This window comes from Abramis brama, assembly GCF_963993115.1.
Source record: "Abramis brama genome assembly, chromosome: 2".
Taxonomy (NCBI): Eukaryota; Metazoa; Chordata; class Actinopteri; order Cypriniformes; family Leuciscidae; genus Abramis; species Abramis brama.
In genome coordinates this window covers 18394052-18456506 of record NC_139964.1, presented here as the reverse complement: position 1 = coordinate 18456506, position 62455 = coordinate 18394052, and the positions used below count along the sequence as shown (strand labels likewise).

Here is a 62455-nt window from a genome sequence, read left to right as displayed (position 1 = left end):
CTGTGAACTTATTTTATTTGAGACCACTAAAAAACTATTGTACATAAAAAGATTTTCACTGGATCAGCAACTACACAGTCACTGCCTGTTAAATAAAGCAACATGCAGCATATCATCAATGTTTGTAGATCTTCTGCTGGACTGAAGCACAGGCTCTACTCTTCTGCACAATGGTGACCCAAAAAATTAATTTTACCGTAAACTACTGGCAACAGTGTTGCCAGTATAAACCTGTTTTATAACTTACAGTTTATTACTGTTAAAAAACATTTTGTGGGTGTGTCTTTTTTATCTTACACAGTTAACCCTTTCAACCCCTCAGGGAAATCCACACTACGAGTAAAAAGTAACGATGCAGTGAGATAATTAAGGGAATATGTAAGTGATTGTAAGCAGAAGAGAAACACAAGAACAGAAAATAGAGAAACACAATAACTACGACTGACTTCCAGCCATTACACATTATTACACTTATTATTAACCAGTATGACTTTATTTCTGTCATACATCTACAGAAGTTGTTATTGAGATGTTTAATTGAAAATGTTTGGTTTGAAGTTACCATTATAGAGATCAGTGCTTGCTTTAGTTGGGATGCTGATGCTAAAACATTAGTGTTTCTGTTGCTGCTTGAGCTGTGTTGTTGCAAGTCACACTTGTGCACACACAGTTTATGAATGACTGCAGTTATAATGATTATGATGACAAAATCATCATATTGCCTGTTCATTCACCAAGGAGTTCATTCTCACTTATTCAGAGTTTAATCCTCAAGTAAAGTGTTACATTACCACCACTGTGAAAACGCAGCAATAAGATACAATGACTCTTTTTTTTTTTAACACATGATGCATAACCAGAGAAACAGAGCTACACTGTGTTTTAGAATCACTGAGATATCACAATTTAGCACATGAATCTCAACAATGGTGGCAATATTTCTTTTTTATTATTATTATTATTCATGCAGCAGTGCATGCTGGGAGTTTTATATTATCCTGGAACCCAGCATGCATTGCGACATGAAACTTTTCACCATTGTTGAGATTCATATGCTGATTGTTGATGTCTGTGTGGGTCTGAGTCAAGCAGGAGTAAAATAAAATTGAATGCACTATATGATTACAATATTCTTCAGAAGACCTGATTATAGAAATATTGATTTCATTTAGTAGATTCACAGATATATGCTAAACATGAGATAACTATAATTTCAATGACTATATACAGGAAAAATCTGAAAATCAGGCATGTGCAGGATGATTGTGACATCATCACAAAAAAATAAAAACACTTGATCATCTTCCTCTTGACTCTTTCTTGCCATAAATGTGTTTTATAAACTCACCGTTACAGCAGTCCGAGGGAGATGAATGGTAAGAAGTCCAGGGACAAGAGACCAACTAAAGCAAATACTGATCTCCATCATGGTGACAACAAATTTTATTAATAACTAAATCTCTGTTAATTCTCAACAAGAACTTTTGTACATGTATGAAAGAAATAATCGTAAACTGGTTTCACACTCAGTGTGGCTGGAAGTCAGTTGTAGTTCTTGTGTTTCTCTTTTTTCTGTTCTTGATTCTCTGTCCTTCAGTGATTCTGCTTATCAGGTGTTCATCAGTTTCTCAATTCACTCATTTCTTTTCATTCAAGTGGACTATATTAGTGAACTAATGTAGGGAACAGTGAATGAGGGTATAGGGTGTGATTGTGAAAACAGCCTCTGAGTGTCGATTTTGAGCACTGTTAATTCACAGTATATTCCTGTAGGCTAGTTTTATTTTCTACGGTATATTACTGTTTTAATGGAAAATGGTATAATATTGTCAGAATTTTACAGCAAGGGTTAACAGTGTACAATTTTAGTGAGCACTGGACAACAAGAAAAATGAAAATTTCACATGTTGACTCTGGAGTTCATCTCATAACTCTGTTCAAATCCCTGATCTCCAGTATAATTCGCTTCACAATCCATATTGAGCTGCAACACAAAACTGCTGAATATATATATATCAGTTCAGTTTGTTTCTGTGCTCCACCCTTCAGCACACGTCAAACCTGTTCAAATACATCTGAAGTGTTATTTATAGACCTGAATGACACTTCAGTTGTTTTCGTGGTATTTATTGAACAGGTTTAACGGCAGGACATTCATTGTGTGGTTTTAAAGCTGCAGTGCACCTGTTGAGCTCCAACTGAACAAACCAATGAACGAAAAGAGTGAGAATCATCACTGAAGAGACACTGAAGAAAATGGAAAACTATTATAAATGAATAAATAAAAATAATAACGATGAATGCATAAAAATTGGTCAAGCTTTTATAACATTGATTCATTGTGGATTCAAATGTGGATGAAATGGCCTTACATGTTCTGTCTCAGGTCTGATCACCATGTGCCCGCGTATAGATAAAAGATAACATATAACTCAGAGTAAAATTACAAAAATAATAACATTAAAATCCAAATAACATTATAAACATGAGTAAAGATGGATATATGTAAGGGATAATGTAAGGCGGTTGGAGTCGTCGGTAACTTAACGTTAACCGCAGCGAACTAACGTGAAATACTGAGGTAAAGTGAGAAACCCTTGTTTAAGTGCGGGTTTTAAACAATATTTTCATGTATTATGCTTTGATTTATTTTCAGGTTTGTGATCTGGATAATGTCATCTGCTATCTGCAACAATGGAGGTGTGTGTTGGAGCCTTTTCATTGCCGTCATTATAAATAATAGTGATAACATCAACTGGTAACGTTAGGTTAACTTCACCTAAATTAGCCGAAGTAAACTTATTAAACAGAGAAGCATAATAACTTTGGTATGTTCTGTCTCCTCTTTCACAACTTAACTTGGCAGATGTACAACGTAAATACTGAGTAAAACTAAGTTAAAGGGATAGTACACCTTAAACAGAAAAGTATGTATGTCATCATTTACTCGCCCACAAGGTGTTCTAAACCTGCATGAAGTTCTTTCTTCTGAACATAAAATAAGATATTTTGAAGAATGTTGGTAAATAGTTGCTGGTCCCCATGGACTTCTATAATAGAAAAAAAATACTTTGGATGTCAATGGGGTACCAGTAACTGTTTGGTTGCTCATGTTCTTTAAAATATCTTCTTTTGTATACAGCACAATAAATAAATTAATAGAGGTTATGAACAAGTTGAGGGTGAGTAAATGGTGACAGAATTTACAATTTTGAGTAAACTAACCCTTTATTCAACACCATTGTTAATTTCATCTTTTGTTTTATTTTCAAGTTTGTGGTCTGAATTATGTCGTCTGCAATGTCGGAGGTGTATTTTGGAGTCTTTTTTTGTGATTGCCTTCGTAACGGTGATAACATATACAGGTGAGTAAGATGACATCAACTAAAGTAAAGTATGCGTTAGTTAAGCAGGCAAACATAATATAACTGCCGATGAAACCAACGGAAGGGGAGAAAACAGTGGTTAAAGTGCTTTTAAAAAATCTTCCATCAGTTTCTGTTCTTTATTTTAAATTTGCAGCAGCCATTCCCTCTGGACTGTACATCACTGCTGACGCTCTCCACCAATACACAGAACGGGTTGATGTTGGAGGAGGAAGAGGACGAGGAGGAGGAAAGGGTTAGCAATATACCATTATCAATATAGCAAAGTTTTGCTAGCTAATATTTTTGATGTTGTTTAATTTATTAAATCTATAAACATCATATATTACCTCATCTTCACCCCACATGTTATTGTTGTTAGTAATAAGAGTTACTGTTATTGTTGTTCTCATCAGAGAGCTTGTCAACTTTGACTGGCACAATTACTGAAATGTAACAACACAAACTGACTTTGACTGTATTTTTTTATTTTAAGGCCTGTTTTGCTTTTCAGTGTGAGTATGTTTTTGCCATGCTAAAGATACAAATGGTCCCCAGGAGATTAATTCTATGGACTTTGGTGATGTTGCCTTTTTTTTCTTCAGCTAGTGGCTCCTAAAGGTCAAGATTTGTAATTTGTACTTCTAAAACAAAATGTTCAACGATTAAAAAGAATATTATGAGAACAAATGTTCATGAGTTATTGTGATTTTTTGGGGGTGGGGTAAACATACATAAAAAAAATAAAATTTAAATGATGAAAAAATAAAATAAACTCAATAATAATACTGTAAATGAAAATATGGTAATAATACTGTAAATGCAAGTACAGTAAATGGTACAGTATACTGTAAGTGAAAATACAGTATTAAAACTGTAAACATCGCTGCCAGTAAGTTACTGTAAAATTTACAGCAACCTTTATATATATACCGAACATGCCCCCTCCCAGTCACCGTAAATTTGCATACAGAGGACATTTGTGGAAAAAGACATTGGACGTCAATATGTTTCCTACTCTGACTTTGAACCAATTCTGCTGAATGGAGATATTAAAATAAATATGAAATTTGACTGTCGAGAGCTCAAATGAACCCTACCTCTTCCATGAAATTATGTTGCAAAGGGAAGAATAAGAGCAAAAACTAAAACTGGAAACAAGACATCATGACTCAATTATAGACAGCTATAGCTAGACAGCTATACTACAGATACACAGCAAAATCCCCAGTGTTAAATCAACACTGGTCAGAGCAAATATGGTCCCACTCTACAGAGTGTTAAAGTAACACTAAAGCAGTGTTGAAGTTAATGAGAAAATTAAGTGATTAATTGAGTGATGATTGAGTATTAGTGATGGACACCTGCAGTTAACAAGCAGAATCACTGAAGGAAAGAGAAACACAAGAACTACAACTGACTTCCAGTCACAGTCACATTAAATCAGATGAAGATAAAAGAACACATTAAATCTGTGAAGATCTCAGCAGAGGAGGATTAAACAACTCCACAAACAGCATTACCAGCTTCACTTATTACTAACCAGACTGACTTTATTTCTGTCATATGTCTATGAACAGAGGTTTAGATGTTGATGTTTTAAAATGTTTGGCCACCATTATGGTGATCGGTGTTTCCTTTAGTTGGGCAGTTTGAATCTTGGCATTTTCAGTACAATTTTGGTCTTTGTAACAGTATTTACCAAAGCACTTAATTTGTTACAAAGAATGCCAAAAACAAAGGTGTTCAGGTGGTTTAGTTTTCATTATTATAAAGTAGAGTGATTCACATATCTTTTCCCTGATCATAAGTTGTCATTTGTTATTAAAAAATAGCTTACACATTTCTTGATACAGACATTTTGATTTTTATATACATTACAATTTTTTTTTTTTTTAACAAACAGACATCAAGAAGCAGCTTATGAATCTCAACAATGGTGACATGCTTCATGCTGCAATGCATGCTGGGAGTCAAGCGTTTTATACTATGGTGCCTCCCAGAATGCATTGCGGCATAAAAAGCATGTCACCATTGTTGAGATTAATATGTGGATTCTTGATGTCTGTGTATTTGTCCAAAGAATGCTTTCCCAATAATTCAAAAAAAAAAAAAAAAAAAAAAAAAAAAAAAAAAAAAATCAGCTTGATGTCTAATCTGAAGAAAGAAGTCAATGTTGATAAAAAATATATATTAATAACAAATAACCACTTTCAGTCAATGATAAAATTTGTAAACTTTATGATGTTGAAAACTATAGGCCTATCACCTGACTTTCTTTGATTCTGGCTTTCCTTGCAACAAAGTATGTGTTTTAGTAAACACTGTTACAAAGACCATAAACTCCCATAAGAAGTCAAGAGTCAAATTGCACAACTAAATGCAACACTGTTCACCATAATGGTGATTTTTAAACATCAACATCTAAACCTCTGTTAATTCTCAATAAGAACTGTAGATGTCTAACAGAAATAAAGTCAGTCTGGTTAGTAATAAGGGAAGCTGGTAATGCTGTTTGTGGAGTTGTTTAATCCTCCTCTGCTGAGATCTTCACAGATCAAATCTCTTCTTTTTATCTTTAGTTGATTTAATCTAAGGCTGTGACTAAAAGTCAGTTGTAGTTCTTGTGTTTCTCTTTCCTTCAGTGATTCTGCTTGTTAACTGCAGGTGTTCGTCACTAATGCTCAATCATCACTCAATTAATCACTTAATTATCTCATTAACTTTAACACTGCTTTAGTGTTACTTTAACACTCTGTAGAGTGGGACCATATTTGCTCTGACCAGTGTTGATTTAACACTGGGGATTTTGCTGTGTATGAACAATTTTGTGTTAATTCACCTCAATATATAAGTATAATTTCTATATTTGTAACATTAGCAATATGACAGAAAATCTGTACGAGCCCATCTCTTATTTGCACTTGTGAAAGTTGTACTTCATAGCTCATTGAAGGGAAACCTTGTTGTGGTAATTGTGACTTTATATCTGTTACAATTTGGTTGCAGCAGTGGAAGAAATAAGATCTAAGTGCAGCAATCTTTTATTGAACAAAATCCAAATCTTACAAGGAACAGAACAACCAACTTAAAGCAATGATAAGAACTGACAAAGAACAAGACATAACACAGGGTTTAAATAGACAAAACTGAAGAGCAAATTAACAATACACACCTGAACTGAACTAACAATCAATCAATCAGAAACTATAGGAACAAGCCAGCAGGGGGCGAAGGAAGACATAACTGAACTAATTGACAGATAAACCAAACACAAACAAGAACAGAAATCAAAACAGACTGACATTATGACAATTTCTTACAATGTGAATTTAAATCTCGGAATTGTAACTACTTCTCATAATTGTAACATTATATCTCACACTGCAAATTTATATTATAATCTGACTTGTTTTTCACAAAGCAACCTCATGCATTGTGAGTAAAGCTCACAATGTCAAAAAATAGTAAAAAAAAAAAAAAAAAAAAAGACTATTAATTGATGTCACAATTGTGAGAATATTGCATTGACAAGATATAAAATTGTAATTACTTTTTTTTATGAAAAAAGGTTGAAATGTGTCTCTGTGGTTTCTCGCAGGGGGTTGTTAAATCTGACACAGAGACACTGAAGATTCAGGATAAACCCCAAATCCAGCATAGAGTGGTTCAGTGAATCTGGTGTTGAATGTGTGTATGTGTGTGAGTGTGTGTTTGTCAGAGACGCTGTAGAAGGACAGAGTGCCGGCCAACACGTCCACATACACTCCTACTCTATTAGAGCGGGCTGAAGGGCCAGATACATCAGTGCTTTTATTATTGAACCAGACTGTGTAATTCATATCAGAACAGTACAGACTCCAGGACATATCATTCAGTCCAAACCAACAGTCAATCCCACTTTTCCTGCAGATTTCTTTATATGCCACTGCTACATGACCTGAGCCACTCCATTTAATCTCATAGTAACAACGTCCAGTCAGACTCTCTCGACACAAAACCTGCTCCTGGAGCTCAAATCTCTCTGGATGATCAGGATACGGCTGATGATCTTTCACACATGTTGTTTTTTTGTTCTCCTCAGACAGAATGAGTTGAGTGTGTGCTGTGTTTGGATCCAGTGTGAGATGACAGGCATCTGAACACAAAAAGAGAGATCAGAACATCCCACATAGCAACATTTTGATGACCCAGATACGACCCACATCTGGCACACATGGAAAGATGATCTGGCCCACATGCAGCGTGGAATGACAGCCATTGGGCGGCTCACTCCTGTTTGCCAGATCTGTGCCACAAGCAGGCCATAGCAATGCCACATGTCAGCCAAGAGCAAAAAAGGAAAGGAAGGAAGGATCACTGAAGGAAAGAAGAGAACAGAAAAAGAGACGAGCAGAAACACAAGAACTACAACTGACTTCAGACACAGACTAAGATGAAATCAACTTAAGAGAAAAGAAGACATTAAATCTGTGAAGATCTCAGCAGAGGAGGATTAAACAACTCCACAAACAGCATTACCAGCTTCACTAACTAACCAGACTGACTTTATTTATTATTTCATACATCTACGGAAATTCCTAAAAAACATTAATACATAATAAATTAAACTTCATAGAGTTTATAGCAGTGGCTGTTTATAATAAATAGTGTGTGTGTGTGTGTGTGTGTGTGTGTGTGTGTGTGTGTGTGTGAGGACCTACATTTTCTCAGTCCTGGTGTGATCCTGGAATATCCTCCATGGTCCAAACTATACAGAGACAAAAACAAACAAACAAACAAACAAACAAACAAACAAACAAACAAAAAATTACATGATATGTGGGAAGGTTCTTAAGGCCTGGTTGTTTGTATTTTACCCTGTCTGGATTATCTTGATCTCAGTATGTTTGGACCTTTGCCTGCTTTTGACTACTTTTTGGATTGCCCTAAATAAAGACTGCATTTGTATCTTCAGCCAAGTCTCAAAGAAGTGTTCTGAACAGGTGCAAATACTTCTAAAGGAAAGCTCAAACTACAGGACTGTGAAACTACCTGAATTGCTGTGGTGCTCTCACTACAGAACAAGGTTCCTTGTCATCTGTCTTATTCTTATCATAGCAGCAATCATACACACCATAGATTAGGTACATAAGGTACATAAACCTCAAGACCTTGTTGGCCATGATCCAGGGGTTTGGTCATAGACCTTCTGTCCATGACAAAATCTGTCTGCAACAGCAAAATCCTGTCATGTGGTGTGAGACTGCCTTAAGCTGTCCTGGGTTTAGGAGCTAATTTTAGCATTTAATGCTTGTTGAATTACTCCTAGATGAAAAATGTATTATTCCTAATATTAGGAGCAACATACCCCTAGGTTTTAACAGTTGCTCCAAATTTTTTGCATTAAGAGCAACTATTAGCCTTAAGATTTTTATTTTTTTTTGTGTGTGTGTGAATACAGCCTCTAATTTTGCATCTGTGTCACGTGAACCACCGCAGCACACACCAGTGTGCTCCAGACCAGAGACAGTATAGCACAGAATGAATCCTATGTGCAGGTCAGCATAGACAACAAAACATTGCAATCAAACATTGCAAACAAAATGGCACAAAAGTTTTAAATAAGTACTGCAAATTGTGATAGCATTTAACCCTTTAAAACTAGGCTCTCTTGAATCCTAGTAGGACTTTAAAAATATATGGGTTGTAGTAATTTGGTATCAAAGTAACAGTTCTCTAGTTTTACACGCTCAGTTTTTTTAGAACAACTGGTCACTGTTTTCACTTATCTGAGATTTGTGGATTTGTGGAGACCATAAAAACAATTCAGTTGCAATTTCTTAACCAAAGATCCCTCTTAGGTGACCCCTAATCACATACAGACACACATATAATTCATAACGTCTAAACATACTTGAGAATCTGCAGTGAGCAGGTTGGATCCTTCAGTTTGTCGTTGAGCAGCTGGCCTCCTGATTCCCCTGGGTGATTGTAGCTCAGATCCAGCTCTCTCAGGTGTGAGGGGTTTGAACTCAGAGCCGAAGACACATAACCATAACCTACCTCTGTCACCATACAGCCAGACAACCTACAGACAAACACACACACAGTCAGATCATCTACAAACACACATCAACATTATGACCTGACTCTACATGATCCCTTATATGTTCTAACACACCTTAGTATCTCCAGCTGACAGTTTGGACTATTCAGTCCATCAGAGAGCAGCTTCACTCCTGAATCATGTATGTCATTGTTACTTAGGTCCAGCTCTCTCAGGAAACAATTTGTGGACTGAAGAGCTGATGACACAACTTCACATGACTGACTATTGAGATTACAGCCAGCAAGACTGAAGAAGATTAAAACATGAAAATTAAGTTTTTTATCTCATTCCTCAACTGTATTTCTATATCTTTTTTTTATTTATTTTTTGCAAAAGACCTTCAAAAAAAAAAAAGATTAAGACACAGTTTAAGACATTAAGACAAAATTAAACACATACAGAGCTTTTGTGCAGTTGATCACAGCTGGTATCAGTCTTCTTCTACCCTCATCTGATGTGTTGTATTTCTTGAGGTCCAGCTCATCAAGCACCTCCTCTGACATTTGAAGCATGTAGGCAATTGTTGAGCAGTGAGCAGCAGAGAGTTTCTTCTCTGAGTGTTTGTCTGATTTCACAAACTCCTGAATCTCTCTGGACAGAGTCTGATCTTTCACTTCCAGCAGACAGAGGAACAGATTGATGGATCTTTCAGTGGAGATTCCATGTCCATCATTGATTTTCTCTTTAATGTACTCTGTGGTTCTCTTGATGCTCTCTGAGCTGTTCTCTGTGTGTGTCAGAAGATCATGTAAGAGTCTCTGATTGGACTCCAGTGAGATGCCCAACAGAAACCGCAGGAACAGATCCAAATGTCCGTTCTTACTCTTAAGAGCTTTATCAGTTGCATCCCTATGCAGATTATGCATCACATCACAAAATTGCAACTTATCAAAAATTTCGATAGCATAATGATAAAATGCAAAGAAAGCAGCGAGAAACTCCTGAAAACTCAGATGAATGAAGCTGTAGACTTTCCTCTGATGAATAACAGATTCTTCCTTAAAGATCACAGTGCAAATTCCATAATGCACTGAGACATCAGTGACATCTATGCCGCTCTCTCTCAGGTCCTCCTCATAGAACATCACATTGCCCTTCATCAGCTGTTTGAAAGCCACTTCAGCAAGTTTTACAATCACTTCTCTGTTGGACTGCAGGAGTTTCTCTGGATCTCTCTCCTCATATTTCTGATTCCTCATGTTGATCTGAATCAGCAGGAAGTGGATATACATTTCAGTCAGAGTTTGAGGGATTTCTGCATTCAGATCTTCTTTCAGGAGCGTTTGAAGCACCGTGGATGAGATCCAGCAGAAGACAGGTATGTGGCACATGATGTGGAGGCTTCTTGCTCTTCTGATGTGTGAGATGATTCTGCTGGCTTGATGCTCGTCACTGATCCTCTTCCTGAAATATTCCTCTTTCTGAGGCTCATTGAATCCCTGAATTTCTGTCAGACGGTTGATGTATTTCGAGGGGATCTGATTGGCTGCTGCTGGTCTGGAGGTAATCCAGATGAGAGCAGAGGGAAGCAGATCTCCTTTCATGAGGTTTGACATCAACATACCCACTGATGAAGACTCAGTCACATCAGAAACTTTATCACTGTCTGAAAACATCAGTGTAATTCTGCTTTCATCCAGACCATCCAAGATGAACACAACTTTACATTCCTCATAAATCTTTGAGTCCAGATCTTGAAGTTCAGGATGAAAGTCCAGCATAAGTTTGTGAAGACTGTACTGATGATCTCGGATCAAGTTCAGCTCTCGAAATGGAAGCACAAATATGAAATCTATATCCTGATTGGCTTTTCCCTCTGCCCAGTCCAGAATGAACTTCTGCACAGAGACGGTTTTTCCGATTCCAGCGATGCCTTTAGTAAGAACAGTCTTGATCAGGTCTTTCTCCTCACATCCTGGTTCAGGTGAGGCTTTAAATATGTCATTGCAGTTTATTGGAGTGTCTTGTGAGTGTTGTGTTCTGGCTGTTTTCTCCATCTGTAAAACCTCATGTTCTTCATTCACTCCTTCTCTCTCTCCCTCTATGACATCGAGCTGTGTGTAGATCCTGTTCAGGAGGGTTTGATTCCCCTGTAGTTTAATTCCCTCAAATAGTCTCTCATACTTGTTCTTTATGCTGGTTTTGTGGTGATCTTTGACTCTCTGCAGGTATCCAGTCTCCAGTGTGTGTGTCTGCAGGACTTCTTCAGTTTTGTCCTGCCTGATATGGGTCTGATTGTAGGACGGCACAGATCTGATCACAACATACAAAAGACACAAAATCAACAACATTTCTGCATTAAAAAGTTCACATAACATTATAATTAGTGATGCACCGATCATGATTTTTAATGGCCAGTTCGGATACTGTTTTTTACAATCAAACTGTCCGATTCCGAATTCCGTTTTATTCTTTCTTTAAGCAACAAACAAGAAAGAATGAAAGTATTTATAAACAAGATGTTTATTTGGTATTTAACAGACCAAACTGGGTTTTGGCTATTGAAAACAAAAACTTTAACCATCTGAAATTAACGGCAATAACTGCACAGTAAGCACATTCAATACAAACAAAGATGATACTGACATTTAGCATCAGCATCACTTTTGTTTTTAAATTTGGTTGAACTTGAAACTACATAAAACTGGCCTTAAATGAAAACATTAACTGTAACCATGTGAAAATAAAGGCAACAACTGCATAGTTCTGCAATCCAAACAACACAATCAACACACATTTAACAATCCAAACAAAGATGTTAGGCTACTTAATCAACATTCAGGATTATTATTCTTTTTTTTAAATTGGTGTGAAGTAAAATAGAAGTTATGAGTGCTTCATATTTACACTTAAATTGGTACTTTCTGCACTTTGCTGCAACATAAAAATATAATCCGGTCTGTGCTGTCCAGTGGGTCATGCAGCTTTGACACACAGACACATATTTTGATAGTTGGACAGCTAAATAAAACCAGTAGTGTGCCAAAAAAGTAGGCTGATGAGTAGTGTGGGTGCATTCATATTTTCTGAAATAATCAGCTAATATTTTTCCTGGAAAGCAGGTTGTCGAAACCATGCCTATAGAGAAAACCCTTTCTGGGCCCTGCCCAGTGTGATTTATGTCAAAGCATTCCTTAGCCCAGTTGTTGGATTAAAAAAAAAGAGGTAAGACAAACGCTTTAAGAAGCCAAATTCTCATTTTCTTTTTCTTCATTTTTTTCAATATATAAAATATATATATATATATATTATAAATTAGCCATTTTCTCATTTTTAGGGCCCGAGCACCGATGGTGTGAGGACCCTCTTGGAATTGCTCTGTTTATTAGGGCCCAAGCCCTGAAAGGGCGAAGGCCCTATTGTTTCCGGTAGGATTATTTATTATTAGGGCCCAAGCCCTGAAAGGGCGAAGGCCCTATTGTTTTCGGTAGGATTATTTATTATTATTTTTTTTTTGTCAACCTTTCGGGCACTTTTGGGGCCCTTAACATGCTCGAAAACTCTTGAAACTTTGCACACGGGTCAGAACCCGCGGCCATCAGGGCCGGGCTGAAGCTGGTACCCGGGCGTGGCAGGGGGGCTCAACAGCGCCCCCTTGAACGAAGTCCGAAAACTTGGTCCATGAATCAGACACGCTTGCATGTAATAATATGAAACTCAGTACACATATAGATCTCATCGGGCGGAACAACTTTCGTACTTTTACTTTTTACGCCAGCCCAACAGGAAGTCGGCTATTATGGGTTGTTTGGAAACGCATGCTGTGGATTTTGATGTACTCCTTCTAGGAAATTCATCCATTCGCCTCCAAACTCGGTCAGCATGAAGTCAAGACATTGAGGATGCTAAATTGCGAACGGATTTTTGATATCTCGAACGGTTTGGCCGTGGCGAGGAAACGAATTTATAGCGAATAATGGAAACAGGAAGTGTGTTATAACTTCTGCATACATTAACTGATCTTGATGAAACTTCAGCAGTGTGTTCGTTGTAAGAGGCCGATCACATGGATGTGACTATTGTGAGTCAAAGTTATAGCGCCACCAACTGGCAGCAGGAAGTTTGTCACTTTCAAAATGCTTTGAAATCACTCTCTTATTTTTACCCGATTTGCTTCAAACTTTATGTGTATAATGTAGACACACGGCAGATGTAGACCTGTGAAAGGATTATTGATATCTTAGATACTGTTGCCGTGGCAATGCTTCAAACTTTAATATTCTTTTTTTAAGCTTTTGAGACTCTTAACATACTTGAAATTGCATGAAACTCGACAGACACATCACATTTATTATCCAGTAGACATGTGCAAAGTTTCAGAAATGGGCGTGGTGGAATGGCTCAGTAGCGCCACCTTTAGCCAAAAATGGGGGCTTAGTTTTTCCTAGAATCGCAAAACTTGGTACGTATATTGTTCTCATCAGGCCGGACAACTTTCTAATTTATTGTCATTAGCTCAGACCAACAGGAAGTCAGATATTTTGGTTTGAATGTGGATTTTCTGGAGAATTTTCTCTCTCTCTCTCTGTGTGTGTGTGTGTGGAGAGGGTGGGGGGAATTTGTCTATTCCATTTAATCTTTGTTTTTCAAGGTTTCAGGGGCTTTTGGGGCCCTTAACGTGCTCAAAAACTCTTGAAACTTTTCACACAGGTCAGAACCTGCGGCCATCAGGGCCGGACTGAAGCTGGTACCTGGGCGTGGCAGGGGGGCTCGACAGCGCCCCCTTGAACGGGGTCCGAAAACTTGGTCCATATTTCAAACACGCTTGCATGAATTAATATGAAACTCGGTACACATATAGATCTCATCAGGCCGAACAACTTCCGCACTCTAAGTTATTAGCTCCGCCCAACAGGAAGTCGGCTATTATGGGTTGTTTGAAAAACGCATGCTGTGGAATTTGATGTACTCCTCCTAGAGAATTCATCCAATCACCTCCAAACTCGGTCAGCATGAAGTCAAGACATTGAGGATGCTAAATTGCGGACGGATTTTTGATATCTCGAACGGTTTGGCCGTGGCGAGGACACGAATTTATGGCGAGAAAAGAGAAACACGAAGTGGTATAACTTCTGCACACATTAACTGATCTTGATGACACTTCAGCAGTGTGTTCGTGGTAAGAGGCTGATCAGATGGATGTAACTATTGTGAGTCAAAGTTATAGCGCCACCAACTGGCAGCAGGAAGTGTGTCACTTTCAAAATGTTTTTGACAAAAGTGGGGGGGGTTACTTTTACCCACAGTTACAAAAATCAGTACCTATATTGTTCTCATCAAGCCGGACAACTTTCTAATTTACAGTCATTAGCTCCGAGCAACAGGAAGTCAGATATTTTGGTCTGAATGTGGATTTTTTGGATATTTCAGACTCTGAGTTTTTAGCTACTCCTCCTAAGTGGTTTATTTTATTCACACCAAACTTTTTCAACATGATAAAAATACTTTAAAGATATATATAAATATATATATATATATATATATATATATATATATATAAATATATATATATATATAAATATAGCTGCGAGCAGCGATGAAGGGCCTAAGCCGGGGGCACCGCTACCCCGGTGCCTTTAGGTAACTAAAGGCACCGGGGTTGCGGTGCCACCGGCTTGGGCCCGTAATCGCTGCTCGCAGCTATATTTATATATATATATATTTATATATATATATATATATATATATATATATATATATTTATTATTATTATTTTGTCAACCTTTCGGGCACTTTTGGGGCCCTTAACATGCTCAAAAACTCTTGAAATTTTGCACACATGTCAGAACCTGCGGCCATCAGGGCCGGACTGAAGCTGGTACCCGGGCGTGGCACGGGGGCTCGACAGCGCCCCCTGGAATGGTGTCTGAAAACTTGGTCCATAAATCAAACACGCTTGCATGTAATAATATGAAACTCAGTACACATATAGATCTCATCGGGCCGAACAACTTTCGTGCTCTAAGTTTTACACCAGCCCAACAGGAAGTCGGTTATTATACGTTGTTTGGAAAACGCATACAATGGAATGTGAAATACTCCTCCTAGGGAATTCATCCGATCGCCACCAAACTCGGTGTGAATGAAGTCAAGACATTGAGGATGCTAAATTGCGAACAGATTTTTGATATCTCGAACGGTTTGGCCGTGGCGAGGAAACAAATTTATGGCGAATAATGGGACACAGGAAGTGTGTTATAACTTCTGCATACATTAACTGATCTTGATGAAACTTCAGCAGTGTGTTCGTGGTAAAAGGCCGATCAGATGGATGTAACTATTGTGAGTCAAAGTTATAGCGCCACCAACTGGCAGCAGGAAGTTTGTCACTTTCAAAATGCTTTGAAATCACCCTCTTAGTTTTACCCGATTTGCTTCAAACTTTATGTGTGTAATGTAGACACACGGCAGATGTAGACCTGTGAAAGGATTATTGATATCTTAGATACTGTTGCCGTGGCAACGTATCAAACTTTAATATTTTTTTTGGATGCTTTTAAACCTCTTAGCATGCTTGAAATTGGATGAAACTCGACAGACACATCACACTTATTAGCCAGTAGACATGTGCAAAGTTTCAGAAACGGGCGTGGCAGGGGGGCTCAACAGCGCCCCCTTGAACGGGGTCTGAAAACTTGGTCCATTAATCAAACACGCTTGCATAAATTAATATGAAACTCGGTACACATATAGATCTCATCGGGCCAAACAACTTTGTCCTTGTCAAGTTTTACGCCAGCCCAACAGGAAGTCGGCTATTATGGGTTGTTTGGAAAATGCTTGCTGTGGAATGTGAAATACTCCTCCTAGAAAATTCACTGTGTCCCCTCCAAACTCGGTGTGCATGTAGTCAAGACTTTGAGGATGCTAAATTGCGGGCGGATTTTTGATATCTCGAACGGTTTGGCCGTGGCGAGGAATCAAATTTATGGCGAGAAAAGAGAAACACGAAGTGGAATAACTTCTGCATACATTAACTGATCTTGATGAAACTTCAGCAGTGTGTTCGTGGTAAGATGCCGATCAGATGGATGTAACTATTGTGAGTCAAAGTAATAGCGCCACCAACTGGCAGCAGGAAGTGTGTCACTTTCAACATGCTTTTGACAAAAGTGGGGGGGTAAGTTTTAACTACAGTAAAAAAAAAAAATGTTTGTATATTGTTCTTATAAAGCTGGACAACTTTCTAATTTACATTCATTAGCTCCAGCCATCAGGAAGTCAGATATTTTGGTCTGAATGTGGATTTTTTTGCAAAATCAGCCTCTGAATTTTTAGCCACTCCTCTTAAACTATTTATTTTATTCCCACCAAACTTTTTCAACATGATGAAAATACATTAAATATGCTAAATTGTGAACGGATAATAAATATCTCAAACGGTTTTGCTATGGCGAGGGATTAAAGTAATGTCCAAAAAGAAAACACTAAAAGTCTCAAATCTTATAAAAATGTAATTATATACCATTTATTTCTATATAAAAGTATACAAATATCACAACTAAACCCATTTTATCCTGTTTTTAAAAATAATTTTATTCTAATTTTATTCTAAAATTAAAAACAGTAAAGTAAAAAAAAAAAAACAAGTCATACATAGGGCTATACTGCCCTCTTGTGTCCAAAAGCACATCAAAATAGTATATAAAACTTTTTACCAGGTAGGCCAATATTCTATTTAAAGATACATTTATTAGGTATGTGTCTGAGGATATTTTCCCACCGGTTATTCGACGTGTGACACAAGCGGGTGCTTTTAAATTGCTAATATAAAAGTGAAAGAAAAACCACACTGACATTGATAATGTTGCACACACAAATCACACACACGTTGGAAAGAATGATGCTTTTAAACAACACTAAACCGCCATTAGGTGTCACCAGGCATCCATCTTAATAAGCAAGTTATTGATTCATTCGTTCAAACGATTCGTTCGAATGAGTCGATCATGATTAAGACAGATGTTTATGGATTGATCATTCAAACTTTGAGTCAACCGATTCCTTAAAAATGCTGAATCGTTCAGTTATGAGAAAACACGTGATGCGTGATGGTTCTGCTGTGATCTTTAACTATTTTCGCTGCTGAAACAGAACAAAAACAGTCAATACTGCATCTAAAATGTAAGTGACTTAATTGTAACTGTTTATTAACCTGTTGTATGAAATCTAGCGGTGGGAGAAAAAATTGATTCTTAGATGCATCGCGATCCGGACGTGGACGATTCTGAATCGATTCACAAATGTCAAAAAATCGATTCTCTAAAAAAATATTTTTCTAATAACGTAATATTGACGGAACGCAAAAGGCGGAACTCTAAGCGGACCTGCGTGCAGTCTGTGGCGCGCACATAACAGAGAAGTTTCTTCTGCTCACCAAGGCTGCATTTATTTGATTAAAAATACAAACAAAAACAGTAATATTGTAAAATATTATTCCAATTTAAAACAGCTGCTTTCTATTTTAATATATTTTAAACTGTTATTTATTCCTGTGATCAAAGCGGAGTCACTGTCACATGATCCTTCAGAAATTATTCTAATATGATGATTGATGCTCAAGAAACATTCATTATTATTTTAAATGTCGAAAACAGTTGTGTACAGTATTTGATGAATAGAAAGTTCAAAAGAACAGCATTTATCTGAAATCTAAAGCTTTTGTAACATAACACTACCGTTCAAAAGTTTGGGGTTAGTAATAATTTAAATTTTATTTTTGGGGGAAAGAAATAAAATAAATCAATACTTTTATTTATGAAGGATGAGTTAAACTGATCAACAGTTACAGTAAAGACATTTATAATGTTAAAAAAATTATATTTGAAATAAATGCTGTTCTTTTGAACTTTCCATTCATCAAAGCATTTTGAAAAAAAAAAATCTGTACACAACTGTTTTCAACATTGAAAATAATAATGAATATTTATTGAGCATCAATCATCATATTAGAATGATTTCTGAAGGATCATGTTACACTGAAGACTGGAGTAATGATGCTGAAAACTCAACTTTGATCACAGAAATTAATTACTATGTAAAATATTTTAAAATTGAAAACAGCTGTTTTAAATTGGAATAATATTTCACAATATTACAGTTTTTGTTTGTATTTTTAATCAAATAAATGCAGCCTTGGTGAGCAGAAGAGACTTCTCCTAAAAACATTAAAAATCTTACTGACCCCAAGATTTTGAACGGTAATATATATATATATATATATATATATATATATATGTATATATATACAGTGAGGAAAATAAGTATTTGAACACCCTGCTATTTTGCAAGTTCTCCCACTTGGAAATCATGGAGGGGTCTGAAATTGTCATCGTAGGTGCATGTCCACTGTGAGAGACATAATCTAAAAAAAAAAAATCCAGAAATCACAATATATGATTTTTTAACTATTTATTTGTATGATACAGCTGCAAATAAGTATTTGAACACCTGTCTATCAGCTAGAATTCTGACCCTCAAAGACCTGTTAGTCTGCCTTTAAAATGTCCACCTCCACTCCATTTATTATCCTAAATTAGATGCACCTGTTTGAGGTCGTTAGCTGCATAAAGACACCTGTCCACCCCATACAATCAGTAAGAATCCAACTACTAACATGGCCAAGACCAAAGAGCTGGCCAAGACCAAAGAGCTGTCCAAAGACACTAGAGACAAAATTGTACACCTCCACAAGGCTGGAAAGGGCTACGGGGAAATTGCCAAGCAGCTTGGTGAAAAAAGGTCCACTGTTGGAGCAATCATTAGAAAATGGAAGAAGCTAAACATGACTGTCAATCTCCCTCGGTCTGGGGCTCCATGCAAGATCTCACCTCGTGGGGTCTCAATGATCCTAAGAAAGGTGAGAAATCAGCCCAGAACTACAAGGGAGGAGCTGGTCAATGACCTGAAAAGAGCTGGGACCACCGTTTCCAAGGTTACTGTTGGTAATACACTAAGACGTCATAGTTTGAAATCATGCATGGCACGGAAGGTTCCCCTGCTTAAACCAGCACATGTCAAGGCCCGTCTTAAGTTTGCCAATGACCATTTGGATGATCCAGAGGAGTCATGGGAGAAAGTCATGTGGTCAGATGAGACCAAAATAGAACTTTTTGGTCATAATTCCACTAAACGTGTTTGGAGGAAGAAGAATGATGAGTACCATCCCAAGAACACCATCCCTACTGTGAAGCATGGGGGTGGTAGCATCATGCTTTGGGGGTGTTTTTCTGCACATGGGACAGGGCGACTGCACTGTATTAAGGAGAGGATGACCGGGGCCATGTATTGCAAGATTTTGGGGAACAACCTCCTTCCCTCAGTTAGAGCATTGAAGATGGGTCGAGGCTGGGTCTTCCAACATGACAATGACCTGAAGCACACAGCCAGGATAACCAAGGAGTGGCTCTGTAAGAAGCATATCAAGGTTCTGGCGTGGCCTAGCCAGTCTCCAGACCTAAACCCAATAGAGAATCTTTGGAGGGAGCTCAAACTCTGTGTTTCTCAGCGACAGCCCAGAAACCTGACTGATCTAGAGAAGATCTGTGTGGAGGAGTGGGCCAAAATCCCTCCTGCAGTGTGTGCAAACCTGGTGAAAAACTACAGGAAACATTTGACCTCTGTAATTGCAAACAAAGGCTACTGTACCAAATATTAACATTGATTTTCTCAGGTGTTCAAATACTTATTTGCAGCTGTATCATACAAAAAAATTGTGATTTCTGGATTTTTTTTTTTAGATTATGTCTCTCACAGTGGACATGCACCTACGATGACAATTTCAGACCCCTCCATGATTTCTAAGTGGGAGAACTTGCAAAATAGCAGGGTGTTCAAATACTTATTTTCCTCACTGTATATATATGTGTATGTATGTATGTATGTATGTATGTGTGTGTATGTATATATATATATATAAATATAGCTGCGAGCAGCGATGGAGGGCCAAAGCCGGCGGTACCGCCAACCCGGTGCCTTTAGGTAACTAAAGGCACCGGGGTGGCGGTGCCACCGGCTTGGGCCCGTAATCGCTGCTCGCAGCTATATTTTTTATTATTATTATTTTTTTTTCTTCTACTTCTCAGGCACTTTTGGGGCCCTTAACATGCTCGAAAACTCTTGAAACTTTGCACACAGGTCAGAACCCGCGGCCATCAGGGCCGGGCTGAAGCTGGTACCCGGGCGTGGCAGGGGGGCTCGACAGCGCCCCCTGGAACGGGATCCGAACACTTGTCCATAAATCAAACACACTTGCATGTAATAACATGAAACTCGGTACACATATAGATCTCATCGGGCCGAACAACTTTCGTGCTCTAAGTTTTATGCCAGCCCAACAGGAAGTCGGCTATTATGGGTTGTTTGGAAACGCATGCTGTGGAATTTGATGTACTCCTCCTAGAGAATTCATCCAATCTCCTCCAAACTCGGTCAGCATGAAGTCAAGACATTGAGGATGCTAAATTGCGGACGGATTTTTGATATCTCGAACGGTTTGGCCATGGCGAGGAAACAAATTTATGGCGAATAATGAAAACAGGAAGTGTGTTATAACTTCTGCATACATTAACTGATCTTGATGAAACTTCAGCAGTGTGTTCGTGGTAAAAGGCCGATCACATGGATGTGACTATTGTGAGTCAAAATTATAGCGCCACCAACTGGCAGCAGGAAGTGTGTCACTTTAAAAATGCTTTGAAATCACCCTCTTATTTTTACCCGATTTGTTTCAAATTTTATGTGTATAATGTAGACACACGGCAGATGTAGACCTGTGAAAGGATTTTTGATATCTTTAATACTGTTGCCATGGCCACGCATCAAACATTAATATTCTTTTTTGATGCTTTTGAGACTCTTAGCATGCTTGAAATTGCATGAAACTCGACAGACACATTACATTTATTACCTAGTAGACATGTGCAAAGTTTCAGAAACGGGCATGGTGAGGGGCTCAGTAGCGCCACCTTTAGTCAAAAATGGGGGCTTCGTTTTACGTAAAGTCACAAAAATCGGTATGTATATTGTTCTCCTCGAGCCGGACAACTTTCTAATTTACACTTATTAGCCCTGACCAACAGGAAGTCAGATATTTTGGTTTGAATGTGATTTTTTGGAGAATTCTCTCTCTCTCTCTCTGCCTCTGTGTCTCTGTGTGTGTGTGTGGGGTGTGGGGGATTTGTCTGTTAGGAGAGGTTTGCTTTTAGAATTGTTTTTCAAGGTTTCAGGGGCTTTTGGGGCCCTTAACATGCTCGAAAACTCTTGAAACTTTACACATAGGTCAGAACCTGCGGCCATCAGGGCTGGGCTGAAGCTGGTATCCGGGCGTGGCAGGGGGGCTCAACAGCGCCCCCTTGAATGGGGTCCGAAAACTTGGTCCATAGATCAAACTAGCTTGTATAAATTAATTTGAAACTCAGCACACATATAGATCTCATCGGGCCGACCAACTTTCGCACTCTTAAGTTATTCGCCAGCCCAACAGGAAGTCGGCTATTCAGGGTTGTTTGAAAAACGCATGCTGTGGAATTTAATGTACTCCTACAGAATTCATCCGATCCCCACCAAACTCGGTGTGCATGAAGACAAGACATTGAGGATGCTAAATTGCGGACGGATTTTTGATATCTCGAACGGTTTGGCCGTGGGGAGGAAACGAATTTATGGCGAGAAAAGAGAAACAGGAAATGTGTTATAACTTCTGCATACATTAACTGATCTTGATAAAACTTCAGCAGTGTGTTCGTTTTCAGAGGACGATCACATCGATGTGACTATTGTGAGTCAAAGTTATAGCGCCACCAACTGGCAGCAGGAAGTGTGTCACTTTCAAAATTCTTTGAAGTCACCCTCTTATGTTTACCCGATTTGCTTCAAACTTTATGTGTATAATGTAGACACACGGCAGATGTAGACCTGTGAAAGGATTATTGATATCTTAGATACGGTTGCCGTGGCAACGCATCAAACTTTAATATTTTTTCGGATGCGTTTGAGACTCTTAGCATGCTTGAAATTGGATGAAACTCGACAGATACATCACATTTATTAGCCAGTAGACATGTGAAAAGTTTCAGAAACGGGCGTGGCAGGGGGGCTCAACAGCGCCCCCTTGAATGGGGTCTGAAAACTTGGTCCATATATCAAACACGCTTGCATGAATTAATATGAAACTCGGTACACATATAGATCTCATCGGGCCGAACAACTTTCCCTCTGTCAAGTTTCACACCAGCCCAACAGGAAGTCGGCTATTATGGGTTGTTTGGAAAACGCTTGCTGTGGAATGTGAAATACTCCTCCTAGAAAATTCAGAAAAGAGAGACACGAAGTGTTATAACTTCTGCACACATTAACTGATCTTGATGAAACTTCAGCAGTGTGTTCGTGGTAAGAGGTCGGTCAGATGGATACAACTATTGTGAGTCAAAGTTATAGCGCCACCAACTGGCAACAGGAACTGTGTCACTTTCAAAATGCTTTTGACAAAATGGGGGGGGGTTACTTTTACCCACAGTTGCAAAAATCAGTACATATATTGGTCTCATCGAGCCGGACAAGTTTCTAATTTACAGTCATTAAACCTGACCAACAGGAAGTCAGATATTTTGGTTTGAATGTGGATTTATTTGCAAAATCGGCCTCTGAATTTTATATATATATATATTTTTTAAAGTGACAAGACAGAGAATATTACTTGTCCGATATATATATATATATATATATATATATATATATATATATATATATATATATATATATATATATATATTACATTTATTTATATATATATATATATATATATATATATATATATATACATACATATATATAAATATAGCTGCGAGCAGCGATGGAGGGCCCAAGCCGGTGACACCGCCACCCCGGTGCCTTTAGTGTAACTAAAGGCACCAGGGTGGCGGTGCCACCGGCTTGGGCCCGCAATCGCTGCTCGCAGCTATATTTATATATATGTATATATATATATATATATATATATATATATATATATATATATATAAATAAATGTAATATATATATTTATTATTATTATTATTATTTTGTCAACCTTTCGGGCACTTTTGGGGCCCTTAACATGCTCAAAAACTCTTGAAACTTTGCACACATGTCAGAACCCGCGGCCATCAGGGCCGGACCGAAGCTGGTACCCGGGCGTGGCAGGGGGGCTCGACAGCGCCCCCTGGAACGGGATCCGAACACTTGTCCATAAATCAAACACGCTTGCATGTAATAATATGAAACTCGGTACACATATAGATCTCATCGGGCCGAACAACTTTCGTGCTCTAAGTTTTACGCCAGCCCAACAGGAAGTCGGCTATTATGGGTTGTTTGGAAACGCATGCTGTGGAATTTGATGTACTCCTCCTAGGAAATTCATCCATTCGCCTCCAAACTCGGTCAGCATGAAGTCAAGACATTGAGGATGCTAAATTGCGGACGGATTTTTGATATCTCGAACGGTTTGGCCGTGGCGAGGAAACGAATTTATGGCGAATAAGGGACACAGGAAGTGTGTTATAACTTCTGCATACATTAACTGATCTTGATGAAACTTCAGCAGTGTGTTCGTTGTAAGAGGCCGATCGCACAGATGTGACTATTGTGAGTCAAAGTTATAGCGCCACCAACAGGCAGCAGGAAATACATCACTTTCAAAATGCTTTGAAATCACTGTCTTATTTTTACCCGATTTGCTTCAAACTTTATGTGTACAATGTAGACACACGGCAGATGTAGACCTGTGAAAGGATTATTGATATCTTAGATACTGTTGCCGTGGCAACACATCAAACTTTAATATTATTTTTTGATGCTTTTGGGACTCTTAACATACTTGAAATTGCATGAAACTCGACAGACACATCACATTTATTAGCCAGTAGACATGTGCAAAGTTTCAGAAACGGGCGTGGTGGAATGGCTCAGTAGCGCCACCTTTAGTCAAAAATGGGGGCTTAGTTTTTCCTAGAATCACAAAAATCGGTATGTATATTGTTCTCATCGAGCCGGACAACTTTCTAATTTACACTTATAAGCTCCAACCAACAGGAAGTCAGATATTTTGGTTTGAATGTGGATTTTCTGAAGAATTTTCTCTCTCTCTCTGTGTGTCTGTGTGTGTCTGTGTGTGTGTGTGGGGGGGGTTGTCTATTCCATTTAATCTTTGTTTTTCAAGGTTTTAGGGGCTTTTGGCGCACTTAACGTGCTCATAAACACTTGAAACTTTTCACACAGGTCAGAACCCACGGTCATCAGGGCCGGGCTGAAGCTGGTACACGGGCGTGGCAGGGGGGCTCAACAGCGCCCCCTTGAACACGGTCTGAAAACTTGGTCCATATATCAAACACGCTTGCATGAATTAATATTAAACTCGGTACACATATAGATCTCATCGGGCCGAACAACTTCCGCACTCTAAATTATTAGCTCCGCCCAACAGGAAGTCTGCTATTATGGGTTGTTTGAAAAACGCATGCTGTGGAATTTGAAACACTCATCCTAGAGAATTCATCCGATCCCCACCAAACTCGGTCAGCATGAAGTCAAGACATTGAGGATGCTAAATTGCGGACGGATTTTTGATATCTCGAACGGTTTGGCCGTGGCGAGGAAACGAATTTATGGCGAGAAAAGAGAAACACGAAGTGTTATAACTTCTGCATACATTAACTGATCTTGATGAAACTTCAGCAGTGTGTTCATGGTAAGAGGCCGGTCAGATGGATGTAACTATTGTGAGTCAAAGTTATAGCGCCACCAACTGGTAGCAGGAAGTGTGTCACTTTCAAAATGCTTTTGACAAAAGTGGGGGGGTTACTTTTACCCACAGTTACAAAAATCAGTACGCATATTGGTCTCATCGAGCCGGACAACTTTCTAATTTACAGTCATTAGCTCCGAGCAACAGGAAGTCAGATATTTTGGTTTGAATGTGGATTTTTTGGATATGTCAGATTCTGAGTTTTTAGTTACTCCTCCTAAGTGGTTTATTTTATTCACACCAAACTTTTTCAACATGATAAAAATACATTAAAGATATATATATATATATATATATATATATATATATATATATATAAATATAGCTGCGAGCAGCGATTACGGGCCAAAGCCGGCGGCACCGCCACCCCGGTGCCTTTAGGTAACTAAAGGCATCGGGGTTGCGGTGCCACCGGCTTGGGCCCGTAATCGCTGCTCGCAGCTATATTTAGGGCCCGAGCACCGATGGTGCGAGGACCCTCTTGGAATTGCTCTGTTTATTATTATTATTAGGGCCCAAGCCCTGAAAGGGCGAAGGCCCTATTGTTTTCGTTAGGATTATTTTTATTATTATTTTTTTTTTTCTACTTCTCGGGCACTTTTGGGGCCCTTAACGTGCTCGAAAACTCTTGAAACTTTGCACACAGGTCAGAACCCGCGGCCATCAGGGCTGGGCTGAAGCTGGTACCCGGGCGTGGCAGGGGGGCTCGACAGCGCCCCCTGGAACGGGATCCGAACACTTGTCCATAAATCAAACACACTTGCATGTAATAATATGAAACTCGGTACACATATAGATCTCATCGGGCCGAACAACTTTCGTGCTCTAAGTTTTAGTCCAGCCCAACAGGAAGTCGGCTATTATGGGTTGTTTGGAAACGCATGCTGTGGAATTTGATGTACTCCTCCTAGAGAATTCATCCAATCTCCTCCAAACTCGGTCAGCATGAAGTCAAGACATTGAGGATGCTAAATTGCGGACGGATTTTTGATATCTCGAACGGTTTGGCCATGGCGAGGAAATGAATTTATGGCGAATAATGGAAACAGGAAGTGTGTTATAACTTCTGCATACATTAACTGATCTTGATGAAACTTCAGCAGTGTGTTCGTTGTAAGAGGCCGATCGCACAGATGTGACTATTGTGAGTCAAAGTTATAGCGCCACCAACAGGCAGCAGGAAGTACATCACTTTCAAAATGCTTTGAAATCACTGTCTTATTTTTACCCGATTTGCTTCAAACTTTATGTGTACAATGTAGACACACGGCAGATGTAGACCTGTGAAAGGATTATTGATATCTTAGATACTGTTGCCGTGGCAACACATCAAACTTTAATATTATTTTTTGATGCTTTTGGGACTCTTAACATACTTGAAATTGCATGAAACTCGACAGACACATCACATTTATTAGCCAGTAGACATGTGCAAAGTTTCAGAAACGGGCGTGGTGGAATGGCTCAGTAGCGCCACCTTTAGTCAAAAATGGGGGCTTAGTTTTTCCTAGAATCACAAAAATCGGTATGTATATTGTTCTCATCGAGCTGGACAACTTTCTAATTTACACTTATAAGCTCCAACCAACAGGAAGTCAGATATTTTGGTTTGAATGTGGATTTTCTGAAGAATTTTCTCTCTCTCTCTGTGTGTCTGTGTGTGTCTGTGTGTGTGTGTGGGGGGGGTTGTCTATTCCATTTAATCTTTGTTTTTCAAGGTTTTAGGGGCTTTTGGCGCACTTAACGTGCTCATAAACACTTGAAACTTTTCACACAGGTCAGTACCCACGGTCATCAGGGCTGGGCTGAAGCTGGTACACGGGCGTGGCAGGGGGGCTCAACAGCGCCCCCTTGAACACGGTCTGAAAACTTGGTCCATATATCAAACACGCTTGCATGAATTAATATGAAACTCGGTACACATATAGATCTCATCGGGCCGAACAACTTCCGCACTCTAAATTATTAGCTCCGCCCAACAGGAAGTCTGCTATTATGGGTTGTTTGAAAAACGCATGCTGTGGAATTTGAAACACTCATCCTAGAGAATTCATCCGATCCCCACCAAACTCGGTCAGCATGAAGTCAAGACATTGAGGATGCTAAATTGCGGACGGATTTTTGATATCTCGAACGGTTTGGCCGTGGCGAGGAAACGAATTTATGGCGAGAAAAGAGAAACACGAAGTGTTATAACTTCTGCATACATTAACTGATCTTGATGAAACTTCAGCAGTGTGTTCATGGTAAGAGGCCGGTCAGATGGATGTAACTATTGTGAGTCAAAGTTATAGCGCCACCAACTGGTAGCAGGAAGTGTGTCACTTTCAAAATGCTTTTGACAAAAGTGGGGGGGTTACTTTTACCCACAGTTACAAAAATCAGTACGCATATTGGTCTCATCGAGCCGGACAACTTTCTAATTTACAGTCATTAGCTCCGAGCAACAGGAAGTCAGATATTTTGGTTTGAATGTGGATTTTTTGGATATGTCAGACTCTGAGTTTTTAGTTACTCCTCCTAAGTGGTTTATTTTATTCACACCAAACTTTTTCAACATGATAAAAATACATTAAAGATATATATATATATATATATATATATAAATATAAATATAGCTGCGAGCAGCGATGAAGGGCCAAAGCCGGCGGCACCGCCACCCCGGTGCCATTAGGTAACTAAAGGCATCGGGGTTGCGGTGCCACCGGCTTGGGCCCGTAATCGCTGCTCGCAGCTATATTTATTATTATTATTATTCTTCTCCGCATTTAATCGCATTTTTGAGGGCCTAAACATGCTCGAAAACTCACAAAACTTTGCACACGCGTCAGAACTGGCGAAAATTTACATCTGATAAAGGTTTCAGAATTGGACGGGGCAAAATGGCTCGATAGCGCCACCTATAAAAGTTCAACGGAGTGCGCCTCCCGCAACGTTCCACGTACGTGCACGAAATTCGGTACATACATGTAATGACCTAATACCTACAAAAAAGTCTCTTGGAGCATAGCCCTAAACACAACAGGAAGTCAGCCATTTTGAACTTCCTCTCAGATTTTTGTGCAGTTTTTGCCATTTTCAGGCCTCGTACTTTAACGAACTCCTCCTACAGTTTTAATCTGATCATCTTCAAATTTGGTGAGTATAATCTTAAGGCCTTTGCGACGTTAAATTGCGAAGATCTTGAGTTTTCGTCGAAGGGCGGGTCCTCGGCGGCCTGACAAATTTCGATGTTTCGCCATGAAACAGGAAGTTGCTGTAACTCAGGCATGGAATGTCCAATCTGCCCCAAACTTCACACGTTTGATAAGCATTCTGTCCTGAACACATGACCATGCTCATATTCATTTATAGTCATAGCGCCACCTGCTGGCAACAGGAAGTGACATGTTTAACACTGTTGTGGACTCCTAATAACATATAAAAAAGTGCCAGCAAGTGCTAAACATGCTAACAACATACTAGAAACATGCTAAAACATGCTAGCAAACACTTAGCTAAGTGTTAAAGCATGCTATTACTGCAATTGAATAGGAATTTGCTGTAACTCAGGCATGGAATGTCCAATCTGCCCCAAACTTCACACGTTTGATAAGAATCATGGCCTGAACATATGTCCATGCTCAAATTCAGTTATTGTAATAGCGCCACCTACTGGCAACAGGAAGTGACATGTTTAACACGTTGATGCTGTTCTAGCAACATGTTAAAAATGCCATTGAGTTCTAAAAATGCTAGAAACATGTTAAAACATGCTAGCAATACTTAGCTAAGTGCTAAAGCATGCTAATTCAATGAAACAGGATGTTGTTGTTACTCAAGAAGGCAATGTCCAATCTGCGCCAAACTTCACACTTTTGATAAGCGTTCTGTCCTGAACACATGACCATGCTCATATTCAGTTACATTTATAGCGCCACCTGCTGGCATCAGGAAGTGACATGTTAAACACTGTTGTGGACTCCTGATAACATATAAAAAAGTGCCAGCAAGTGCTAAACATGCTAACAACATACTAGAAGCTAAAACATGCTAGCAAACACTTAACTAAGTGCTAAAGCATGCTATTACTGCAATTAAATAGGAATTTGCTGTAACTCAGGCACGGAATGTCCAATCTGCCCCAAACTTCACACGTTTGATAAGAGTCAAGGCCTGAACACATCTACATGATAATATTCAGTTATAGTAATAGCGCCACCTAGTGTTTAACACGTTAATGCCGTTCTAGCAACATGTTAAAAATGCCATTGACTTCTAAACATGCTAGAAACATGTTAAAACATGCTAGCAATACTTAGCTAAGTGCTAAAGCATGCTAATTCAATGAAACAGGATGTTGTTGTTACTCAAGAAGGCAATGTCCAATCTGCGCCAAACTTCACATTTTTGATAAGCGTTCTGTCCTAAACACATGACCATGCTCATATTCAGTTACAGTCATAGCGCCACCTGCTGGCAACAGGAAGTGGCATGTTTAACACTGTTGTGAACTCCTGATAACATATAAAAAAGTGCCAGCAAGTGCTAAACATGCTAACAACATACTAGAAACATGCTAAAACATGCTAGCAAACACTTAGCTAAGTGCTAAAGCTCGCTATTACTGCAATTAAATAGGAATTGGCTGTAACTCAGGCACGGAATGTCCAATCTGCCCGAAACTTCACACGTTTGATAAGAGTCATGGCCTGAACACATCTACATGAGAATATTCAGTTATAGTAATAGCGCCACCTACTGGTAACAGGAAGTGTCATGTTTAACACGTTGATGCCGTTCTAGCAACATGTTAAAAATGCCATTGTCTTATAAACATGCTAGAAACATGTTAAAACATGCTAGCAATACTTAGCTAAGTGCTAAAGCATGCTAATTCAATGAAACAGGATGTTGTTGTTACTCAAGAAGGCAATGTCCAATCTGCGCCAAACTTCACACTTTTGATAAGCGTTTTGTCCTGAACTCATGACCATGCACATATTCAGTTACAGTCATAGCGCCACCTGCTGGCAACAGGAAGTGGCATGTTTAACCCTGTTGTGAACTCCTGATAACATATAAAAAAGTGCCAGCAAGTGCTAAACATGCTAACAACATACTAGAAACATGCTAAAACATGCTAGCAAACACTTAGCTAAGTGCTAAAGCTCGCTATAACTGCAATTAAATAGGAATTGGCTGTAACTCAGGCACGGAATGTCCAATCTGCCCGAAACTTCACACGTTTGATAAGAGTCATGGCCTGAACACATCTACATGAGAATATTCAGTTATAGTAATAGCGCCACCTACTGGTAACAGGAAGTGTCATGTTTAACACGTTGATGCCGTTCTAGCAACATGTTAAAAATGCCATTGTCTTATAAACATGCTAGAAACATGTTAAAACATGCTAGCAATACTTAGCTAAGTGCTAAAGCATGCTAATTCAATGAAACAGGATGTTGTTGTTACTCAAGAAGGCAATGTCCAATCTGCGCCAAACTTCACACTTTTGATAAGCGTTTTGTCCTGAACTCATGACCATGCACATATTCAGTTACAGTCATAGCGCCACCTGCTGGCAACAGGAAGTGGCATGTTTAACCCTGTTGTGAACTCCTGATAACATATAAAAAAGTGCCAGCAAGTGCTAAACATGCTAACAACATACTAGAAACATGCTAAAACATGCTAGCAAACACTTAGCTAAGTGCTAAAGCATGCTATTACTGCAATTAAATAGGAATTTGCTGTAACTCAAGCATACAATGTCCAATCTGCCCCAAACTTCACACGTTTAATAAAAGTCCTGCACTGAACACATCTACATAGCGATATTCAGATATAGACATAGCCCCACCTACTGGCAACAAAAACTGACATGGTTAAAACAGTAATGCAGAACTAACCACATAACTATTGTGTACTAAGCATGCTAGAAACATACTAAACATGCTAGCAACTACTATACCTCCTTAAATGCACATTGCCCAACCATGCTCTGTCTTCCTAAAGCCACCGAATGACGATGGCACGGGTGCGAGGGCCCTTTCATCGCTGCTTGCAGCTTTAATTATTATTATTCTTCTCCGCATTTAATCGCATTTTTGAGGGCCTAAACATGCTCGAAAACTCACGAAACTTTGCACACGTGTCAGAACTGGCGAAAATTTACATCTGATATAGGTTTCAGAATTGGGCGGGGCAAAATGGCTCGATAGCGCCACCTATAAAAGTTCAACGGAGTGCGCCTCCCACTGTGTTCCACGTACGTGTACGAAATTCGGTACATATATGTAATGACCTAATACCTACAAAAAAGTCTCTTGGAGCGTAGCCCTAAACCCAACAGGAAGTCAGCCATTTTGAACTTCCTCTCAGATTTTTGTGCAGTTTTTGCCATTTTCAGGCCTCGTACTTTAACGAACTCCTCCTACAGTTTTAATCTGATCATCTTCAAATTTGGTGAGTGTAATCTTAAGGCCTTTGCGACGTTAAATTGCGAAGATCTTGAGTTTTCGTCGAAGGGCGGGTCCTCGGCGGCCTGACAAATTTCGATGTTTCGCCATGAAACAGGAAGTTGCTGTAACTCAGGCATGGAATGTCCAATCTGCCCCAAACTTCACACGTTTGATAAGCATTCTGTCCTGAACACATGACCATGCTCATATTCATTTATAGTCATAGCGCCACCTGCTGGCAACAGGAAGTGACATGTTTAACACTATTGTGGACTCCTAATAACATATAAAAAAGTGCCAGCAAGTGCTAAACATGCTAACAACATACTAGAAACATGCTAAAACATGCTAGCAAACACTTAGCTAAGTGTTAAAGCATGCTATTACTGCAATTGAATAGGAATTTGCTGTAACTCAGGCATGGAATGTCCAATCTGCCCCAAACTTCACACGTTTGATAAGAATCATGGCCTGAACACATGTCCATGCTCAAATTCAGTTATAGTAATAGCGCCACCTACTGGCAACAGGAAGTGACATGTTTAACACGTTGATGCTGTTCTAGCAACATGTTAAAAATGCCATTGAGTTCTAAACATGCTAGAAACATGTTAAAACATGCTAGCAATACTTAGCTAAGTGCTAAAGCATGCTAATTCAATGAAACAGGATGTTGTTGTTACTCAAGAAGGCAATGTCCAATCTGCGCCAAACTTCACACTTTTGATAAGCGTTCTGTCCTGAACACATGACCATGCTCATATTCAGTTACATTTATAGCGCCACCTGCTGGCAACAGGAAGTGACATGTTAAACACTGTTGTGGACTCCTGATAACATATAAAAAAGTGCCAGCAAGTGCTAAACATGCTAACAACATACTAGAAGCTAAAACATGCTAGCAAACACTTAACTAAGTGCTAAAGCATGCTATTACTGCAATTAAATAGGAATTTGCTGTAACTCAGGCACGGAATGTCCAATCTGCCCCAAACTTCACACGTTTGATAAGAGTCATGGCCTGAACACATCTACATGAGAATATTCAGTTATAGTAATAGCGCCACCTACTGGCAACAGGAAGTGACATGTTTAACACGTTGATGCTGTTCTAGCAACATGTTAAAAATGCCATTGAGTTCTAAACATGCTAGAAACATGTTAAAACATGCTAGCAATACTTAGCTAAGTGCTAAAGCATGCTAATTCAATGAAACAGGATGTTGTTGTTACTCAAGAAGGCAATGTCCAATCTGCGCCAAACTTCACACTTTTGATAAGCGTTCTGTCCTGAACACATGACCATGCTCATATTCAGTTACATTTATAGCGCCACCTGCTGGCAACAGGAAGTGACATGTTAAACACTGTTGTGGACTCCTGATAACATATAAAAAAGTGCCAGCAAGTGCTAAACATGCTAACAACATACTAGAAGCTAAAACATGCTAGCAAACACTTAACTAAGTGCTAAAGCATGCTATTACTGCAATTAAATAGGAATTTGCTGTAACTCAGGCACGGAATGTCCAATCTGCCCCAAACTTCACACGTTTGATAAGAGTCATGGCCTGAACACATCTACATGAGAATATTCAGTTATAGTAATAGCGCCACCTACTGGTAACAGGAAGTGTCATGTTTAACACGTTGATGCCGTTCTAGCAACATGTTAAAAATGCCATTGACTTCTAAACATGCTAGAAACATGTTAAAACATGCTAGCAATACTTAGCTAAGTGCTAAAGCATGCTAATTCAATGAAACAGGATGTTCTTGTTACTCAAGAAGGCAATGTCCAATCTGCGCCAAACTTCACACTTTTGATAAGCGTTTTGTCCTGAACACATGACCATGCACATATTCAGTTACAGTCATAGCGCCACCTGCTGGCAACAGGAAGTGGCATGTTTAACCCTGTTGTGAACTCCTGATAACATATAAAAAAGTGCCAGCAAGTGCTAAACATGCTAACAACATACTAGAAACATGATAAAACATGCTAGCAAACACTTAGCTAAGTGCTAAAGCATGCTATTACTGCAATTAAATAGGAATTTGCTGTAACTCAAGCATACAATGTCCAATCTGCCCCAAACTTCACATTTTTGATAAAAGTCCTGCACTGAACACATCTACATAGCGATATTCAGATATAGACATAGCCCCACCTACTGGCAACAAAAACTGACATGGTTAACACAGTAATGCAGAACTAACCACATAACTATTGTGTACTAAGCATGCTAGAAACATACTAAACATGCTAGCAACTACTATACCTCCTTAAATGCACATTGCCCAACCATGCTCTGTCTTCCTAAAGCCACCGAGTGACGATGGCACGGGTGCGAGGGCCCTTTCATCGCTGCTTGCAGCTTTAATTCTACTTTAAATTTTAAGTCGAAAAATGAAAAATGTACATGGACCACCATCCTTACAATTTAATTATTTTCCTATCTGTTGGAATGCTTGCTCACAAATATTGGTACCAAATGTATACATACTATTTATAAATAGGCTCTTAAAGAGTTTTTTTCTCTGCCACAATTATTTGGCTGTTCACCAGAGACATTAAGCAAACTATAGGCACACAATTAGGCAGTGTTTCTCAATTGCAGTCATTGGCACCCACCTCCTAATATGTTTTACTCTCCCTGTTTAACACACTATCAAGCTGATGAGCTGAAAAGGGTGTTTTAATTTGTAAGACATCTTAAACATTCTGGGAGGTGGGTCCCAGGACTGGAGTTAAGATACACTGCATCAAGGCATTACATTTAAGACAATAAGGCATAGTCTTCTGTGAAGCTGCTTTAAAACAATATATATTATGAAATCAACTGTATTCAGCTTTTTCAAATTTTGACCTATTGATAGACAAATGTTTGTCTATCAATCTGTTGTCCCAACATGTTGTACTGGGTAGCCTGAATGCACTGTAAATTGTTTTGAAAGCAATTGCCACATGCATTCATTGGTACACTGTAAAACCCAACAAGTTAAGCTAACTCATTTCATTTGAGGAAACCGATTGCCTTAATTCAATTAAGTTTATAAAAAACAATAGTTATGAGTACTCTGAACTTATTTTAATCGAGTCCACTAAAACAGTAATACAAAGTCAAATTCAATAAGTTAAGCTAACTTATTACATTTGAGGACACCGATTGCCTTAATTCATTGTAAAACCCAACAAGTTAAGCTAACTCATTTCATTTGAGGAAACCGATTGCCTCAATTCAATTAAGTTTATAAAAACAATAGTTATGAGTACTCTGAACTTATTTCAGTTGAGTTTACTAAAAGTAGATATACATTGCAGTCAATAAATTAAGTGATTAATTAAGTGATTATTGAGCATTAGTGATTAACACCTGTTGTTAACGAGCAGAATCAATGAAGGAAAGAGAAACACAAGAACTACAACTGACTTCCAACCACAGCCTTAGATGAAATCAACTCAAGATAAAAGACGTTTAAATCTCTAAAGATCTCAGCAGAGGAGGATTAAACCACTACACAAACAGCATTACCAGCTTCACTTATTACTAAACAGTTTGACTTTTGTCATGCGTCTACAGAAGTTGTTATTGAGAATGAACAGAGGGTTAGATGATAATGATTTATTGAGTTTTATTTAAAGACACCATGATAGTGATCCGTGTTTGCTTTAGTTGGGCTCTTGACCCTTGACTTTATAACACCAGTTTTTCCTCTGGCTGCTGTAACGTGTTTATAAAACACATTTGTTATGGCACATACGCCAAAAGAAAATATGAGCATGTGGTTGTGTTAAGATGATACAAATCATCATTTAGTGACTTGATTCTCTGATCATTCCCAGAGCCTAATCTCTGATTAGATAGGTGATGTATTACTTGTATTATTCATTATAGTATAACTGATTCTGCTGTAAGACCCATTGTTGTAATTAACAGATTTTAAAAACCTCTATGGTATTATGCTGACTTACACAGACATCAAGAATCAGCATATGAATCTCAACAATGGTGACCATTAAAAAATGATTTATGCCGCAATGCATGCTGGGAGCCATGGATAAGTTTTGTATTATGCTAGTACCCAGCATGCATCATTTTTTAATGGTCACCATTGTTGAGATTCATATGCTGATTCTTGATGTCTGTGTGAGTCTTAATAATGCAATACCTTTTCTGTGAAACTTTTTGTGCACAACTATTTTTTAATATCCTTCATATTATCTGATGTCTCAACATGGCTAGCTCTTATGCTGTAGAATCACAGTTTTGAGTGAAACTAATATGTTGCCCTTTTAATCAGAGATCAGACTCTGAATGAAATCAGTGAATCAAGTCACTAAATGATGATTGTCATCAACAATCCTGCACCATCAACACCAGATCAGACTTTTCCTTGGCTTTTGTGCCATAACAAATGTTTTATAAACACTCAATTATAGCAGCCAAAGAAAATCTTAAGTGCAAAAGTCAAGGGTCAAGAGCTCAACTAAAGTAAGCGCTGATCTCCATCATGGTGACCTTAAATGAAACTCGAATCATCAACTTCTAAACCTTTGTTAATTCTAATAAGAACTTCTGTAGACGAATGGCAGTAATAAAGTCAAAGTGGTTAATAATAAGTGAAGCTGGTAATGCTGTTCGTGGAGTTGTTTAATCCTCCTCTGCAGAGATCTTGAGATATTTAATGTCTTCTTTTATCTCCAGTTGATTTTGCTGTGGCTGAAGTCAGTTGTAGTTCTTGTGTTTCTCTTTCCTTCAGTGATTCTGCTTGTTAACAGCAGGTGCTCATCACTAATGCTCAATCATCACTTAATTAATCACTTAATTATACAATTATCATTCTGGGATCTAGAAATGTTCTATAACTCATTCAGTTTGAGTTCTGTTTCAGTCATTCAAGTTTCGGTAATATTTGAGTGCTGTGAACTCAATTGTATTTAGTTAATATTACTGTTAGGTTTTACAGTGTGTCGTACTGTACCTGAGGTCAGAGGTGAAAGTAATGGGGTTGTGCATGGACTGATCACTCCTCATTGACACACAGCTGGGTCCTGCACCACACTCTTCTTTCTCCTTACTGTCCTCCTCTCTCTCCTCACAGTGATGCATTTTGGAGGTGTGTTCCCCTTCCAGTTCTCTTGTTTAATGCCTTTATCTGTTAATTATCTTCAAAAGGACAATAAAAACAAATTTACAGTAACATTGGAAACAATCATGTTTCATCTCTCAGATTTATGGATTAAAACAGTACTTTTTAAGCTCCATTGCTCTTAAACTAGTTTCTGAGGTCAAACACCTCCTGCTTGCAGATGGCAAACTAAAATCTGATTATTACCCTAAACACTGTGTGCTTTCATCATATTTTTTCCTTCTGCACTGGCACTTCAGTGTATTTCTCAATCAGAAGGATATCCTACTAAAGGATCCTTGGAAGGCAGCTTTCATTTTGTGTCCATCATTCAGCCTGTTTTGAAGGATATTTGCATCATGTGTATCCTTCACGTCCTCCAATCACCCACAATCCTTAACACAGAGTTCAATTCACAAAAAAAAAAAAAAAAAAGAATAATCAGAAAATGAGTCGACACTGAGTTCGCCTGAGTTCATTATGAAATGCACATATTTTCAAAGATAAAGGCATCATGATAAGGGCATTATTTATTTTTTTACATAATGCTTAACTTTCCATGATACAAATGACTGGGAGACCACAAGACGTTTTTCTTCACTGTGCTGTATTAACAGAAATACATATAATATGAAGATTTTAATTATAAAGTATTTTTCAAAAGTAATTTTAAATAGTATTTTTTCACCGACACTGTGGGGCAGAAACCTCTGAAATTGACATACGAACTCACAAGACTCATTCTAGCCTTCTTGCTGTCTTCATGTATTGCCCGAAATATTGGAGAACCATTGCCGTAACAATTAACTCTGAGATGTAATTAACCATATGTTTGAAAGCAACTTATTCATTAATTGTCGTTCTGGTGTTTAGTGATGTTACACCATCTAATGCTCAGATAGACAGAGGAATGTGTCACTAGGCTATTAGAGGTGACACATGGCAAGGGTCAGCAAGTACGTTCAGCATCAGGCCAAAAAAAACATTTTTGCCACTAGATGGCGGGCCAGAACATAGTCAAATGATAATTTAAGAAATTAATTGATGACAAATGCAACTAGAATGCCTGTGATAGACTGTTATGTATCTGGTAGTGAGCTGTTGTTAAATCCTGTAGTCCTGTGGTGGTGTCTGGGTTTTACACTGGATAAATTAATAAAGTAGTGACAGGTAACCTGGCAAGTATCTTCATTCACCAACTTGCAACAGAGACCGCCTTGCTAAAACACACATATGTGGGAGATGCGGAATTGATCAAAATAACATTAAGAAAATAAAAGAGGACTTGAATAAGCCCATTAATGGCATGTCTTATTTCCTCTTTCCATATTGTGAATAATAAATGTATATCATTTTAATTTGCTTATAACACAATTATTTGACATAGCCTTTTACACTCATGATTATTCCTTGGCATCCTCACGTACTAAACGTTTTTTTTTTTTTTTATTATTGTTTGGGTGCTGGAGGTAGGCTACACTATTACGTCATGTGAAGGGTGATGTTAACATAAGAGAAAATGGCACTATCAAAGAGTCTAAAGAGTAAAGTTGACAGTGAAAATAGGGCATACAAAGAAGAATGGAAAGACAATATGCGTTAATCTACCTAGTTTTGTCAATGCAAAGCCAGTGTGTCTTATCTGCAACGACACGATCCACAGACTCTTTTGAATGTCTTTCAGAACTTTTCAAATTAAAAGCTCTCAATTCATCTCAAAATAAAACATTGCTGCAAAAACATTCTCATACTTTTATTTTGAAGGCAAAATTAATAAAGATGAAGTGATTGTGAGTAACTGTTGCTGTCATGACAGATCTATTTCAGAACCAGCCGCTATCAAAATAATCTGGCTGCGGGCTGCTGTATGGCGACATGCTTCGCAACAATAGGTGTGTTCGACCGCAGATAACAAACATGACAAAATACTTTCATTTCTAACTTATAAGGTTGCACAGAAATGAGGAATGAGGAAGGAATTAGAGGCATTAACCCAGCTAACAGAGGATCTTGATTTGTAACATTCCAAGAACATACAAATGTTACTAGAACATTGCTAGAATGTTATTTAAAGGTTAGTGTGATGTTCCTGAAACATTCTTTCAATCCTCAATCTGTGAAGATCTCAGAAGAGGAGGATTAAACAACTCCACAAACAGCATTACCAGCTTCACTTATTACTAACCAGATTGACTTTATTTCTGTCAGACGTCTACAGAAGAATTAACAGAGGTTTAGATGTTGATGATTTATTGAAAATGTTTGACTTCATGCATCATGGAGATCAGTGTTTGCTTTAGTTGAGCTCTTGGCCCTTTTGTTATGTTAATTTTATATATTTTTTTGCAATTGCAGGTGTTTTTAGAAAACATTTCTGCATTGATAACACAGATCAACATGGCTGCTTAAAATGTTCATCTAACATCAAGAAAACGTATATATTCTGATATTCAGATTTCATTAGATTTAATGTCAATCAGTTATTTAGGATTGTACACATGTAGTGAGTGAACTGATGAATTTGACATTATGTTGGGTTGTTTAAATATTTTATTGAATATCTTTGTTTGATAATGTGTAAATAATTAATGTATTCTTAATTTAGATACAGGCACTTTTTTTTTTTTTTTTTATAAACCAGGAAGGCCCAGTTTACCTGAAAAGAAATTTGTCTGGAGTGCATGACGCAAAAAAATAAAAAAATAACAATAAAAAAAATAAAAAATAAATAATTGTATTGGTGCAAATAACACATAATATGAACTGTATTCAAATTGAAATAGTATAGCTGGGCCTTATAAAATTAATGGAAACTAAAAGAAAAGGAAAGAACATCTAGTTTACATTACACGTTTAAACAAAAAGTTGCCCACTTTACCTTTTACCTTTACCATTCACCAAATAACTCCATTTTCTAATATTAAAACAAACATTGTTGGTTTTAATGAGAAAATAATAATAAACTAATCGAGGGCGGATTAGAACCCATGTCTCCTCAAGCACGCTAGTTCAACACCAGCGCCATAGGGAGACAAGCATTAAACGCTGATAAATTACCGACTGATAAGAACAGCTACTAACAACATGCATTAGGCTACAGTATTAAGGATAAAACATGAGTTGTGTCGCCAAATTAAACTCAAACTCCTGCCCCACCCACTTTTTAAAACAAAATTCGCCAATGCTTTTAGTCTAGATTAGTTTAATCGAGGACGTTTTCATCATTTGTAGCTACATTCAACTATCGTCCGGTTTGAAATCCTCATAAGGAAGTGGATAAACTTAAATGACAGCGTATAGTTATATCCTACATTGTAACATAAAGATTAACGTCTGAACTCACCTAAACAGGCTCCCGGAGTTAAATACACATGGTTTTTGTTTTATATCTCCGGACTGGCGTCTCTTCCGTTTTTTCTTTTACTTTTGTTTTCTCACATAAGGTGACTCGAGGTGTGTTCCCTGCACCCGTCAGTGCTCTGAGTGAGATTCCAGTCCGTGCATGTTCAGTGCGAACTCGCATAGGGTATAAGGGCACATCGATACATTGGAAGTGGAGAGTGAAATACTGTCACTGCCGAGACGCGACAGTTACAATGCACCTATCATGATTATGTTTAAATAAGATAAAATAATAAATAAATTACGTTAAAACGTTGTAAAATAAACTACATTTATTTTAATATTCAACATGGCAACAGACATTTACCACTTAGATTGGCTTCAAGTTTGATATATTACAGTGGCGGCTGGTGATGGAAAAAGTAGGGGGGGCTGAGGTACAATGTGGTTTTAAAATTTTTATTTGAACAATTAAACAATTGCTGCTGTTTATTTATTACATTAACACCAAAGTAACAGCTCAAAAACAAATAGCATCTAATGTAATTATTAAAGTATGAATTTAGAATGTCTGTTGTAGATTTCAAATATTGTTCTTTCAAAGACAGAAAGATTTGAGATTCATTGGAAACCAAGTCATACAAGGTGAACTTCTAATTGCTATAATTTGCAGTGAGTGCTCAGTCAATATTCAATAAACACAAAGAGTTAAATAGTTGCTGTTATTACATGGAGTAACCACTAGATGGAGAAGACTGTACATTAATTGGAATGGTGAGCAAGTCTATAAAAACACTATATATTGTTTCCAGTGTTCACATGAGTCAATCATGAATCTTATCCTACAGCAAACCACCTCAAAGGCAGACACACAAACACAAAAAAAAATCAAAATCCTCCAAGCACAACAGCATCTCCTCTGCTCCTCCAGAGACACAACAGCATCTCCACTGCTCCTCCAGAGACACAACAGCATCTCCACTGCTCCTCCAGAGACACAACAGCATCTCCACTGCTCCTCCAGAGACACAACAGCATCTCCACTGCTCCTCCAGAGACAACAGCATCTCCTCTGCTCCTCCAGAGACACAACAGCATCTCCACTGCTCCTCCAAGCACTCAGCATCTCTGCTCCTCCAGAGACACAACAGCATTTCCACTACTCCTCTTCATCCAGGACACAGAGGAGATGCTGTTGTGCTTGGAGGAGCAGTGGAGATGCTGTTGTGCTTGGAGCAGAGAAGATGCTGTTGTGCTTGGAGGAGCAGTGGAGATGCTGTTGTGCTTGGAGGAGTAGTGGAGATGCTGAGTGCTTGGAGGAGTAGTGGAGATGCTGTTGTGCTTGGAGGAGCAGTGGAGATGCTGTTGTGCTTGGAGTAGTGGAGATGCTGTTGTGCTTGGAGGAGCAGAGGAGATGCTGTTGTGCTTGGAGGAGCAGAGGAGATGCTGTTGTGCTTGGAGGAGCAGTGGAGATGCTGTTGTGCTTGGAGGAGTAGTGGAGATGCTGTTGTGCTTGGAGGAGTAGTGGAGATGCTGTTGTGCTTGGAGGAGTAGTGGAGATGCTGAGTGCTTGGAGGAGTAGTGGAGATGCTGAGTGCTTGGAGGAGCAGTGGAGATGCTGTTGTGCTTGGAGGAGCAGAGGAGATGCTGTTGTGCTTGGAGGAGTAGTGGAGATGCTGTTGTGCTTGGAGGAGCAGTGGAGATGCTGTTGTGCTTGGAGGAGTAGTGGAGATGCTGAGTGCTTGGAGGAGCAGTGGAGATGCTGTTGTGCTTGGAGGAGCAGAGGAGATGCTGTTGTGCTTGGAGGAGTAGTGGAGATGCTGTTGTGCTTGGAGGAGTAGTGGAGATGCTGTTGTGCTTGGAGGAGCAGTGGAGATGCTGTTGTGCTTGGAGGAGTAGTGGAGATGCTGAGTGCTTGGAGGAGCAGTGGAGATGCTGTTGTGCTTGGAGGAGCAGAGGAGATGCTGTTGTGCTTGGAGGAGTAGTGGAGATGCTGTTGTGCTTGGAGGAGTAGTGGAGATGCTGAGTGCTTGGAGGAGCAGTGGAGATTCTGTTGTGCTTGGAGTAGTGGAGATGCTGAGTGCTTGGAGGAGTAGTGGAGATGCTGTTGTGCTTGGAGGAGTAGTGGAGATGCTGTTGTGCTTGGAGGAGTAGTGGAGATGCTGAGTGCTTGGAGGAGCAGAGGAGATGCTATTGTGCTTGGAGGAGCAGTGAAGATGCTGTTGTGCTTGGAGGAGCAGAGGAGATGCTGTTGTGCTTGGAGGAGTAGTGGAGATGCTGTTGTGCTTGGAGGAGCAGTGGAGATGCTGTTGTGCTTGGAGGAGTAGTGGAGATGCTGTTGTGCTTGGAGGAGCAGAGGAGATGCTATTGTGCTTGGAGGAGCAGTGAAGATGCTGTTGTGCTTGGAGGAGCAGAGGAGATGCTATTGTGCTTGGAGGAGCAGTGAAGATGCTGTTGTGCTTGGAGGAGCAGAGGAGATGCTGTTGTGCTTGGAGGAGTAGTGGAGATGCTGTTGTGCTTGGAGGAGCAGTGGAGATGCTGTTGTGCTTGGAGGAGTAGTGGAGATTCTGTTGTGCTTGGAGGAGCAGAGGAGATGCTATTGTGCTTGGAGGAGCAGTGAAGATGCTGTTGTGCTTGGAGGAGCAGAGGAGATGCTGTTGTGCTTGGAGGAGTAGTGGAGATGCTGTTGTGCTTGGAGGAGCAGTGGAGATGCTGTTGTGCTTGGAGGAGTAGTGGAGATGCTGTTGTGCTTGGAGGAGTAGTGGAGATGCTGTTGTGCTTGGAGGAGCAGTGGAGATTCTGTTGTGCTTGGAGTAGTGGAGATGCTGAGTGCTTGGAGGAGCAGTGGAGATTCTGTTGTGCTTGGAGGAGCAGAGGAGATGCTGTTGTGCTTGGAGGAGCAGTGGAGATGCTGTTGTGCTTGGAGGAGTAGTGGAGATGCTGTTGTGCTTGGAGGAGCAGTGGAGATGCTGTTGTGCTTGGAGGAGCAGTGGAGATGCTGTTGTGCTTGGAGGAGTAGTGGAGATGCTGTTGTGCTTGGAGGAGTAGTGGAGATGCTGAGTGCTTGGAGGAGCAGTGGAGATTCTGTTGTGCTTGGAGTAGTGGAGATGCTGAGTGCTTGGAGGAGCAGTGGAGATTCTGTTGTGCTTGGAGGAGCAGAGGAGATGCTATTGTGCTTGGAGGAGCAGTGAAGATGCTGTTGTGCTTGGAGGAGCAGTGGAGATGCTGTTGTGCTTGGAGGAGTAGTGGAGATGCTGTTGTGCTTGGAGGAGCAGTGGAGATGCTGTTGTGCTTGGAGGAGTAGTGGAGATGCTGTTGTGCTTGGAGGAGTAGTGGAGATGCTGTTGTGCTTGGAGGAGTAGTGGAGATGCTGAGTGCTTGGAGGAGCAGTGGAGATTCTGTTGTGCTTGGAGGAGCAGAGGAGATGCTATTGTGCTTGGAGGAGTAGTGGAGATGCTGTTGTGCTTGGAGGAGCAGAGGAGATGCTGTTGTGCTTGGAGGAGCAGAGGAGATGCTGTTGTGCTTGGAGGAGCAGTGGAGATGCTGTTGTGCTTGGAGGAGTAGTGGAGATCCTGTTGTGCTTGGAGGAGCAGTGGAGATGCTGTTGTGCTTGGAGTAGTGGAGATGCTGTTGTGCTTGGAGGAGCAGAGGAGATGCTGTTGTGCTTGGAGGAGCAGAGGAGATGCTGTTGTGCTTGGAGGAGCAGTGGAGATGCTGTTGTGCTTGGAGGAGTAGTGGAGATGCTGTTGTGCTTGGAGGAGTAGTGGAGATGCTGAGTGCTTGGAGGAGCAGTGGAGATTCTGTTGTGCTTGGAGTAGTGGAGATGCTGAGTGCTTGGAGGAGCAGTGGAGATTCTGTTGTGCTTGGAGGAGCAGAGGAGATGCTATTGTGCTTGGAGGAGCAGTGAAGATGCTGTTGTGCTTGGAGGAGCAGAGGAGATGCTGAGTGCTTGGAGGAGCAGAGGAGATGCTGAGTGCCTGATGGAGAGAAGCAGCTGAGATGATTGTGCACTGTCACTTGTAAAGAAATTTGGCTCTCCTTTCTTTCTGGGCTGCAAACCTATCGATAACTTTGTTGTTGAAGTTGGGCATGTCTTTCACAATCTTTTTCTCCATAGAAAGGATGGCAAGGGCATTCATTCTTTCTTGAGACATTGTGCTCCTTAGGAACGTTTTGATTCTTTTTAGAGTGGAGAAGCATCTTTCAGATTCTGCTGATGTCATTGGAGTAGTGATAAGGATTTTCAGAAGATTAACAGTTTCTGAAAATGTGCACTGAAGGTTGTTCTCCATAAAAAACTGATACAGTGGCACTGCACCACTACACTTTTCAAACTCCGGGTTTTCATAGACCAAGGATAGTTCTGTCTTCAGTCTAGCCTTGTTCAGCATTGGATAGGCCTCCACGGTGGCATTCAATGCAGCACTTGGAAAGGTTTTAGCATGCTGTGAGAACAGCTCTCCATGCAGCAGTGTTGAACTCACAAGGTGCCCAGTGAATGCAAAGCGCTCCTTTGTCTGAGCCCAGATGGTATCACACACCTGTAAAACATAGAAAATAAATAACATATTAATTGCTTTACATAGAACTTCATTAAATTATGTCACAATAATTTGAATATAGTTGTAAATGTGGATATGCAAAAATCAGGTATGAAATACTGTTGTCTAAACCAAAACTAATCAAGGATCTACAATAGAACTAAATCATTGGTAAATTGAGATTAAGAGGAAATCAAAAATAAAATTGTAACTAGTGCAAAATGCCCGTGCAAAATCAGTTTTTGAGTGTGTTTTTAGTAATTGTTGGTTTGGTGTTTGAGTGCTCATTGTTACAATTACACAGCAAAAGTTCAGTGACATTTTTATTTGTGCATGGTAGAAAGCACACAGTGAACTCCGAGAAAACGCTATGCTTGAGCAAACAGTTTGTGAATAGGCTATTACAAATTATGCCGATGAAAGAGACTGTGAACGCATTGAAAAGGATATGTTTAGTTGGTGAATAGCATTTACACAGTAGCGATAACGTTAAGCACACCAGAATGAAATATAATATTCAGAAGTAAACAGCATAGATGACTTATAGATTCAGTTTACATCCACAAATGAATAAGCGCGTCGATTCAGGGAGCAGTGCAAAGTGCCTGTGCAAAATCAGTTTTTGTGAGCTGATCGCTGTCAAAAAAGTTCAGGAGATATTTCTTAGCGAAGGCTGATTTCAACAGTTTCAATATGATAAAAAAAATAACTTTTATATTGATTCAATGGATTAATTGCATTTTGAAAAAAAAAAGTGTCATGAATTTATTGCATTTTTGGGAAAAAATAATCCGTTTTTATAATAAATCTTTGAAAATCAAAATCTGGATTTGAATTATTTATGTTATTATAACCTAAAGATGCTATGTGAAAGTTTGAAACAGAAAATAGTCGTTTTCATCTTGCCACTTTCTTGGTAAAGAAAACACATTTTTACTCAAATTAATCAAAATGGATTTATCACGTTCTGGAACCAAACTATAATATTCAGAAGTAAACAGTGTAGCTGACTGAGTGTTTATGTCAGAATGTTTATTTTTAAACCACAACCTTCTAAAAATTATATATTTAACGATATCTTTAGCATTTCTCATCCAAACAACGTCAAACTTGGCACTGCACTTACTCGTGCCCGTGGCAAGACACCTGTCGAATTTGAAATCCATCGGACTAACGGTTCGAGAGATATGTGGTTAACAGACACACAGACAGACAGACATTTCTGTAATTTATAGAGAGATGTACATGTGCTATGTTTTTATCTGTAGTGGCACTTTCTCAGCAAATGAAGTCCCTAACGGATAAAGTGAATTTGATTTGGCAGAACATTAGTAACTGCTCCAAACATAACACAAATTTAAAACTATAGAACAACAGAGGACCTTTGAGTGGCACCAGTAAACGTGCAGCAGTTTGTGAAGCACTACTGTAGAGCACAAGAGGAGGCCTATGAAAGTGAAATAAGCTGTACCTCAATAGCAATCCGATGTTGTTCTGCGGGCCCCAGTGTCCTCTGTCGCTTGGCAGCTGGAATCTCCTCTTGCACAGTGAATATGGAAGACCTTGTTTAAACATAAAACAATTGCTTAATACTACATTATTCTGCATACATGTTATTTCTATGATTTTTCACATTTACCTGATGTTTCGAATGCTGTCGGCAAAATTGCAGATGGCAGCTTTGATGAAGATGGGGTCAATGTTTCGTTTCTGAAGCTGCTGAAAGAGCATGTCGACGTGTGGCATGATTTTGTGAAATAGTTGGAGAAAAAAGCAAAATGTACCATCCTCCAGCATCCTCACAAACCCTCCTGCTTCTCTCACAGTCACAGCATCAAAGTTCCCAGAGTCCTGAATGGTCTTAAAACACTTAAGAAGATCATCCCTGTGCTCATATACAGTGTTTACTGAGCGACTGTGAAAGTTCCACCTTGTTGCACACGCTCTCGGAAGTCTGCTGCCAACAACATCATCAAGCACGCTGGTCCGTTTGGGCGACCTTGAAAAAAATGCACAAAATCCACCTAGCTCCGAGAAAAATGTGGAGACCTTGGGTATCTTTGAGGTGGCTTGCTGCATTACCAGATTGAGCTGATGTGCGTAACAATGTACGTAGTGTGCGTTCTCATACACATCCATCACTTTACGCTGAACTCCTCCAGTGGCACCCCGCATAACGCTCGCTCCGTCATAAGTTTGAGCTATTAATTTTGTCTTGTCTTTGGGTGGGATCAATGCACTCATCCTTTCCAAAAGTGCTTGAGCGATGTTTTCAGCATTCGCGTTTTCAATTGGTATGAACTCAAAAAAGCGCTCTTGAATGACGTTGTAGCGGTCGATGTAGCGAAGTACAAGGGCAAGTTGGCACTGGACAGACACGTCAGATGTTTCATCTGCTTGAATGGCAATGTAATCAGCCGCAGTCACCTCCTCGTGAATGTACTCCTTAACAACAGTCAACATACAGTCCAGCAGCTCATTCTGAATCGTTTTGGACGTACCTCTGAACACAGTAGCTCCCTCCAAGTGCTCCTTCAGAGCAGCGTCCAACGACGAGGCGAAGTTAACAAGGCCCCTAAAAATGCCTGGGTTCTCAGAGGCTTCAGTCTCGTCGTGGCCACGCAAAGCTAATTCAAAGGCACCACAAAATTTGACACAGTCAATCAGTTTAGAAAGAATATATCGATTCTTGTCCACTTCCTCATTGTGCCTTCTTATACAAAGTCGATGGCCATCATCCAACTGAGTAGCAATGTTAGCTTTCCCCAGCAACGCAAATTTCAGGCAGTTGTCCATATGCATCTTTGTGTGTTCATGTTTTTTTATTTTTTCCGAAAAATGTTTCATATCCTGAACACCGTTTTCACACCAGGCTCGATCGGTCGCTGCAGTTTTAAAAAGCAAACAAGGGAAGCAAAAGAGCGCGTTAGCTACTCCGCAGCCGGTTAGCCACGGCTTCCTAGTGTACCATGTCCGCGAAAAGCCTCTAGTATAAGACGCTTCCTTGTCTCTCACCTGCTGTCTGATGTTAATTTGTGGCTGATGTTAATTTGTGGCTGGTCCGGTCCCATTTCTTTTATTTTTTGTTTTTCAGCCAGTGGTCTTCTTTCAAACGGAGTTTGAAGAAGAGATTGCACGGTCTCTTTCTCGTGTGTCGCCCGCGCCGCCATTGTCAACTTGTAAAGAAAGACGGGCTCCGCCCGCCGAATCTCATCTCACTGCCACGTGACCACACCGTTATTCTCCGATGGGCGCAGAGACAAAGCGCCCATCGGAGAATTATTACTGCGCATCACTGATTGGTTGAATTGGTCATATTTAGTGACGTTTTATAGCATATCAGAGCTCCATTGGTTAGATAGCGAGGGCGCCCTTTCTCGGCGCCCCGAGCATAAAACTACACGGCACACGATGAAGCTGGCAGACAAAAAGACCCCCACGCCCCCTCCCCCTCCTTCTAGTGTGTAAAACACGTACACCTGTACAGAAGAAAGTCATGTTTTTGTCAAACTTAAAAAAAAAATTTTTTTTATTTGTTTAAACTTGGTAGGAGGGGCGTATAATAGACCAGCCGCCCCTGATATATTAACTAAATAATAATACAATTTCTTTAACAGCAATATTAAATATTTGTATTACATAATAGGATGTATATATATTGCATTAATGTATGGTAATTTATATTGCATTTATTTACAAGGCCTATTATGTCATAGTATACTGTAATAATATAGTTTTGTATGTTGTATGTATGTTTGATGATGTTGAAAGTGTTCTGAATTCACACATTTGTCAGGTGAAGTGGACTTAAACGGTGATATCCCGTTCTCAGGGAGTAGGGAGCAGTGAACACTGCAAGGGATGTCAATCTACGTATACCCTTGTTTTTTGGTCCCTCTTAGTTTATTTTTTTTATTATTTTATTATTATTATTATTATTGAACAAAGATCACAGGGGATACATGTTAACATCTCAAGTGTTGCAGATCATCATCACATTTTCTTCAGAGTCACAGAACATTTTTAGCCGAATTAATCTGGTTCAGGATTTTGGAAATACTGTCTAACGTTGTCCCAAACGTCACTTGAGTAAAGCAAAATGAAAAAACAAAACAGAAAAAAAAAAAAAAAAAAAACACCTCTTATACATCAACTGTGTGAGTTTCCTGTCTGAACACGGCTTCTTTGACTTTTATTAGTCTTTAATATACAATTTATTAATTTAAAATGAACAGATTCAATAGTAGGCTAACGGTTTCAACTTCTGTTCAACCTTTCAGTTAAAACATGTTGCATACATTCTCAGGGTTCAGACGATGAGCTCCTTTTACAAGTCTCCTCAAGTCTCTCGGCAGATCCTGCCATAGGCAGTATGCAGACGCAATATGTTGCATGAAGCGTTCAACCTTTGGACTTCCACAATTGACAGGTGAAAAAGCACAGCGTCAATTTAAATTTTAAAGAAATTAAGGATAGTTTTATGTCGAATAATTCCATGTACAAATTTCATGGTAGCATTTTCAAGCTGATTTTAGTAAGGACGACATTATGTCTACAGGGCACAAAATAAGCAAAAACCGCTGCACACACCCCTGGACCAATACAAATACAGTATAGGCTGTAAAAAAAAGTGTTTCCTTCTATGCAGACTCATATTTATATTGTTACTGTTTGTACGCACTTGTCTGCAGTTGCTGTGCACAAAAGGACATACAGTACTGCATTGTTTCCATTACTTCCTGTACTCACCAATGTTACACTGACAGAACAACACTTTACAAAGTTAAAGATGACAGGATACTTTATTGATTAGCAAACACTCCTTAACAACAATCAAACTCTTTTAATTAAAGCTTACAACATGGAAAAATATACATTTTTTGAGTTTATATATATTTTTAGCAGATTTCATAATGCAAGTGATAACAATAGATAAGCTAAATAAAAATGGAAAAGCTGGAATACTACTGATAAAAAAAAGTTTGATATCGTAATGCAGGATGGCTGAAACTATGAATACTTTTTTGCACATTTCCCTCTCAAGTTTAATTGGCACCCATAAAACACCCCAACAGACAAGTCTGGATCTGTCACTAGACGACAGTTTTGCTGAGTCAAACACGTTTGACAACTTCCACATGAGCACAGGAGCAGAGCTCAGTATCTGGCAGGATTACCACCTTTCCTGTAGTCAGATTCAGCACAGAGTGTGTCCCCCTTTCGGACAATCGCCTGGATCACTGATATTTCAGAAGGGTCCTTTATAGTATGATTCTTCTGGTCCAAGCCTTCAATTACTTCCTGAATACCCTGTAAATGCAAACATGGTATTTAATTAAAAATAGTAAATTGACCTTAATCATTTTTTTTCAACCTGCTATTAACACTCACTTTTAGTAAGTTACTTGTACTTTGAGATTGAAAAATCTTACCAGCTCAGTCTACTTGAGCTGGATTCATTTAGAAAAATTAAGTTTATGACCTGTGGGCATGCGCAAATCAATACTCTCTATATATATGGCCATGCCAAGTCCCACCCTTCAATAGCTACTATTGGCCAGGTGTCCATGCTTACACAAGGCAGCGTAACCTGATTTATACTAATTCCTTAAAAGTTAACCATTTAAAATAAGTAAAATTTACAAAAAAATAAAATAAATAAAAAATAAACAAAAATATCTGAATAACAGACAGATGTCAAAGATGAATTAAGAACTCTTTATTTTTTATTGCCAGTATTGAAGACACCTGATGTTAACAAGCAGAATCACTGAAGGAGAAAACCATAATTAAAGTCACCATTGTGGAGATCAGTGTGTGTTTTAGTTGGGCTCTTGACCTTAAATCATTAACTTTAAGTTTTGTTTGGCTGCTGTACATGAGTTATAACAGCCATGAACAAATAGAAAATGTGATCTGATGGTGTTGTTTGTAATTTAACATAATCATTAATTCACTATCATTTAACCTGACGCACTGAACTCATATAAAGCCCAATTTTTGAGTTGGGTCTACTTTATTAATTATATCAGCACTGTCCTTGTACAGCATAGGCCTAATATTGTTAGTTATTTCAATGAAATCCAAATGATCAAATCAATAAAAAAAAATAATAAAAAAAACCTTAAAAAATTGTGTATAAATTCAGTATAAATTCAGTATAAAGCTGGTTTTGCTAAGAAGCTGCTAATGAAAAAAAGATCGGTGCCAACTATTCGTGTTCACCTCCAGAAGAACTGAGGTGAGTGTAACGTTTTATTAACCTTTATATTAATCTTTATATAAATCTTTGCAAATCGCTTGCACGCTTCACGATGAATGCGGCTATTTTTACACTCAGGGTACATTACGGGATGTTTTCTATGTATGCCGTTCTCAATATAATTCATAATCCCACGTTTATAATGAACAACGTGTTATGGTTATTGTGTTATTGTGTTACAAACACTGTACGCACAGAGAAGAGGGGCGGGGTGAGCAAAGCTCATTATCATTTAAAGACACATGCACTTAAAGGGATAGTTCACCCAAAAATGAAAATTCTGTCATCATTTACTCTCACTCAAGTTGTTCCAAACCTGTATGACTTTCTTTCTTCTTCTGAACACAAAATAAGATATTTTGAAGAAAGTCGGTAACCAAACAACCAGAGGTGGAAAGTCCAGGGGTCAGAATATGTCCTGCCATATGTTTATTCCACCCATGAACACACAGCAAAAACTCCAGTGTTAAATGAACTCTCCTGGGAGTTTATTTGGCTCCAGACTCAAGAGTTGTTAAAGTTAATGAGATAATTTAGTGATTGATTGAGTGATGATTGAGCATTATTGAAGACACCTGATGTTAACAAGCAGAATCACCAAAGGAGAAAATCTCTTTTTTAAGGTACCATTATGGTGATTCGTGTTTTCTTTAGTTGGGCTCTTGACCCTTAAACTAATAATGTTATATTTTGTTTGGCTGTTGTATCTGGGTTATAACTCTCAGATAAACAAAGAGAAATGTTGATCATGTGGTCTAAAACTCATTTACAGAATTAGGTTTACCTTGTTGATTACAGCAGCCTGTGATTCTACAGTATACTATTTTCAGTATTTTAAATATAATCAAAAAGATTTCTTAAAAATTGTTTTGATCAAAAGACTTTGAAAAGGTATTTTATTTGGACACACAGGCATCAAGAATCAGCCTGCGATTCTCGACAATAATAAAGCATGTTGCAGTGCATTCTGGGTGCCACCAATCAAAACTCATGCATGGCTCCCATCATGCATTGCGGTATGAATAAGTTATGATCTGAATTGTCTTAGTAATTTCCTTTTCCTAATTGAATATTCTTTTTTTACCATTGTTGAGATTCATACACTGAATCTTGATCTCTGTGTGTGCCTTAAAGAATGAATTTTATTGTATTTTTTTTATGCCAGAACAACTTTTAAGAAAATAATTTGGATTATATTGAAAAATCTGGATCGTATTCTGTAGAATCACTGTGATGCTGTAATGACCAATATACATTTTAGTCATAGATTATGCTCTAAATGAGTTCAGTGATTCTGGTCAAATGATGATTATGTAAAAATATAACCATCACCACCTGTTCACTTTTTCACTTTGGTCACCTGGCAGTTATAACTCAGATACAGCAGCCAAACAAAATCTGAAGTTAAACATTTAAAGGTCAACTGCCCAACTAAATCACACACTGATCTCCATAATGGTAACTAAAATTGTGATTTCTCTCCTTCAGTGATTCTGCTTGTTAACATCAGGTGTCTTCAATAATGGTCAATCATCACTCAATCAATCAATCACTAAATTATCTCATTAACTTTAACACTCTTGCGTCTGGAGCCAAATAAACTCCCAGGAGAGTTCATTTAACACTGGAGTTTTTGCTGTGTGAGTTCATGGGTGGAATAAACATATGGCAGGACTTTTACTTTCTGACCCCTGGACTTTCCACCTCTGCAAACGACTGATGGACCCATTGACTTCCATAGTATGAAAAAAAATAACTATGGATGTCAATGGGGACCAGCAACTGTTTAATAACCAACCTTCTTTAAAATATATTCTTTTGTGTTCAGCAGAAGAAAGGAAATCATACAGGTTTGGAACAACTTGAGGGAGAGTAAATGATGACAGCATTTTCATTTTTGGGTGAACTATCCCTTTAAACGGCGTGCTGAAAACAGAGCTGTTTTTGACCAGGTAAAATTAGTGTTTTCTTACAATACTAATGAGAATTTTTAATTAAAGTATATTACAAACTTTTAATTTAGACCCTTGTAGCGTCTGGACCAATCGGACACACACAAATTATTCATTTATTTAATGAATAATCCAGCAAACTCACTGTGAAACCTTCACCAAAAACTAACATCCCAAATGAGGCTAACACACTGGCAGGACGGTGTCTTGTTACAGGAAACACAGACAGTTTTTACGATCGAAAGGTATGTGGCCGCATGTGCAAGAGAGAGACAATGGGAAGAAACAATCTTCCATGCAGACTTCACTGCATTAATCAGAGACGAACTGAGCTAGAAATGAATGTGCATCCCAGAAACTGTGTGAATGATTGTGATGTTTTGTGTCCTATTATGTATACACCATGGTATGTATTTCATTATACAACCAACGGTCAATGTAACTTTACCCGTTTCATGTCTCCTATCTAATTAATCCTCATTTGATGACTCATGCTTTGATGTACATCACCTTCTCTTAGAATGCAGTGTGGATTTGTTATATCTATCTGAGTATGAATTAACAGAAAAGAGGTAAGGCAGATTTGAGATAGCGTCATAAATCTTCACCACAGAGGAAACATATATGTACCTCTAGCACGTGGGACTACGGATGGAAATTAGCCTTTGGCTATAATCCGGCATTTTTACATGCATGTACTCAATGTTATGTTCATTAAAATGCACTGTCCCAATCAAATAAAGAGAAAAAAAAAAAAAAAACTCCTGCCAGACAGTCCACCCTTCTCATTGGTACAGCAAACCCAGAGAGGGGTGGCCATTCTCAGGCTTTATTAGAGACTGACCACAGTGACCGCTCTCTCTTCTCAACGCTTCTCATCCGACAACAAGGCAGCTTCTGCTGTTACTGGGGGAGGGGCTGGACCCCTTCCCCCCCCCCCCCACTTGGGCCCAGCTCCCTGGGCCCAAACAGGCCTGAGCAATGCCTGCCATGCTTTCATACTCCAAAAAGGGAGTCAGACTTTTCTGCAATCCAGAAAACAACTGCAACTTTACCATCACTGACGCAACGATCCACTCCTGGTCTTCAAGCCAGGACAGCAGGCTTCGACTCACAACAGCCATGTGCTCGAAGCCACCATGCTTTTCTTCAAGGCCATAGACCCATCAACGAATCCAATCTTCATCCACTTCAAGAATTTTCCACGATTGCAACTGCCATGCAAGTATTCTTTGATGAGATTGCTCTGAAGATAAACTTATGGTTCTTTTCATACTGAAATAGATCTTGCTCCATAGTTCTATTTCCTGTTTCCGGTTCCACATCACTCACCCCTTTACCTATGCATGTATGTATGGATGTATGAATGTATTTATGTTTGTTTAGTGTTAATTATGTTTGTGATTTAGTTAATAAAACTTGTGCACAATTATGAATTTGATTTCTGATCCTCTGTTTGCATACAAAGTCCCTTTTACGATTTTGATTTTGTTACAGTATGCTCTAATTTCTGTACACGCTAAGGAATAATTATTTTTCAGTGACGAGGAAAGATACCCTTTTCTTAGAATAAATGAATAATCAAAGAGTTCATTGGAACTGATTGATTGTAATATTAATTAGCTTACCTCAAAGTTAATCTAATTAACTGACCCAAATATGAATAATTAATCATAATTAATAATTATGGATTATTATTAATATTTCCCCTTTGAGCTAATATTGTTACACCCTAAAGAATCATATTAGCTTGTACAAAAATGACATTATATGACCCCTTTAATTTATTAAAAAACAAAACAAAACAAAAAACAACATTGATCAGCAACAAAAAACTAAACTCTTACTGAGCACAAACTTTTGAATGGTAGCCTATTGAATAATGTTACAATACAGATTTATATTTCAGATAAATGCTGTTCTTTTGAACTTTCTACTCATCAAAGAATCCTGAAAAAAAAAAATACACAACTGTTTTCAACATTCATAATAATCAGAAATATTTATTGATCTTTAAAACATCATATTAGAGAGATTTCTAAAGGATCGTGTGAAACTAAAAACTGGAGTAATTATTTATATCACAGGAATAAATGGCTAGCAAGTCTGGAAATAGTACAACGAATAAAAAAAATAAAATAAAAAAAAACTTACTCATCCGACATTGTATCCATGACTGGATCAAGTCGCTCTTCTGAGGAAAATGCGCTCTCTTCGTTACTATACAGGTTGAGTGGAATAGCTTCCTCACATGTGTAGCGTGCCATCTTTCAAACACGCAGGAAAGAGAATAAATCTGATGATAAAACGCTATGCTTTTTAAGGCATTGTTGGGGGCGTTTGCCATTTCGATTATAGGCTACTGCCTCTACACAATATATTATGAACAGCGCACTCTGTAGCCTACGTTGATGTGATCATATTAACAATAAATAATTAGCTGAGCCAGGAGAAACTGTATAATGTTCCTTCTCGTGTAGTGCTTTAGATAAACTACACACACATAGAGATGTATCTCAGAACTAAATATTTATAATTGAACACTAGCAGCGTGTGCTACTCACCAGTCTGGGCATGTAAGCTCACTCACTCCCAGTAACCCCCAGTAGTAAAAAACAAGGTGGCCATCTAGTGGAGTCAATATGTAATTACACCACAAATGTAACTGCACCACACTTTAGGCCTACATCTATTTAGTTACATAGAGAATATTTGTTTTAAATGTGAATTGTTTTATTTAAAATACATTTCAAGCTTTCTTTAGATGTACGTTTCAGGTTTGTGTGATAAGTATTCGCTGAGTTTCTCGCGGAGACAGCAACACACTGTTAGACCTTACCAGGTTTTTTTTACAGTAAAATACTGGCAACACTGTTACCAGTTCTTTACTGTAATCTACAGTGTGTTACTGTAAAAATGCACTGAATTAAAACTCGAGTTTACTAATTTCATTTGCAGAAATTGACTGCCTTAAAGGAGAACTCTGGTCAATTTTAACATTGAGCTCATTTTTTTGTAAATTTGGAGTGCTGTCCATACAGAGAACAACGACAAAAATGTGTTATCCTATATAATATAATGTGTTAACCGTGTTATCCTCTTTTTAAAATTTCCACCCTGTTGACTTCAATGGGGCAAGTTTTAAACCTGCTTTTAGCCTCTTAACATCCTTGATGTGTCATTACAAGTGCACAGCCAATGTGAGTGATTCCTTCAGAGTGAACACGGGTGAATCTGACTGCAGTAGATGTGAAAGATATGAAGAAAAATGAAGTTAATTCAGCCAGCGTACATACCTGTATTTACATCCTGTTTTCGGTCGAAGTCCACAGTAGTCGATTGTCGAGTTCTCCACTGTTGCTTAGTTACCTATGATCACGCGCGTGAACTCGACAATCGACTACTGTGGACTTCGACCGAAAACTCCGCTCTGACAGAAACCATGGTGGCCAACACACTACTGGTCCGATCTTTAAATATTTCACTCCCATTCCTTGTGCCCTCTTATCTATGAAGTTCATCATAGTATTTATTTTCCTTCCATTCTTTCCCTGAAATTCCCAATGTTCTTCCAATAAACTTCTAGCAGGATCTCTAAAATCTTTACCTTGTAACTTAGTCCAATAATAAACAGACATTTTATTTCTCCTCAACTCCAATGTGGTTTCCTCCATTTCGATTAAAAGTACATTGTTCTCATTGCCCCTCCACATATTCTTAATTCTTTCGTTTGAACAACTTCTAAATTATTTAAAATAGATGCTGCTGACCCATATGCCATACAACCATAATCAATATTAAATTAAATTCCCCTATATCATCATTAATGTATCTATATTTGCTCCCCAATCAGTTCCAACTAAAAGCCTTAACGTATTAATGACTTTTAAATTATTTTATCTACATGTACTCTTTCTGTAGCGCTGCAAAACTGGTCAGCTTTTATGGCAGAGCATACACTTGCTTTTTGTACACATGCTTTTTGCAGGGCAGTGAAAGGCTAGATACACATATAGAATACTATAAGTAATCCATATTCTGTGTATAGCCTCAGTACACAGCAAAATCCCCAGCGTTAAATTAACACTCATCAGTGTTTATATGTGTCCACACTACAGAGTGTTAAAAATTAACACTGAAGCAGTGTTGAAGTTAATGAGATAATTAAGTGATTAATTAAGTGATGATTGGCCATTAGTGGTGACACCTGATGATAACAAGCAGATTCACTGAAGGAAAGAGAAACAAGAACAGAAAAAAGAGAAACACAAGAACTACTGACTTCAAGCCATTATTGCACTTATTATTTTACCAGTTTGACTTTATTTCTGTCATACATCTACACACGGTCTTATTTAGATTTAACAGAAGTTTAGATGGTAATGTTTTATGGAATGTTTCGTTTCATGTCACCATTATGGTGGTCAGTGGTTGCTTTAGTTGGGCTCTTGACACTTTATTATTTAACATTAGTATTTCTCTGGCTGCTCCAACTCTGTGTTTATAAAGCATATGTGTTGTGGCAAAAGAAACTGTGACTTTGGCTGTGTTTCCTGAAAACATCGCAAGCCTAATTTGATGGTATAGACCAGGGGCCTGTACCATGAAGGTAGCTGAACAAACTCGGGGTTACAGGATTAGTTTTGAGTTGACAAAACCAAACCGATGCAATCAGGCTTTATTGGTACCATGATGCAGCTCATCAACTTTCTCTGTCAACTCAGGCTTTGATCCTCAAGCTATGATTACTCCACGCGCGCGTGCACATAAAAGAGTGACGTCGACACTGAACAACCAATCGCGGGTCGCGATTTTTCCGCGGAGGAGCAAGAGATAATCATTCATAATTACGATGAATTTAAATATGTATTTCAAGCTCGAAACAATACGGTTTCTGCGGCCAAAGCAAGAGAAGACTGTTGGAGAAAGATTGCTTATTGTTAATGTGTAAGTTAAACAAATACGTTCTATATTTATGTACAATTATGTATGTATGTGTAGCCTATACGTGTAATATAGCCTATAGCCTATTTTTATAATATATAAAAATGTGCATGTACTAAGAAAGATTAATATTCATTGATTTTTAGATGCAACCCCAACTCCAAATGTTCTTGGCAGCAGATAAAGACAAAATATAAAAATATAATTCAAAGTGGTGAGTATTTACCACGACCTTTTATTACTTTTGTGAACATTTTATCACAAACACTTGTTTGCAGCAAACAGAAATAAAGAATTAAATTCAGAAAACCAGAATACACTGGCAGAGTAGTTGGCTCTCAGATTATGGATGATTACAGGTGCTGTACAATCTGACTCTGGTGCTGGCTCCTCTAAGCAAGTAACACTGGGTACGTGTGCAATACATTACTACTTTTTTTTTTAAGTTGTAAATATGGCTGACTGTATGTTCTGCAGTAGAGGGAAATACAGTGTCCCTGTTGAAGCCAGCACACATACACACAGTCTCCCACACAGAGGTCAGTATGCAGCAGACAGATCACCAAACATAACCTGCTTTACAACAGTTATGCTTTACATTGGCCAACTTTTATTTATTAGGGTGGAGGAAATGAAGACACTCTGTCTGTGTGTTCTCAGACAGTTGCTGTTGTGAATGCACTGAGCTTTTTATTGTGGCAAACATTTGAATGTGTGGCATAAAAAAGGGACTGGCCCTTACACATCTCTTTTATTGTAGGATTTTTCACAACCTGCCCCAGAAACTGAGGCCTCTACCTCAATGGGCTTCAGAAGAAATGTGTAAGGATTTAAAATCCTTGACATAAATTACAGTCAGTCCTGTGTTTGTAGGAAGTCAAGGAACTTTTTGTGATTTTGATGAGCCTCCAGAAAACTTGTAATGATCATGTTTGTGGTGGAATTATGTTTCAGGTGGAAACAGACTCAGTCAGGGCCCTGTACAAAAGGAGTCTTGAACTAGACTGTTCACTAAAGGAGACTTGAACTAGACTGTTCACTAAAGGAGCTGACTGTGAGCTGAGGAGGCTTTAAACAAAATCAAACAGCTGGACAAAACTGATCTCAGTATGTATATAGTTATATATATATATATATATATATATATATATATATATATATATATATATATATATATATATATATATTAGTATAACTTATTTAACCAAGTAACACTTTAGTATGAATATTTATTAATGCAACTTTCTCTTGCTCTCTTTCTCCCTCCCATCCCACAAAACCAATAAAACAGTTTGAGGCCTATCTGCAGTTTCAGTGTGCTTTTATTAAGTGTAATATTGTATGGTGATTGCATCTACATCTGCACCAGCTGGGTGGTCAAGTGTGATCGGCTCAGTTTCATCGGGGAGAAGCTGGTTTTGTGGTGTTTTTCGCTCCTTTCTACTGGTGGCTATATTGTGCAGAATGGCACATGCAGCCACTATCTGTGATGCCCGCTCTGGTGACTCTTAAGGGCCGAACACCATTGAAACGTGCATTTAGGATGCCAAAGGTCATCTCTATCTTTACTCTGGTTTTACTGAGGGCCACACTGAAGCGGTGCTGTGGCCCTGTCTGAGGGTCATGATAGGGGGTTATTGTGTAGGTTTTTCTAGCTCAGTTCAAATTAACAGTGTTTTGTATTGTACCAAATTTAACTTGCTTTCCTCAAAGTGCTGACACAACACAGAATCATGGAAAATTCATGAGTCAAGCACTGGAGCCAGGCCATTTGGCATCCAAACTTGATCATATATGTTCATGACCACAAGTCGTCTGCAGATGAAATGTTTAGTAAATCATTATATCTGTTAATGTTACTATTAATTTAAAGATTCATCTCACAGAAAATAATCATCTCACATATTCACATCATCTCTACCTGAACATTAAGGCTGTGATAGGACTTCCTATTAACATAATCTGCCTCATGTTCCCCTAGAGCAGTGGAGATTGGAGCAATAGACTGCATACATGTTGCAATGACTTGGGAATCCTATCATAAGATTAACAGAAGAATAATAAAAAAAAGATTCAAAATAATTCTTAACATGTATTATTTTGTATAGTACACTTGTGAAATTTGCTTAAAAAAAAAGTGTTCATGTGATGTCACCCTATCAATATATCTTACTGGCAATTTGATAAAAGCCCTCTTTTATGGACATGGTCGATAAATGTCCGGGGAACATGAAACTTTTCATGTACTCCTGCAGAGCGAGGACCACCTTGCGAATGGTTTGACAAACCGTGTTTTCCCCTATAGCTTCTGTGCGTCACCCACCGTGAAAGAATGTACCACTTGCAAAAAAAACAAAAAAACAAACCGCAACGCAATACCATTTGCGTTACAGTAAGTGCATGAATTCGACGTGTTAAATTCTTTATGTGCGGCTCAAGAAGTTCGCAAAGATAAGAAATTCCTTCCGCGGAAAATCTGTATCTTTCATACAAGTAACTATCAGTTAAGGCAAGGGGATTTTGTCTAGCTAAAAACTCTTTCTCTACGAAGTGCTCGTCAAACAATTTGCGCTGAGATGTCCACCGGATTTGGAAGAAAAGGTGAAGTCATTGCAACAGACACTTGGAATAAGTTACGTCACCTATATGTTTCTTTGCTCTCAGCTGATTGGTCAAACTTCAGTCTGAGATCTTGAATCCAGAACATAACCTACCCCGGAGCAGGTTAGCCGTGCAGCGTAAAATACCATGGCAACGAACACCGATTAAAGCCGAGCTACTTTCATAGTACCTAAAACCCAGGGTTGGCGGAAACTAAGCTGAAACATAGCTGGCTAGCCACCTAATCCGGCTTCATGGTACAGGCCCCAGGGATAGGCAACTCCGGTCCTGGAGGGCCACTGTCCTGCAGAGTTTAGCTTCAGCCCTGATAAAAACTCACCTGCCTGTATCTATTTAGTAATCCTGAAAACACTGATTGCCTTGTTCAGGTGTGTTTAATTGGGGTTGGAGCTAAACTCTGCAGGACAGTGGCCCTCCAGGAACTGAGTTGCCTATCCCTGGTATAGACCATTTGTTGCAGTTGGTCTGTGATTAAGTTAGGCTTAAGATGCTTTTGGAAATGCAGCCCTGGTTATGTTTCGATGATGAAATTACTAGTGACTAGTGATGGGTCGTTCGCGAATGAGCCGGATCTAAGAGCCGGCTCTTGTAGGTGAACGACGGGAGCCGGCTCGCATATCTGAAGAGCCGACTCTATTTTTAAAAATATAGCCTATAGAAATGAAATCATTATGTAGGCTAATAATGAAATAATGAATGATTTTAATTGCATTTAAAATAATTGACTAATCCAAAAACCAACAAAAACATAATTATATAGGCCTAAAGGCGCACACACATTTGTTTCGACTGTCTGATCAGCCTCACATTCTGTTCCTGTCAATCATACACGCGATGTCAACCAATTAAACTGCAAGAGGGAGTGCCGAGCTAACTCACACACACACACACACACTAGAGATGCGGATAAACCGCGGATCAGGCGGATGACGTGACGAAAAATAATATTTTAATTAAATTCGGGCGGGTGGCGGTTGAACCAATCAAATGAAAAAAGTTTGCCACTAAGCAAACCTGCAAGCTATGCCCAGCTGTCTCAATAATATACACATTAAAAAGTAAAAAAAGAAGGTAAGAAAAATAGTTAGTCATAACTTTGCCCATTAATTATAAAATAAATGCTCTAAATTTATATGTGCACAATAATTTTTACCAGAAATTCAATTGAAAAAATTGAATCGAGAAATTCAATGCGATTCATAATCTTATCTTGTCTGATATAAACTTAGCTAATAGTTCTATGATTGGTTGTGAAGCATCTTTTTGATGACAACATGGCTGCCACTAGGAAAAGAGATATGACAGTGATTAATAAGGAGAATATAAATGGCACTTCAGCAGACCTTTGCTCTACAGATATGTACTGTATAACTGAGTCATCAGCAAAAAAAAAAATAAAAAAAATATGAATAATGTTGCTTAGAGGCATGATCTGAAACTTAACTGATACATTGTATAAAAAAATAGGAATTCATCCAAATAAAATAAGTAATTTGGGATGTTTTCTGTTTCCAGGGAGCTGTTTAAAAGATCAAGGACATCATTGTTCATGCAATCCAAGTCTACAAAATGTTGTGGGAATAGTGTCTAGACTAGACTAATTGTTTTAACAAGGCAATAGTTTACTTCAAGAATGAACAAAGTGCCATTTAAATGGCAACCACTTCTCGCTCATTGTGGGAACTGCTTTAATTATAGCCCTCTTTTTTTATACGTTCCATTCCACGGAATAAACACTCTGAGATTGTTAACATTTTCATTAAAGGTGAACTAAGTAACTTTTTTACCTTAACTGAACAGCTTCGGAGTCATTGGAATGGTTATATTACTTATTTCGGGTTGAATGGTGGTCGTTTCGCACCCCCCTGGTGCCCGAGAGCGGAAAATCCGCACTTGCAAGTTTGAGCCGGCGGGCCGCCGGCCGCCGCGTCAGGAAGTATCGCGTGATATCAGGTCTTGCGATGTTAACAATT

At 38.7% G+C, this 62455-nt stretch overlaps 2 protein-coding genes across 3 annotated transcripts; both read right to left on the bottom strand.

Moving 5' to 3' along the window:
- Positions 1–6394: 6394 nt before the first annotated feature.
- Positions 6395–40304, bottom strand: LOC311077783 (protein NLRC3-like). Of its 2 annotated transcripts, XM_084106398.1 has the most exons (7): positions 40163–40300; positions 36673–36857; positions 9856–11709; positions 9529–9702; positions 9262–9435; positions 8069–8115; positions 6395–7503 (listed from the first exon to the last, which is right to left on the bottom strand). In XM_084106398.1, the coding sequence occupies exons 2-7, from the start codon at positions 36798–36800 to the stop codon at positions 6974–6976; spliced, it is 2907 nt and encodes a 968-aa protein (XP_083962524.1). In that variant the 5' UTR covers positions 36801–36857; positions 40163–40300; the 3' UTR covers positions 6395–6973. The 2 variants fall into 2 exon arrangements, with proteins under 2 accessions (XP_083962524.1, XP_083962525.1); XM_084106399.1 differs by lacking the exon at positions 36673–36857 and having other exon boundaries at positions 40163–40304.
- A 3408-nt stretch (positions 40305–43712) lies between these two features.
- Positions 43713–47738, bottom strand: LOC311077784 (zinc finger MYM-type protein 1-like). Its single transcript, XM_084106400.1, has 3 exons — positions 46342–47738; positions 46174–46264; positions 43713–44702 (listed from the first exon to the last, which is right to left on the bottom strand). The coding sequence occupies exons 1-3, from the start codon at positions 47547–47549 to the stop codon at positions 44175–44177; spliced, it is 1827 nt and encodes a 608-aa protein (XP_083962526.1). The 5' UTR covers positions 47550–47738; the 3' UTR covers positions 43713–44174.
- Between the last annotated feature and the right edge of the window lie 14717 nt (positions 47739–62455).

What these genes read in the sequence shown, in the direction of transcription:
- LOC311077783 (XM_084106398.1), bottom strand. Translation starts at nt 36,800, where the DNA reads ATGCATCACTGTGAGGAGAGAGAGGAGGACAGTAAGGAGAAAGAAGAG. An exon ending in ATCAACTGCACAAAAGCTCT is followed by an intron (nt 9,703 to 9,855) that starts GTATGTGTTTAA and finishes AATCTTCTTCAG; the next exon opens with TCTTGCTGGCTGTAATCTCA. An exon ending in TGCTCACTGCAGATTCTCAA is followed by an intron (nt 8,116 to 9,261) that starts GTATGTTTAGAC and finishes GTCTCTGTATAG; the next exon opens with TTTGGACCATGGAGGATATT.
- LOC311077784 (XM_084106400.1), bottom strand. Translation starts at nt 47,549, where the DNA reads ATGAAACATTTTTCGGAAAAAATAAAAAAACATGAACACACAAAGATG. An exon ending in GACAGCATTCGAAACATCAG is followed by an intron (nt 46,265 to 46,341) that starts GTAAATGTGAAA and finishes TGTTTAAACAAG; the next exon opens with GTCTTCCATATTCACTGTGC. An exon ending in AACATCGGATTGCTATTGAG is followed by an intron (nt 44,703 to 46,173) that starts GTACAGCTTATT and finishes TATGTTTTACAG; the next exon opens with GTGTGTGATACCATCTGGGC.